Here is a 72,089-nt window from a genome sequence, read left to right as displayed (position 1 = left end):
ACGAAAAGAAGAAATTGAAACCCGATTGTAAGAGAACACATGGCGAAAATTGAATAGAACCCTAGAAATGGAGCCGTAATTTAGGGGGAGAAAAAGTGGAAACAATAACGAAAGAATGGATGATGAAATGACGAAAAACATAACCTAAAGCAAGTAGGTCTGGTTTTGGAGAGAGAAAAAATGGGTAAGAAAATGAAAAAATAGAAGATGAATGAGAGAGAGAATGGTAAAAGGAGAAAAAAAAAGGAGGGGAAAGGAGTTACCTGTGAACCGGGAAACAACGTCGTTGAAGCTTCTCCTTCTCGACCACCACCGGCGGGTAGGCTTTCGGTGTTGAATGATTCGGCTTCAGCTGAAACAGAGTTTTGTCAGCTGAAAAAAAAAAAAGAGAGATGAAAACAATACCTAATTATACTCAGCGAAAACATCCTTGATAGTTGATATCCTCATCCATATCCATAATTTTTGCCATTGATGAATGTCTAAAAATTCCCACAATATCAAACCCTAAAAAGTTGACTAAAGAGTGAGAGAAACAAAGAGAAAGGGGAGAGAGAATCGGTTGGAATAGAAACACATAGTCAGACAGAAAGGAGATGGCTGAAGTAAGGAGAAGAATAATCGAGTGGCTGAGATTGGAGGAAGATTGGAGGGCTAAGATGTTAAGTTGCTTATAATAGTGAATTTCATCCTTTTGTGACTCATAACACTATTCAAAGGAATAGTGCTCAATTTCCAACTTTTTAAGGGTCTAAGATAAGATAGGTTGAATAAAATCTATGTTATGATAGACCTTTTTCTTTCTACGGGACTACAATATAGTACATCCTTATTTTTAAGATCGAACAACCTTTATACCTTTTATATTCTTGTAAAATATATTAAAAAGCATCAAGACTAATAAGCATTCAGAATTTAATTCTCAAACTAGTTTTTAGGTCTGAGATACGCCACAAATAGTTATATTTTTCATTTATCAAAATTTTACATCATAAAAATAACACCAGACAACGACTTGGTTTAATGGTTAAGAATTTAATATTGAGCATGAAGTCGCAAGATCAAATTTATATCACTCTCACAGATGGTTCGAACCATGCAATATTCTTGCTGGCACCAATCTTGCTGCATTCCATCCCTGCCCGGAGACTTCACGTTTGCTCTGTACTATGCTTCAGCACTAGAACGAGTAACCAAACTCCAAGGGAAATGCCTCCGCTGCACCATTGATTGACCGAACCCCGGGGCACTTGTTGCAAGGAGAGGAGTCTCTTGGCCAACCCGCTGGGTTCAAGGGGGGAAGCTAGGGGATCACAGGGGGGATTTGATCCCCTTTGCTCGCCACCTTGCCTGTGTTAGCACCGTTAAAACCGCAAGAGACCTGGAATGTCGCCAGGAGCAGCAAATTGTTTCTTTTCGTTTCTTCGTTTCCTTTCTGCGTGGGGGATGACCCGTGAGATTTCACCGGTTCGCTTGAGTTGCTCAACCGCCCCTTAGCCCGGTGCTCATAACGCGCTACGGAACCTAATCTTCCTTAGATAAGGAAAGACTGAGTTCTATCGGTAAACTCTTCCCCCCGCTCTACTAAAAAAATAACATCAACTTATCTGTCAGTCGTATCAGGTCTTCCCTTAGGAGGTTAAGGGGGGAAGCTAGGGGGTCACAGGGGAATTTGATCCCTGGCCTCTTGACTTGCTAGGTTGAAATATGGTGTGTTATAGTTTCTCCAATCGGCTATCATGTGGATTACTTGGAGTAAAACCCTCTAAGAGAGAATGTCACGTGGCACTATTTCTAGCTCAAGAAAACCTTTTGATATATTAAAGTTTTTAGACGAGGACGATACTCTGAGTTACTAACATCTAAGAAAAAAATATAACAAGACATTCCTATCAAAAGAACGGTACTACGTGGCACTTTTATCAAGTTTCTAATACACATGTTTAAAATCTCATTTAAAAATATCAACAATGTATAGTTAATAGGACTTGCACATATGACCATTGAAACAGAATGTGAGAATTTAACCATTAATCTAGTACAATTTCAATGCTTAATGTTTCAAAGTAAAAACATAATCAAGTTTTATAATTATATGTAATTATAAGACATAGACAAGCTTTTTAATCTTTAACACTTTTATTAAGTAATAATATTATCTTACCCCAATTCCATTGAGTTTATCCCCAAATTACTTCGAAGTTTTTTTAAACAACTTATCATGCCATAACGTCTATTTTTCAATTTTGCACTACACTGAATATGACGAAAAACTAATATAAAATCAAATATTAAATTTATGAATAATAATATATTTGATAATTGTAATTGACTCGGGGCGTTACCTGGGCCAAAATACTAGTTATAATGTTAAAAATGTCATCCAATGTTGCATAGTTTATTGGTTAGAACATTAGTATATTAACTTGAGATTACATGGTCGAATCTTATATGGAGCATGTTTCTATTTTTTTTAATGTGCATCATGATAACATGGAATGAAACAACTAAAAGTAAAGTGTTAAGTGATGTGTAGACTTGCTTAAGAACGATTTTTAATATATTAATATAGATATTGGCCCTTTTTGACAATTAGCGGATAGTTGTTAGCTTATAGTCATTAGCTTATTTGACTAGCTGATTGTATTAGATGTTTGTATAAAGGTCTTTGGTAAGTAGCTGATAGTTGATTGCTACATTATCGTGTAAAATGACCAATAAGGACATGTGCATAATATATTTTAATACTTGTTATCATTTATTAATGTAATTTTTAACAACTTTAGGATATACATGTAATTGCTCCACTCATTCCCAAACCTATAATGTCAATAAGTTCCTCCCCCTAACTTTTCAAAAAGAGCTTTTTGGACTCAATAAGTCAATTGAAATCTAAATTTACCAAACACTCACGTTAGAGATTAACTAGTCAAATCCTCGAATATGACTTGAAATCTCTAATTTTTTACCAACACCTCTTTACCAAAAAAGACCATTGCCAAATTTTTTAACCAACATAATGGGGAATAATAAGAGCTTTCTTGGCACTGAAACTCCGAAGGCCCAACACTGGGTTAGTTAGAAGAGCTTCTCTTTATTCACTTCGAACCTCTATTAGGCCCATGCTCTAGATTCCACCTAACATCGTGCCTATATTGTTGTTGGGCTTTGTTGCAGATGTATAATGAGTTGTGTGATCCATGACTATTAGTTTATTTATGACGGGATTACTTATTAGTCCTTGTAGATTGAAATGAACATTCATAGGCAAGGCTCGTATTTTCAATCTTTTGGGTTCAACAAGTCCAAGTAGCAAATGGCTTATTAGATGATACTATGAGTTTTGTGATGTGTTAAAAAAATTGACGAGTAATGATATATGATTGTGACCAATTTACATGTGATGTGAAATTAGTATGTAAAGATATTAGTAAAAAGAATGAATAACAAGTCTCTGCATACTCCATCCGACCGCAAACAAAAGTCCCATATACTATATATGTCAGTCCTCAAATAATTGTTATATTGACATTATATGACAATTAGCGCATAGTTGATCTGACTAGCTGATTATATTAACTGATTTGTATAGAAGTGTTTCGTAAATAGCTGAATGCTACATAATTGTGTAAAATGACCAATAAAGATATGTGTATAATCCATTGTTATGCTTTTTTTTTTTTATCAGGAAAGATACTTAGTCCGAAGAACAACCCCTGCTAGGCTACTAGCCTGCAGGGCACACCAGCTCAAAGGCTAGGGACAAGGCTAAACAGTCCGAAATTAAATGCCCAACATATTGTAATACTCTGAGTAATACTCTAGAAGTCAAGGTGGTACTCCACTAAGCTACCACCTCTCCCTCCCATTGTTATGCTTTATATTATATATTAATGTAATTTTCAAAAACTTTAGGATGACCCACCCAAACGGCTCAACCCAAGTGATGTGAGTCCCTTTACTAAATAACTTAATCTCTCTCACTTTCTTTCCTATTACTTCATCCGTTTCAATTTAGTAGTGACGCTTTTTATTTTAGGAAGTTTCAATTTAGTTGTGACTTGTGACACTTTCATTTTAGGTAATAACTTCTCTGTATCTCTTATATCACATGGAACCCTTTTATTTTCTTTCTCTATCTATCTCCTCTCCAAAAACTGTCTAAGAATCCATGATTTTAAAAGTATCACAACTAAATTAAAACGAAGGAAGTATATTATTTGAGCCTCTCACTAACACTCCTCTTACTAAATTAATTTTATTTTCTTATATCCATCCAAAAACCTATACTACCCTACTATCAATTCTTAACATGTGTGGCTAAACCTAAAAGGACAATTAATTAAAGATGAAGAGAGTGTTATAATTTGCTTTCCATCAAAAGACCAATCAACAATTTTTTTTAGCATAACAACAATAAGATTGTAGTGAATATATCTTTCAATTTTTAGTTGAGGTCACGAGTTGAGGCTTTACAATGACCATATATGTAATTTCTTTTAATTGTATGAAGTAGAAGTAGAGTAAGGATTATTGAGAGAGGAAGAATGTAAAAAAAAAAATTACTTTGTCAATGTTTTTTTTTTTTACTTTTTTAAATAATATATATAGATCACAAACTTTTGAAAGAGGCGGGCCACACCTTCAATTAATGGTGTGGCCATGCCTCCCTTCTCTCACCCCCCCCTCTCACTCCCCCTCCCCTCTTTCTCTCATTCTTTTTTTCTTTTTCTTTTTTTTTTCTCTTTGACGCCTCTCATTTTTCTTATTTTTTTGCCTCATTTTCTCTCTCCTCTTATTTTCACTATTTTTTTTCCTATTTTCTCTCTCTCTCTCTTATTTCCTCTAGAATTTTACCATTAACACATTGATAAATAAGGACGTGGCCACTAATAATAAGTCCAAGCTAGGCCTTATAATGATGCTCGTGTCCCTCTTAAAAAAGCCAAGCGTGAATCCTTTTTGGATAACCCTATCTGAATGTACGTGTAACCCTTATTATTTGTAACCTTATTTTAAGATACGAGGAACCCATTACTTCATAATAAGTAACTATTATTATTTGTACTCTTATTTTATCATACGAGTAACCCATTTATTCTATAAGTAACCCTCATATATTTTTCAATGACCCATTATATTATAAAAGTAACCTCATTAGTTATAAAAGTTACCCTAGTTACATGTTTGAGTAACCTTATTTATTTGTTCGAGTAACCTCATATATTCGCAAAAATAACTCTAATTATTATATAATAGCTTGAAATATTTATAGAAAGTAATCATAAGAAAGGTACAAGTAACCCATTAATTAGTTCATAAAAAGTATCCCCATTATATATTTAAAGTAATCTCATTTATTCATAAAAAGTAAAACGCGTTGCTTTTCAATGCTAAGGTGTTACTTTTAGTGAATTAGAGATTACTTTATCGAATGCTAAGGGGTTATTTTATTGATAGGGATTACTTTTATAATGCTAAGGGGTTACTTTTACTGAAAGTATATGTTACTTTTTGTAACTATAAGGGGGTTACTTTTTTATAAATAGGGGTTACTTTTACTATAAATAGGAGTTACTTTTACTGAAATTATAAGTTATTTTTTGTAATTGTAAGGGAATTACTTTTAATATAATAGGGTTACTTTTATATAACTAGGGTTACTTTTTGTAATGTTAAGGAGTTACTTCTACTAAAAGTAGGTGTTACTTTTGTAATTATAAGGGGTTACTTTTATTGAAATTATGGGTTACTTTTTAATTATAAGGGGTTACTTCTACAGTAAATAGAGGTTACTTTTTGTAATTATAAGGGGTTACTTTTGTAATTATAAAAGGTTACTTCTACAGTGAATAGGGGTTACTTTTTATAATTATAAGAGGTTACTTTTACTGAAACTAAGGGTTGCTTTTTGTCATTATAAGAGGATACTTTTACTGAATTGGAGGTTACCCCCCCTCTCCTTCTTCCTTCTCTGTAATTTTTGAAGTCGAAGAGAGAGAAACCAACAAACAAACAAACTGTCGAAACCCTAGCTATGGCGAAACAACTTTTTGCTTCTTCTCTCGCAAACCACTACATCTAATATATCTTCAATGGCGGCAACTCACTCCACGACGCACATTAGCATCAATCGTAGCTTCCCTCCTCCTTCAATCTCCATTTCTCTCGCCCTCCTCCAATGTCTCTCCTCTCTTCTTCCCTAGTAATCTCCATCACTCTTTCAAAAAACCGAATCGCGGCCTCTTAAACTGCAGAGAATGAGTGTGACTCGATCATCGGAACCGAGTTGTAGCGAGTCTTCAACTTGGAATTTCGACCCGGTGTTGAGTTGCAGGTTTCATTATAGATGAACCAAATTTTCCGATGAAGCTGCCAATGAGTGAAGCGTGGCCGACGAAGAACGACGACGGTTGTGGCTTGGGGAATTTGACGACGCCGTTGGAGGAGAGAGAGTGGTGAGGAGATAAAAGAAGTGGAAATTGGGCGGTTGGAGATAGAGAAGAGGAGGAATTGGTTTGGAGAAGGAAGAGCTACAGGGAAATGTGTGGCCGCACGGTTTAAGTTCTGTGTGGCGTGTTGCGCACAAAACGGACCGAATATAGATATATGAGTTATATACCTATAACAAACATTTATACCACTCAGATAATAGAATATTTTACTTTATAAGATCTCACATACTAATCAAGGACCTTTAATTTAGGTCCAATTGTATGGCTTCTTATGTCCTATCTCCCACATGAGAGACCACGGTTCAAATCTTGGTGGAATCAAAATTTTAATATTGTTGGGGGGAGGCCGGGGGGGGGGGGGGTTGTCTTATTGGACCTTTGGATGAGTGACCCTGTATGAGGACAGCCCAAAGAAAATTCATCTTATCACGAGTTTCCGAAAGGGTTCTAAAAAAAACACACATACTAAATACAGGGTGTTTTTAGCTCGAACTGAATTCGACGTCAACCATGATGATTAGTATGCATTATGCTTATGCACCATAGTTCATAGAGCGTTCATTAGAGACTACCAAGCCAGTCTCAGCCTTTCAAGGTTCACAAGTAGTGATGATGAGTTCCAATGAAACAAAGTTATTTCAGTCACTATTTTATAGAAATGAAAAGATACATTCATGAGTGAATGTGTTTTTCATCAATAGCTGAGAAACTTCTTTTAAAATTTAAAATGAAGTTTTCTCAAATTCTAGATACACTTTAAAAGGCGAGACTTATAAGGTCCACTTATTAAAAATGAATCACATATTGGCCATAGAAAGAGCAATTATTGGTTGTTTGTATTACTGAAACAGTTACATGAAACAATAATATTTGACCAACTAGGCCCCCTTTCACCAGTTTATCAGGTAAAAGTTGGCACCAATATTGCAGCAGAATCATAATAACCCCAAAATAAATAAGAAAAATCACCACCCAATCATGCAGTTAATAAATTTATGGATAGCTATGAAGTATGAACACTATTATATAAACTCATCACCTTTAACAACAGCTTTAAAAAGCTAGTATAATTGCCCATGTTTTTGAACTACTACACAGTTCATAGTTTTTGAACTATGAATAGTTTCAAACTTCAATTGCCCATGTTATCTTTCCCTTCTGATGTTCTCAATTTGGTGTTGTGGACCTCCTCTTGTCTTCTGGTGTTTTCAATTCACTAGTTCTTTTGCTCCAAAGCCCCATCATTATTCAATGTAATTTTTTAGAAGACATAATCAAGCACCTCTACTTTTTCCTTTTTCTCTTTGTCCAAAATATTCTTAATGAATAAACTATAGTTAGATTTAAGTAAGAAACACATCAACATTTCAACTCTTATTAGTTGCCTATTTGTCAAGTAAGTAGCCAAACGTATGAAAGTTGTTGGAAAAGAAATGCCAATGACTCTTTTTGACATTTACTTCAATCTATCTCGTCAACTTTTTTTAAAATATATAGAGCCATAAAAACAATATTATGGAGACAAAATTCGATCTCAAGACTTTACAAACTACGCTAGATTCTACCCAGACATATTTTGGTTGCCCTAGTGTTATTTTTTTGGTCCCCTAATCTACGCTAGTACTGATACTAGCTCTTCACATGCATTGCTAAATGCTAAGCCGGATGATGCGTTTTTGCTTTTCAGCAGATGCAGCCAACCAACATAATCATCTACAACTTGCTACTGCTACTGTGCTACACTGCTACACAGTACACACCTTCAAGATTAGTACTAATATGCACAAAAAACAAGGTCCATCAAACAAAATATAAGACAGTAGAAGCAGAAACTACAGTTATTTGTTTTTATCTATGTTTTGTTTTTGCTGTCTCTTCTAGGAGTACTAATGTTTTACTATACACCAAAAAGAGAAGCTTGCATTATTTATACTAATGCTGACATGCATCATACTTAGCACCTCTATATATAATTACAAAATTAATATACTAATATTATTGCAGATTCTCTTACAAGTTACAACAACAAGGATCCTCCTCCTCATTCACTTGTTTTCTGAAGTGGAAAACACCCTGCAGAGATGCTCATAATAATACTCACACTTGAACTCTTTTTTTTCTTTTTCTTTTCTGAGTACACCAAACTTCTATAACTTTGAGCCAAAAAGTAATAGTTTTAAAAAGTTGCAGAAGACAAAAAAAATGATACAAAAATCTACAGTGGCTGCTGCATTGTTACAACTAAAGGACTAGTCACAGTATGTTTCCCATCAGACCATATTATTGATCCACTTTTTGTGATGGAGGATCCGGCTGATAGTTTTATGGCTTCTACTTGAACCCGAACTAAGAAGTTGAGTTTCTGCCCGACCCGTCTAAAGCTTAGCTCCTCGGGCTCTACGGTCACGAGTGTGCCCGTGGGTGGATGGATCTTGACCCGATAAACCGAGTCCGGATCCCCTACATTAGTGGCAATCCGGATGGAATGACTAGACATCTTATGTTTTCCATATTGTAGAAAAACATATGACAATGAAGGGTAATTCAAGTTACCCACATGACCCGCCCGTTTCGCGCCCCGGCAATCAGCCTTTTTCCGGGATATTAGCTCAATGTTGTCAATAGTATAATTGGAGTTGCAAAGAAAGTCTATGTAGTCATAAGTTGTAATGTCATACACCAAACCCGGGTCCATGGCCTTTTGAGGGTGGACATGGCCCGCCCCGAAATCCATCACCGTACCCTCGTTGCCACTAGACTCGTCCTTCATGACACCGCCTTGGTTGTCAATGGTGTAGGCCGTCGTCATCAAGGCGGACCGAACAGCCGCCGGGCTCCACTCAGGGTGGGCCGCCTTCAACAACGCCGCAAGGCCCGAAACATGCGGGCACGCCATCGACGTACCCGACAATATATTAAACTCAGCCCGCCGCCTGTCCACCGCCAGGCCCGACGGGCCAACTCGCTCGGTCCAAGAAGCCAAGATATTCAACCCGGGAGCAATCAAGTCCGGCTTGAGTATCTCCGGGGTTTCCGGGTTAGGTCCTCGGGCCGAGAACGCGGCCACCACAGGAGCAGGCCGCACCCCAACCCGAGTCCCACGGAATATTATAGACGCCGTTGGGCCCGAGGAAAACCTCTTCAAATTATCCGCAATGTACCTGCGGATAACATCGCCGTTGGCGGAACCAACGGCGATAGCGGGTAAAACATGGCAATCAGCCACTAAACCTTCTCCATCAAAAACAGCATTAGCAAGAATCATACCAATTCCACCAGCATCTTTCACTACTTGTCCTTTAGCAACTCTAGAATTAACCCCTCTATCACACAACACAATCTTCCCTTTAACTAAATTCGGATCCAACGAACCATCCAAACACAACGAAGCCGAATATCCCTCCCCACCTTCTCCATCTCCTTCCCTACTACCCGCATACACAATCGAGTACAATTTCCCGGGCTCAAGCCCGGGCCCGTTATAAACACTCACCCCACTAACCCTCCTTCCATTCCCCAACACAACTTCTGCAGGAAAATCCCTATCAATTGATCCAGCACCAACAGTTGTCACCCATGGTGCCACATTCGTAACCGACAGCCCGCCGGGCCCACCATTACCCGCCGACGCCGACACAAATACCCCATTTTGTACAGCTCCAAAAGCAGCAATAGCTATAGAATCAAGATAATATGGAACAACTACTCCTCCAACTGATAAAGAAATAACATCAACTCCATCTTTAACCGCCTCATCAAATGCTTTCAGTATATCAGAGTCATAACACCCTGACGTCCAGCATACCTTATATATAGCTAGTCTCGCTTTCGGGGCCATCCCGGCCGCAACACCCTTAGCGTAGCCGAGGGTATCGGCCGGGAATACGTACCTCCCAGCGGCAATAGATGCCGTGTGAGTCCCATGTCCGTCGGAGTCCCGCGAAGAGCGGAACTCCGTAGTAGCATTCATTTTACCGTTAGTAGCCTCATACCCTTCGTAAAAAAATTTGGCGCCAATAATCTTTTTATTACACTGGAAATCACGTGGGCAAAAGCCACGCCATTTTAATGGGATAGGGCTAAGATTACGATCGTTAAAGCTTGGATGTTCGGGCCATATACCGGTGTCGAGGACACCGATTACGAGGTCCGACCCAAAATCAGATTCCTCGAGTAAGGAGGTGGTGTTGGATCTAGTAGAGGTGGATTCGAGGCCAAGGAAGAGTGGGGATCGGGTTGTATGGATAGACCGGAGCTGTTCCGGTATAAGTGAAAGAATGTGGGGTTGTTTGGAGAGGAGATTGGCCTCGGAGTTAGTAAGGTGGGCGGAGAAGCCATGAAATACGGTGTCGTAGGTATGAAGGATTTGTTTAGTAGGGTTTGAAGAAAGAGAGTTTAAGGAAGATTGATACCAATGATGGTGTGTAGGAAATATAGATGGTTTAGCATGGTTGTTAACTCTAATAATGAAGGTTCTTTGTTCTAGTTTAGAGGAGGTTGGGAAAGAGTGTGTTTGTATGGAGATTTGGAGGAGAGAGAAGATGAAGAAAAAGAAAGGTATAGAGGTTGGCATGTTTTGGAGTAAAGAGATGGTGGTGAGTGGGAAAATTGGGTTTATATGAGGGAATCTTAATTGTTATGTGAAATGAGATGGAAAGTAGTACATTTAGTAGAGTGTGAGAGTGAAGTGGGGTGGGGGGTTGAGTGGGATTGTTTGTAGATGACATAAAGAAATTATAAAAGGGAATGGGAGGTGGGATCATATGTTGTTGTTTTACTTAATTATCTTAGGTTGGCTCCAACCATTTCAGTTTCGAATTATATGTATTATTACATTGTCTTTTTTTAAATTTGAGTATATTTGTTAGTGCTATAGAATTGTGTACTTATTTGTGCTATAGCTCATACTTAGGTTGGAAATCAAAGTTAGACTACTGTCCTATTCTTTTGGACTTATTTTCAGTTCAATACATTTCAGTTAATTTCAGTTCAGTTTAATTTCTCTTAGTCCAAAAGAACGGAGTCTACTTTTATTTTTCGTGAGATGCAACATCTAATTATTTTGATTCACTCACCAACAAGGCAAATGCGTCCATGTATCAAAAGCCTTTTTCATCCATGTAATTGTCACTGCTCTTTTTACTATTGACAGGTTTTTGTGGATGAGGTCTTTCCTTATCTTTCCTCTCTATTTTTAGGTATTGCTCTAGTTAATTGGACTAAACTCTAAAGTATTGTACGTGATGGTTGAGGTCTAACTGGATTACATGCATATATAAATATAGGTCTAGGAATTGGGGTTGGCTCAGATGGTGAGCTTTCCATCTTCCCTAGCTAGGCCTAGGGTTCAATTCCTACCCCAAGTATTTACTTGAGATTTACGGGGAGAGGGAGTTGGGGGTGTCTGGCTTGTAATGGGCCTCTGAGTGGAGGCCCTATGTGAGGGCAGCCCATACGGAGGAATTTTTCTTACCAATTTTTACAAAAAAAAAAATATAAATATAGGTTTATACAACATTTTGTCAACTAGTGGTATAAAGATTTGTAGTTTGAACATCTTTCTATAGTTTGTTTTTTTGATTTGAGTATTGTATAAATACTTTTGACCTTTTGGCCGGGTTAATTGGACTAAACTCTAAAGTGTTGTACGTGATGGTAAATGAAAAAATGAAAATTTTGACACGATATATGTATCTATATTTCCAAGCATCTGCTGCTTTCTAAACTCAAAATAGGCATATCAATGTACGATAAATAATAAAGTAATACTATTCCTTTCCATTTTATATCTTTACATAAATTAAATTATGAATATCAAGTAATTTAGTTACTAAGTTTAAAAGGTATTCGAATCATGAGATACTCAAAGATAGTATCAAATCTATATTATTGTGATTTATGACTCCTAATTATCCAAAAATAATATTAAGCATGGGTTAAGTATAATAAGAATTAATACTAGCTAATAAGTTTCCTCCTCAATATGGTTTGAATATTGTTTGTCCATAAGACCCCCAACTAGTGAAAAGCAAATGTATGTGGAAAGGTTCTCAGTTTCTTGTTGCTTAATTTTAAAAATGAGTGTGAATATTTTTCAATTTACTTTATGTAAGAAGCAAAAGTTTATAAAATCCGGTATCCGTGTTATATATCCAACTAACCAAGAGTAGTGATGGCCACTGGTGCGGGCTGGGCGGGCCGGACCGTGGGCTGTAGTGGGCTGGGCTGAGATTTCACTGCCCAGGACCGGACCGTGAAATTTATGGGTTGGGTGGGCTGGTCCACGGGCTGAAAAATCTTGGCCCACACCGGTTTGTTACCGGTTTTCACGGTTTGGGAAGCGGTTTTGGCGGTTCGTGGATCTAGTGGGCTGGACCGGGCTGGTGGGCCGGCATGAGATTTTCTTTTTCAAGATTATTTGATCATTGAAATTATTCATTATTGTTATATAAAATCTTTAAAATGAATAAATATATATATAATTATTAGAATTAATGAATAATTTCATTATTTTAAAATATGATTGAATTATAATATATTCAATTTGGTTAAAATATATACAATTTGATTAAAATATACACAATTTAGTTCAATAATAACTTGAATTGGGCTGGTCCGGTTCATGGGTTGGGCTAGACCGGTTTCGTGGTCCGGATTAGGAGATTTTAGTAGCGGGCTTTAGTGGGCTGGGCTCAAGAAATCTGGCCCATGGTCCACCCACCAATTTCACGGTTCAAGCTGGGTTGGACCGGGCTTTTTGCGAGCCCAACCCACACGGCCCACGAGGTGGGCTGGGTTGGATGGGCTGGATTTGGCCGCACTGTTGGCCATCTCTAACCAAGAGTCTAATTTGCACAGTGTGTGGCTCACCATCTTTTCGAAATGAACCATAAAGAATGAATTCTTCTTTTGTGCTTTTGATCCACTGTGTTTAAGTATGGAAGAATTGGCTCTGTCTGCTTCTCCTGACGTCACTAGAATGTTTTTAACAGCTAGTTAATCTGATAATACAATATAATAGTTATAAACTTATAATTGCTAATGTATTTGCTCAGTTCGTCTTGAGAGTAAATAATTAGATAATAAACTAGAAGACAATAAATTCAGTGTATCCTATCTTGTGTTAGAATTTTTTATGCTATTACCTCTTCTTTGATTCTTGATGAAATTCGGGGTAGGAGAACTTTGGCTTACTTTAACTGAGAATATTCTTGTCAAATACACGGGTGTGATTATTAATTAGTCACAATTTGTTATGTTTGTTTCCCTCGGGCAGATGTGTACGTCTAACATGTGACTATGTGAGCACATATGAGCATCTATTATGATAAGCTAGAGACCAAATTTCAACCATCATGCCAAAAATCTTCTGCCAATAACATTTTCAAGTTTTAATTAGGTAGGGATGTCAAAGGAGAAAGGTCCATCTACATCCATTTCTATTTTATAAATTCATATACATCCCTATTCTATCATTATGATAGATACAAAACCCGAACCATTTCCTGATGGGTATATGATGATACAACCAAATCTATCCCCTGATGGGTATATGATAATGGCAACCGAATCCGTCCCGTGATGGATATATGATATTTTTTTCACATCGAGAAAGCTTACAATTGGGAAACAAAACATATAGATGCTAAGAGAAGGAAGTTGGGTTCTCCTGACATAATTGGCGAGATCGTGGACCTTCTGGAATTGCGAGCGACGCACCTTAGTAATACAACACCACTGAAAAGTCTTACCAATTGAAAGGATGTCCTTGAAAGTCTATTGGATTGACACAGGTTGCGCAGTAAGAATCGTTAGACCATGGACTACAAATTCTCAATCAGTGCTTATGATTGGCGACCTACTGATAGCCTTGACTTTGTGCCCACACTAAGGCATCGGGACATGCCTGAGCTTCAGCCATAAGTGGGGAGTGTGCATAGACGAAGGTGCCATGTCCTTTGTGGTGCCTGATTGACAAGTTTTGAGCCACCCAGCCAATACCAACTACTGGGGTATTGGCCTTCCACGGAGCATCCACTTGGATGTGCACCTCGGGAATGCCTTTAAACAAAATGCCAAGATTTGCCATAATAAACCCTTGGGGAGCAAGGGGACCTTTCGAAGGCACATAACGAAAATCCGATTTTGAGAGAAAAGATAGATGTTGCTGAAGATATTGTTGCACAAGATGTCGAATGGTCTCAATGGTTGATATTGTTGAAAATTTTGTCGTTGCGACTACACCAAATAGCCTAGAGAGTAGCAATAAAGATAGGGAGACGATCACCAGCTAGCCCATCCTGCTGGCGAAAATAGAGAATCCATGCTATGAGCCAATCTTTGAAAGGAATGTAGGGCGCAATAGAAGAATTTATACCCAACTGACAAGTGCGCTAGGCACCAGAGACAAGAGGACAAAGAAGGAGGAGGTGTTGGAAGTCCTCAATTGCACTCGTGCAAATTTGATAATGATCATATATAGCAATACCTCGAAGCGCAAGGTTTGAGGCATCCGCCATACTATTATGTCAAAGTTTCCACATGAAATTTTTTTATTTGGGCATGATTTGCAAACACTACAGAATTCGAAAAACTTTTGAAACTAGAGGGGGGTTCATGCTGCAGATTTCATTTTTTCTAAGAAAGAACATAGTAACCAGCTTTGGTTGTGTATTGGCCTGACGCTGTAAAAGGCCAATATGGAGTATTCGAAGGTTTTGTGCATGTTCCACATTTGGAGGGGAGAGACCCCATTGAATGATAGGATTTAAATGGTCCGTTGTTGGTTGGGGGGGGGGGGAACCCAAAAGCAGCCTTCCTCGTAACTCATGCCTCAGTCATGGACCAAGTTGATAGGGGATGGAGATGGAGCCAATTGCCCGGCCCAGCCTCATCATGTGGCCCTGAGGGCGGGTTCTAGTCCATCCTTGCTGCACTAAAGCCTCAAGAGTACCTGGAGCAATAGCAGGGATCGCAAGCATAGTAGGAGGGTGAGAAAAGGTAGTATGAGTATCAAACCTATTAGCCATACCTGATGAATGCGGAATTGAAAGATTCTGCACTATTGGAGACGTTCCAAAAAGGCGCTCGAAAAAGATTCTGCATTGTTGGCCCATGAGGTAATTCCCAACCTACGAAAAAAGATTACGCGAGCCTTAAGGGGGCCTAGAATGTTATCTTGAGCACTGAAAGTAGGAAGGCGCGTGGGGTGAAGGGGAATAAAATTTTCCATTGCCCAAGAAATATTGGGCCGTATTACACCATAAGTGGGTTCCTGAGACCCAAAGCGTCGACCTGAAGAGGGAAAAACTTTTCGAGGCCTAGTAACTTGGGTTGGTATGGCCCTCGGACTCACGGAACGGTGGGGTTATTGGGATAGGAGGGGAGATCCGAGGGTTCACTAAATACCCCATTATCCTCATATGAACTAGAATCCACAACATGCACCTCAAATGGCGTTGTGCGAACTGATATGCGTCATGAGCTGGAACAAGTCGGGTCCAAACATTAAATTCATACCTCCATGTTCAAACTCACTAAACCTATGATGAAGAAGATGATGAACGTCATAAGCAGACATTGGGAAGTGTGATGCCCAACACAGCAACCACATTGTTTGCAAAATTTAAACATGCCCTCGTACCTAAAATACACCCAAACAACTTGTCCATCGCCAGGCGATCGAAAATAGTTTGGGATAAGTGGCCTTGAGAGATCAATCGCCAATTTTGCTCGGAGGAACGCCTCGGCAGGAAGACCCGGTCCTAAATCTTCAACAATTCCGACGAAACCCACATGCGACAATATCCGCACGGTCCACTCCGAATCAAGAAACCGCCAGAGGAGGTTGTGGATCTGTACTCGCCATACTAAAGTTGAAATTGAAGGGACTTGATTTGGAAAACTAGATCTAAAGGTTATAATCTTAACATCGATGTTGGTAGTATGTTGACGGAGTATAGCATCCCGATCTCTCGAATTCTGGCACTCGAAAATATAATAATTGTCGGTTCTGAGCACCCGAATTGAGCCTCGAGTGAACCAGTGGTTATTAACGATGCTAGTAACGAGGCTGGTGTTGGGGGGTGCCATATCAAAAAATCGGCTCATCACCGAGTGGCTCCAGTTAATGTTGGGAAAATGGTTATTAGCGTTTGATGGGGGTTTGGATTAGGACACCCATTCTCTTAGTGATGGGACGAATGTTCATATCATCACTATTACTTGTGTGTGTACCACATGAAGTCATGGTGAACTATATATAGGTTTGGCTGGTAATTAATATTCATTAGAAAAGTGGTTGCGAACGGAAATTTGGATAGTACTGGTAACTTAGCTTTTCACCTAAGATGAAAGAGTATAAATACATGAAATTAATTAAAGAGAGGAACGAATTTACCGTACAAGTACCATTGATTGTACAAATATTATCTCTGTGTCTCTTTTCAAAATCTAACCATAATTCTTTTCGAATTGCGATTTTTATTCATTGTACAACATGAGATCAATAACATGGATAGATTAAGTAGGGGGCGATCTACGAAGTAACATGGGGTAGCATATGCTACCCCTAAAAAGAATTTCTTAAAAAAATTGTTTGGGAGAAAAAAGAATAAGAAACGAGAAATACACAAAATCTAGCAATGTGTTACTGATGAAATACGCTTGTTGTGGTTTTAAACCGAAGTCAGTGTCGGTGGTAGAAGACAAGAGGTTGCAGGTTCAATTACTTGTGTAACATTTTGTTGTTTTTATTTATCTACTTTTAATCATTCTTTTTTTTTGTTTACTTTTTTTTACTTTTTTCCCTTTTTCCTTTTTCTTTAATTCCCTCTATGCCCTAATCTTTTCTATCTTCTACAATTACAATTGTAAATTTAAGCGATATAATACCTTCATATCACAACAAACTTTATTGTAACTATAGTTGTCTTTCATTATATTATAAATACATTACACTCTCCTACTTTTGAATAAAAAAGGTTCAACCTTTTATAAATCACATATTATAAAGAGAATCTTCTTGGATATTTTTTTTCTGATAAAGTATCTATGTATTTTTTTCATTTTCTACACTTTATTCTGAATATTTTTTTCCTTTCAAATTGTAGCTTTGAATTTTTTTAATTATTCTATAATGTATCCCTCTTGTTAAATCAACGTTAAGTTTTTTATTTTAGTTCTTTAGACTTACATTATAAAACAGAGAAATTTTTTAGGCTCTAAAAGAGTTGGATACGATAGAATAGTAGGGTACCTAGAGTTTTATGGGAAGAACTCTCATAATGTAAGTCTAAAGAATATAGTATTATGAACCATATAATAATATAGTTTAGTAATTTTAAAGGGTTATAAGTGTAGTTTAACATTAATTATGTTATAGTATTATGAACCGTTATTTGCTTAGTTATTTCATGCTAAATTGACTGAAAAATTCTGACTCCGCCACTGAGATCAAGTAGAGTGATCAATCATCACGTGGAGAGAAAAGAAAATAAAATGCATATGTCAACTTTGGGATAGATAACAGTGGTTATAAATAAGTGTTCACTCGAATACAAAATATAACACTTTTCACTAAAACTGTTATCTTTAATGCTTTTGTTTCTCCATCTTATTAGTCTTAGATAATAGTGATATTCAACCAGAATTTTGTAAAATAAAACAAAACATCCATTAAATTTATATCTTATCTTTTTTTTTTTTTTGAGGGGAAAAGTAGCAAATATATTAACTCAAGGACAAATTGTCCATCAAAACATAGGGAGCCACCTCCGGAGGACAATGGTTCTCCTAAATCTGTTCAACCCCAAAAGGGATGAGCTTAGCTAGATGATGTGCTACATAATTCCCATCGCGTTTAACATGCGACCATAAAACAGAAGAAAAACAAACACAAGAGGATAAAATGTGAAGAGGATAATATCTATACTGACAGAAAAATAGCATGCTTAGAGAGGCGATTAATAACAACTTGACAATCCGATTCCAGGATGACCTTTTGCAGGCCATATCTTTTGCCCAACCTCACAGCCATTTCAATGGCTTTAGCTTCTGCAATTTCAGGAGCCCAATACGCTCTAACTCGACGTGTGGCAGCAAAAACTACATCACCATTTGACCTTCGAGCTATGGCACTAATTCCCACCCATCCTTCGACAGCGAGGCATGCGTCAACATTAATTTTCGTGACACCTGCAGGGGAGCAAGCCATTGGCGTGGGCTGCTACCTGAAGCATTCTTAATCACTTTGTAAATGCGCCCAGCATACTTATCATTTTCTTCCACCAATCGTGAGACACGTCCCAGCAATACAACATGTGGCGTGATTTTGTTGTTGAAAATCAATCCATTTCTCGCTCCCCATAAACACCATGCCAAGTAAGCTCCTCTAATTTTTATTTTATTATCCAAGCTGCGCCACCTTGCTAATGTATCACACATAGAAGCAGCAGGGTCATTATCAAGCAACACATGACAACCACTATCAATCCACATATCTGCAAGCTTAGGACACTCGAAAATTGCATGATTCTGCGTTTCTATCATACCACATCCCGGGACATGAATCATCATCCGTCATGTGACGGTATTTAAGCAAGCTACGGACAGGAAGAGAATTGGTACAAAGTCGCCAGAGAAAGTGACGAACCTTGGGACTGACCTCCATACTCCAAATATCCACCCAAGATTGGTGAAAATTATCAAGATTTCCACCTTTCCCGATCATATAGGCCGTCTTCACAGAGTAATTAGCATCCTTTGTAAATGCCCATGTAAGTTCATCCTTCACCGGAACCGAACTAAGAGGTGTGCCGAGAATACACCTAATGTCCCTCTCATTAAAGCAAGAATCAAGAACATCTGTTCTCCACTCCATACTCTCTACATCAATCAAATCACTTACCATAGTTAAGTTAGGATTCTTCTCACTCGAAATAAAGCGACCATTTTCATCAACTATCCAAGGATCATCCCACACTCTGATTTGGTCCCATTCCCAACTCTCCACACCACTCCCTCTTTAACAAGAGCTTTCGAACTCCAAATACTACTCCATGAATAACTACTTGAATAACCAAGAGGGCATCCAAGAAATCACAATTAGGGAAATATTTAGCTTTCATCACTCTACCAAAAAGAGAGTTAGGCTCACGAATTAGTCTCCATGCCTGCCTTCCTAACAACGCATCATTAAAAACTTTGAGATCTTTAAAACCCATGCCTCCCAAGCATTTCAAGGTGCACATAGAATCCCAACTCTTCCAATGAACCTTTCTTTGCGAATCTGAGCTTCCCCACCAAAATCGAGCCATAGCTGACTGAATCTTCTGGATAACCATACACGGAATTTTGTAAACACCCATAAGATAAGTAGGGATGGCCTGGATAACAGACTTCAGCAAAATTTCTTTCCCAGCTCTAGATAACAACTTCTCTTTCCAACCTTGGAGTTTCTTCCAAATTCTATCTACTAGTGAGTCAAATATTACTTTCTTTGACCTACCAGAGATAGAGGGGATACCAAGATACTTCTCGTGCTTGTCAACCTGCCGCATGTTTAGAATGTTTGTCAAATCTGATCTCTGAGCGATGCTAACTCCTCTACTAAATGAGACTTCCGACTTTTCATAATTAATTTTCTGCCCGGATGCTAATTCATAATGGTATTATCTTTGCCCTATTTTCAAGTAGAATGCATTCTACCTTTTCTATTTTAAAATTATTGTTCTAATCCAACAAATTTACTAGCTAGTTTTGCGGAACGATCATAACTTAGATTGCTACTATTTTAAAAGCTAACCTCCAAATAGTAAGAGCTACTATATTCCACCTAGTATTTTGGAAGAGATCTATAATGTAATGCATGTACAACAAATTGACCAACTCGAATACTCTCTTTATTTTTCACAATTATGTTCAAATACTCTTTCTTACATTGACATAATATATATAATTACTGAAAAAATCTATGAATATTTTTCTTTACATAATATAGTTATTTTATGAAGCCTTTCTCATGTAGACTGTAGGGATCAACATGTTGATTCGAACCCATGAATCTGGTGCATTTTTAATAAACTGACTTTATACTGTTAAATATAAAAAGGTTTAAAAGTATCCAGGGGATGATTATCATAGGAAGCAGGGACAATGAAATTTATTGGGGGGACGGTGATAATGTCATGTACTACTTCTACAGGCTACAGCATTACAGATTTACAGATGTTTTTTGAAAGTACTCCATTAGAGATGCATGGGCTAAGCACAAAATTTACAGTAACATATCCAGACAGGTCACGTGCAGAATAAACACATGCAGTCATTGATGTGTAACTGCTACAGTGCTACTACTTCTCTCACGTGGGGTTTTACTGCCAGTGTCCTTTATTACTATCTCCTTCTCTGTTGTCTGGCAAGTCAATAACAGTAAAAACCAGTTATCTTTGGGATCGTACAATTTGGCCGTTCTTCCCTCTCGGAATACTTTGCTCCTTTAAGTATAAGGTCGGATTCTTTTAAATTTATTTTCACTTCATTTCAATTCAGTTAATTTAATTTTATATAATATTAATTCAGTTAATTTAATTTAAATTTAATTAAGTTTAACTTAATAAAAATAATAAATAATATATAAAAAATAAAAAATAAAATTATAAATAATAAATAATAATTTAATTTCAGTTCAGTTCAGTTAATTTAATTTCAATTTAATTAATTTAATTTAATTTAATTTCAGTTCAATTAATCTAATTTCAGCAAAAATAAGTTCAAAAAAACAGGGCCTAAGTCGGATGGAGTTGTGATATATGCATAAGGGTTATGGACACCATTTGCCCATAATCAGTCTTTTATCTCTCTTGTTGATATAAGCTAATTGTATTAAACTTATTTTACTAAATTTATTGTTAATAAATATTTAAAAATTATAAATTGTAAGCAAATTATTTTTTTTTATAAATTTTACTTAAGGCTAATCTTATCATATCAGTTGACTATTATATCATATCTTGGTTGAATCTTATCATATTAAGTGAATGTTATATTATATTACTCTAGAGTTTTATCAAAAATAAATTCGTAAAATAGGTTCAACAAAATTAGCTAATTTTTTAAAATAATGTATATCAACAACAGAAATTGAGAGATGGGACCCAGAGAGAAAAAGAGAGATGGAGTTTGCATTTTATTACCAAAATGTCCTAGTTATGGGCCAATGATATAATGCACATAACCGTTATGTAGACATACTTACTCAAGTCTGATGATTCTACTATAATTCTCTCCAAGTAATTAGGACTTCCTATGTAATCACTATTGGAATAGAGTTTGTCTTGTAAGAGACCGCCTAACTTTAAATTAAAATTAGGCAATGGTAAATTCAATATTGAAAAGAGAATTAGCCCAATAGTAATTAGGTTAATTTCTTTCGGTGACTAATTTAATTCATTTAGTGAATAGGTCTAATTTTATATTAAAATTAGACCGTCTCTTTTAATAATTTTTGATTGGACTAATAGAAAACTGGTAAACTTCATTGAACCTAATACAAACTCATATCAAAAGAGAGTTTGACTACACATATGGTTGGTAGGGTTCCATCCTAAAATCAATTGGTGATAAGTAAAGTAACCCACTAACCAAAAAAAATAGGACCTCTCTAAATTTTTTGTGTGAGAAAATTATTTTCTAACTCACGTGTGGTCATATAGGTCGTTACACTCTTAACAAAAACCTATTTCTCTCTTGTGTTTAACTAAACGACCACTCACTTGACTTTTAAATTTGAAATTATATACGAATACTGGTGATAATTGGTGCTCTATGTGTCCAAATGATTCACCTTTCCTTTCTTCAATAGGATATTTAGTCCTCCATATTTTATCTAGATCTCATTTATTTATAACAAATAACATAATAAATTGACTTATAAGCTAGCTCTTTTGAAACTCTATGCGAAAATTAGCATTTCAAGTTCCTTACTATATTCGGACACGCTTTGTGAGATTCTCTAATTTATATATTAAAATTATAATATAGATAAGGTGATCAAAATGGTCTCGATCCAACCCAAAAACGAGCGGATTCTAGGCACGATTTACGGATCCATGGTGTGGCCAGGTCTAGCCCGATTTATTAGGCAAAAAACGAGTCACGAGTGACTTAAATATGAAAATGTAGGCTAATTTTGGTGATGCCCGAAAATGGTATGAAAAGTCCGCATAGCCCCTGAATTAGCGGGTTTTGACACGGGAATTTTGGCCCGAGGCTTTGGCCCGTAATGAACCACTTTTTTTGGCCAAAGTCCGACTTGATCTATAATCACCCATGTTATATAAGTAACACATGAAATTTTATAAAATAGAGATTACACCATGAAATTTGAAAAATAACTTGAAAACTAGGAAAAACTTTTGATCTTTTACATGGTTTAAAGTTATACCATGGAGAAAAGACCTTCCTAGAAACAACCCTTAGACTTTTGACCATACTTTTGTATTATAGGATATTAGTTGTAGGGCAAACATTAAGTAATGATGTTAGAAGTTGAAGGAAGACTTGATTAATTACATTGTGCATTAGTGGTAGGGCATGAAGTATGGTCCTTGATATGCCTCTTACATTGACATTATGCAATCATAATATGCTTCCCAATCTAATGATGACTATCCCACGCATTTCATGTATCTTGTATTCTTTTGCACCCTTCCAACTCATTTTCACACCACGCCTTTATCAATTTGATAATTGATACCCCCTCCAAATCACAGTACAAGCTAGAGGTAACATTCAAAATAAAGCACTATGTTTCCTTTTAAGTGAAGTGGAGACATTAGATCTAATTTAAAGCTTATGCAGTTCCACGGCCGGATTCATATTAATTTTAGATATGATGACAGAAAAAGGAAGATTTTAATTTACTTCCAAATGGAAGTATATCTGTTAATTTTAGAATATTTCTAGATGCAAAACTCGTAAGGGCAGAAGCCCTAAAGGAAGTTGTATATGATTCCATATTTTGAAATTTTTTCAAAAAGAAGTTTCTGTTTTAGGATATTTCAAAAAAAAAACATTCTTGCTATTTTTGCATGGGATGAGATTGTAGGAATATATAAGTACTATAAAGCGGAATTTCATGAATCAAATTCATAAGCACTTAAAACAGGATCACATGCATATACAATTAAGGATCATATACAAGTTTAGAAATAACCTTTGTAGCGTGATTTCCACAAAGCTTGAATAACCCGGATTGAGAATCTCAGATGTGATTCCTCTACTTAGTCCACCAACCCAGATCAACACTCCACCAATGCTAGTTGGAAAGGAAGAAAACTTCTTTCTTGTTTGGAGTATTAACGTGACTTTTGAAGAGAGAGAATAGAGAGAGAAAATAATAAGAGAATAAACTGACTGTTTTCTTTTCTGCCTAACCCAAATATATAAAAGTATTTAGGTCAGATTTCTCTCCCTTTTCCTTCTCTTGGCCGGCCACCCTAGGGCCCTCTTGGGCTCTAGGTTTCTTTTGTTGATCCAAGTTTAATGTGTGACCTTGTAGGATCCGTTACATTGGGCTTCGGGTTTATTTATTTACTAATCCGAAGTTCTATAGCTTTCTCTAGCAAGACGTATAGACGACCCAATATAACGAATTATTATCTCTATAATACGATCCATTATATATTAGTAATTGCATTTAAGTCGAGGACATAAATCCTTCAATCTCCCACTTGTCCGAGACGAGTGTGCAATGTTTTTATTCCTCAAGTCTCTTAATGTCTTAATTTGATAGTATGATCATATTTCTATATCATCCATACTAGCTTTCAAATTATTCCTTGAAATCCGAGTTCAAATTGTCAACAAATGATCATCGAATGATCCATTTGAGCACGGCCATGCATTTTCAATTTTTCACTCTTCAAGGGGCCAAGACACCTATCCTATCTCATATAGGAGGACTTTTCCAATCTTGTAGTAACCAATACTCCCACTCAACTTTTAGCACAACCTGAATGCTGCCTTTATAGTCCCCTTTTACGGCATGACGTTTGACAGTATCAAAGCTATACTAATCATTGGGCTAAGTAATGTTCTACTCATGTCTCAGGAATCTACTAATATAATTTCGAAGTTATAAAACTTCTAAGTGGTCAAGTTCGACTATGTATCAACTATACATGTCCATATGATTGATTAAACATCTCTATGTTTCCATAGCCCATGAAACGGCGCTATCAATCAATCTTATATGCTAATCCCTTTAATAAGTCATTTATGTCCAGTTTAATGACTTAGATTAGGAACTTTAATATTCTATGAATTCTGTTCACTTATGGTGTTTCATTCATCAAATCACATATTTGACAAAACCATAGAATTCAAGATATATTTTGGACATTTTATTTAATACCAAACCAAAATTAAATAAGACAAAATTATTATCATAAACATAAATAGCAAAACCATGTCTTTACATTGTAATAAGTTTCTCTAAACCTAGTACAATCTAAAGCCACTCTAACATTTGCTTCAAGCCTATAGCCCTAGCGTGACACTCATGCTTGGGTTGAGGTAGCGGTTTAGTTAGCGGATCAGCCACGTTCTCATCCGTATGAACTTTGCAGATTCTGACATCCTTCCTGTCAACTATCTCTCGAATGAGGTGATACTTCCTCATCACATGCTTGGACTTGTTATGTGACCTTGGCTCTTTTGCTTGCGCAATAGCACCATTGTTGTCACAAAACAACTCAATTCCTTCCAGAACACTAGGTACGATATCCAGCTCTGTCAAGAATTTCTTTATCCAAACTGCTTCCTTAGCTGCTTCAACTGCTGCTAAATATTCTGATTCTGTCGTAGAGTCTGCTACAGTGCTTTGCTTTGAGCTCTTCCAGCTCACTGCTCCTCCATTCAGACGAAAGACATACCCTGACTGAGAGGGTAGTCATCTCTGTCGGTTTGGAAGCTTGCATCCGTGTAACCTTCAACAACCAACTCACTTTGTCCCCCATATACTAAGAACATGCCTTTAGTCCTCCTTAAGTACTTAAGGATGCTCTTAGCTGCAGTCCAGTGTGCTTCTCCTGGATTTGCTTGGAACCTGCTACACATGCTCAAGGCATATGCAACATCAGGTCGAGTACTTATCATGGCATACATAATAGACCCTATAGCCGAAGCATAAGGAATGCTACTCATTCGCTTTAACTCATCAGGCTCAGTCGGGCACTGACTCTTGCTAAGCGATATGCCATGTGACATGGGAACGAAACCTCTCTTCGAGTTTTCCATGTTGAACCTTGTAAGAACCTTATCAATATAAGTTTCTTGACTAGCCCAATCATCCTTCGAGACCTATCTCTATGGATTTTAATTCCCAGTATGTACTCAGCTTCTCCAAGGTCCTTCATAGAGAAACAACTTTTTAACCATTCCTTGACTGACTCAAGCATTGGTATGTCGTTTCCCATGATTAGTATGTCATCTACATACAGAACCAAGAAGACTAAGCTGCTCCCACTAAACTTCTTGTAAACACAAGACTCTTCTTCGCTTTTGATGAAACCAAATTGTTTGATTGCCTCATCAAACCGAAGATTCCAGCTCCGAGATGCCTGCTTCAATCCATAAATGGATCTCTGAAGCTTGCAAACCCTTTTAGGATTTTCTGGATCTTCAAAACCTTCAGGTTGTGTCATGTACACATCCTCATTCAAGAACCCATTCAAGAATGCGGTTTTGACATCCATCTGCCAAATTTCGTAATCGAAAAATGCAGCAATCGCTAAAAGTATCCGAATTGATTTAAGCATTGCTACTGGAGAAAAGGTCTCATCATAGTCTATACCATGAACTTGTCTGAATCCTTTTGCAACCAGTCTTGCTTTGTAGACATAGACATTTCCATCTTTGTCTGTTTTCAATTTGAACACCCACTTGCATCCAATAGGGTTAACCCCACAGGCAAGTCAACTAGTGTCCAAACTTTATTCTCAGACATGGAGTCTAACTCGGATTTCATGGCCTCAAGCCATTTCTCAGAGTCTGGGCTCGTCAAAGCTTGTTTGTAGGTAGTAGGTTCTGAATTTTCCAAAATCATAATTTCAGAATTCTCAGTCATTAGGAAATCAACCAACCTTTTGTTTGGAATCCTTGGTCTACTAGACCTACGCGGGGTCTGAGCATCAAGAGAAACGTTCTCTTCAACAGTTTGAAGATTTTCGCTTGATTCAACTTCGAATGGGACGGTAGGAGGTTCATGCGTTGAATACGTTATCTCCTCAACATGACTTTCGTCTTGTTGGGCCGTCTCTGACATGGTGTGAGCCACGTCCAGTTGTTGCTCATCTCGAATTTCTTCGAGTGTTATTTTACTCCCACTTGTCTTTCTAGAAACAAATTCCTTTTCAAGAAAGACACCATCACGAGCAACAAACACTTTGTTCTCTTGACGGTTATAGAAGTAATAACCCCTTGTCTCTTTTGGATACCCCACAAAGAGACATTTATCTGACTTGGGTGCGAGTTTGTCTGATAGTAACCGCTTTACATAGACCTCGCATCCCCAGATTTTAAGAAAAGACAAGTTTGGAGGTTTTCCATTCCATAACTCATATGGAGTCTTTTCTACAGCCTTTGACGGGCTCCTATTTAGTGTGTGTGCAGCAGTTTCGAGAGCGTATCCCCAAAAAGAAATCGGTAGATCAGCAAGACTCATCATAGATCGAACCATATCTAGTATGTTCGATTCCTCCTTTCAGATACACCATTTAACTGTGGTGTTCCTGGTGGAGTTAATTGTGAAAGAATTCCACAATCCTTTAGATGATCATCAAACTCTTGGCTCAAATATTCACCACCACGATCGGATCGTAGTGCTTTTATTGTCTTACCAAGTTGATTCTGTACTTCATTTTGGAACTCTTTGAATCTATCAAAAGATTCCGACTTATGTTTCATTAAGTAAATATAGCCATATCTACTCAAATCATCAGTGAAGGTGATGAAGTAATTAAACCCTCCCCTTGCCTTTGTGCTCATAGGACCACATACATCTGTATGTATGAGTCCTAAAAGATCGCTGGCCCTTTCACCTTTTCCAGTAAATGGTGATTTTGTCATCTTCCCATTAAGCATGATTCACATACATCAAATGATTCGAAATCAAATGATGGAATTATACCGTCCTTTTGTAACTTGTGAATGCGCTTTTGGTTTATATGACCCATTCGGCAATGCCAAATATAGGTTAGGTTAGAATCATTTGATTTCTTTTTCTTGCTATCTATGTTATAGACTTGTAATGATTTATCAAGCACATATAAACCATTTATCAAATTAGCTCTGGCATAGAACATATTATTGTAAGAAATGGAACAACATTTGTTCTTTATTTCAAAGCAAAAACCTTCAGAATCCAAAACTGAAACCGAAATTATGTTCTTAGTTATTGTAGGAACGAAATAACAATTATTTAATTCTAAAATAAGCCCAGATGGCAAGTGTAGACTATAGCTCCCGACGGCAAGTGCAGCAACTCGTGCTCCATTTCCAACGCGTAGCTCTACCTCGCCTTTTGCCACCTTCCTACTTCTTTTTAGTCCCTGCACATCATTAACTATGTGAGAACCACAACCGGTATCAAATACCCATAAAGAAGTAGAAGTCAAATTGATTTCTATAACATATATACCTGAAGTAGAAGCCCCAGACTTCTTTATTTCCTCCAAGTATATCGGGCAGTTCCTCTTCCAGTGTCCAATTTTGTGACAGTGGAAGCACTTGCTTTCCGCAGCAACCTTGGGCTTGGCGGTTGGCTTAGGTTTTTCAGCGACAGTGGCAACTTGCTTGCCTTTGTCCTTCTTTCCTGCCCATTTCTTTTTGAAACCCTTTCCCTTTTGAACCAACAAAACCTCTTTCTTTGGTTCAACCTTAGGGATGTTCCTTTCAGCATTGACCAACAATCCATGCAGCTCTTGCAAAGTCTTTTCAGACTCATTCATATTGTAGGTCATTCTGAACTGATTAAAACTTTCAGGTAGTGAGTGGAGAATGATGTCAGTAGCCAACTCGAGCCTATAAGGGAACCCAAGTCTTTCCATGTTTTCGAAAAGACCCATCATTTCGAACACATGGGGGCCAACAGCTTGACCCGGCTTCAAGTGACATTCAAGGATCTCCCTGTTAGTCTCATACCGCTCAACTCGGGCCTGAGTTTTAAACATGGCCCGCAGCTCTTGCATGATCGTGTAGGCATCCTTGGTTTCGAACCTCTTTTGGAGGTTCGGCTCCATGGCTGCTACCATCAAACAAGTGATTGGTATAGACTTATCACTAGCCTGTTTTGCACGACGTTTTTCAGCGTCAGTTGATTCATCAGTTATTACAGGAAGCGGGGTATCTAAGACGTCCTCTCGACCCTCAAACCTCAGAACGAGTCTTAAGGTCCTTTCCCAATTAAGGAAATTTTCACCATTCAGTCTGTCCTTTTCCAGAAAAGGACGAATGTTGAAACCGAGTTGTTGTTGTTGTTATTAGACAAGATATCTACAGACAGAAAAATAAGGCAAAGTTCAATTTTATGTTTATAAAGCAACCTAAAACATGTAAAAAAGTTTCTAGGTTGACCACCTATTCAAAATTAAAGTCCCCTATGAATAAGTGTTTTACAAGATCCTATCAACATGTAACACTAAGCAGACGGAGGCCTTATCTTAACGTTACATTATCAAGGTAAGTAAACTCTTTTACTAATTATAACATTTATAACTCTTGTTTAGATGGATAAACATCGCATGTTTAACTATCTCTTGCTTCAAAATTCAAAACGCTTTTGATAATTTTGTTAAGGACAACCAAACTAAGTTGTAAAATTCGCAATTTTACCTTATATCCCAAAATTAATGATAACACCCTGCGGAGGCATGACCTATTACTATTAATTAAGGGTTTTATAAGTACTTTATGTTTGGAAAAGCAAACCTTAATATTTACGGGGCCTAAGTTTATTATGTTGTTATGAATTAGTGAACTCTAGCGCATCAACCAACATACAATAAACTTATAAGCATTTTAAAAATAATAAAATGCGAAAATAAAATGATCTAGTATGGCCCCTAATCCTAAGAACTAAGCATCAATGGCTCCTTCTTGGACTCTTCATGGATCTCCATCCACTTTTCCATGGGCCTTCTCTTGATGGCTCTTCTTTGGATTACATAAGTTAAAAATAATTTACATAATAACTAAATTAAATAAATTACAAAAATACTTAACGATACGCAGATCGTATTTAAAATTACAAGAATACATCACGATACGCAGATCGTATTTTCTATCTTAATTTGGGCCATACTAGTCATACATAGCAAATATATCATATATAAAAGCCACATAATAATATCACATATTATACTTGCCAATCAATTAAAATATCAAATATTCTTAATTAAAGCAAGAAGATAAATTTTTTAAGTAATATCTAATCACCTAAAGATTCTATCCCTTAAAACTAGCCTAATTAATTTTAATTAGATTAAAAATCAGATTATGGATTGAAATTTATGACCAAGTAATAATTAACAGAATTGAAATTTACTTATCTTTCTCAAAAATCTGTTTTCAAAATAAAACTTCCAAAAGATTAAAAAAAAAAATGTTGCTGCCAGATTTTAGGCACGTTTCTTTTAAAATTTTTTTTTTTTATTTTTTTAAAATTTGAAAACACCGTGAACGTAGTTCACGTAACCAGCCAATGACGTAAAACCCGGCGACCCTTCAGGCCACCTCACCGGCGACCCTTCAGGCCGCCTCACCGGCAACTGGTCGTTCGTTCTTTCGCGAACTGACGCCGTCGTTTCTTACCGGCAACGAGCAGCCCTGCTCCGCACGTCGAACGCGCGTCGAGCAAGCAAGGCTGCCGCCACCTCCCCTGTTTCCGACGCGACTGCTCGCCGGCAGTTTCGACTTCTTCCCCACACCGGTTTGTCGCCGGCAGAATGCTGACCACCGGAGACCGAACACCGACCACGGTGGCGGCTCCTCTTCTCCCTTTCAATTTTCTTTTCTTTTATCTTATTGAGGGATATTAAAATTACAACCTCTTGTAAATTTAATTAGGTGATCTTGATTAAATTAAACATAACTTTTTATGCTTAATACAGAAAATTAAATTTTAAAATCTCTATTTTAATTAATTTTCAGATTATTCATATAATTAATCACTAATTCATATAAAACACCTTTTACATGAATTTATCTTCATACATAAACGATTTTAAGCATGAAAATTTTATTAATAACATGAATTTATTTTCGAAATTTAGAGATCTAAAATCAGAATTTTATAAATTTCGAAAATTAGGGTTTAGGAGGTTAAAATTTCGGCTATTAAATATTGAGAAAGAAAGTAATTAAAACTCATTTTAACAAATTTCAATTAATTATTCAATCCATAATTTAATTCCTCCCCTTAATCAAATTAAAATTAATCATACATAAACTAAACTTTATGACCAAAATTCTATATGCAAGAGGCTAAAACTGATACCACTGTAGGAATATATAAGTACTATAAAGCGGAATTTCATGAATCAAATTCATAAGCACTTAAATCAGGATCACATGCATATACAATTAAGGATCACATACAAGTTTAGAAATAACCTTTGTAGCGTGATTTCCACAAAGCTTGAATAACCCGGATTGAGAATCTCAGATGTGATTCCTCTACTTAGTCCACCAACCCAGATCAACACTCCACCAATGCTAGTGGAAAGGAAGAAAACTTCTTTCTTGTTTGAGGAGTATTACGTGACTTTTGAAGAGAGAGAATAGGAGAGAGAAAATAATAAGAGAATAAACTGACTGTTTTCTTTTCTGCCTAACCCAAATATATAAAAGTATTTAGGTCAGATTTCTCTCCCCTTTTCCTATCTCTTGGCCGGCCACCCTAGGGCCCTCTTGGGCTCTAGGTTTCTTTTGTTGATCCAAGTTTAATGTGTGACCTTGTAGGATCCGTTACATTGGGCTTCGGGTTTATTTATTTACTAATCCGAAGTTCTATAGCTTTCTCTAGCAAGACGTATAGACGACCCAATATAACGAATTTATTATCTCTATAATACGATCCATTACATATTAGTAATTGCATTTAAGTCGAGGACATAAATCCTTCAGAGATTTCATCCCAGGTTTTAGGTATTACCTCCAAAAGACTTTACCAACTAAGCTAGATGACATTTATATAATATTTCTATTTGTATATCGAAGGTAATACAAGGTATAATTGAATGATCCTTCATGATCCCATTAATGTTTTGTTTCCCATTGTAGTGAGTTATTCAGTAGAGGTATCAATCTAGATTTGTAGAAGTGATACATCTCTGTTGGAGCAAGAATCGCCATCAAACAAATGCCATCAGTCTCATTGTCGGGGGTCTAGAGCGCCTTGGGGGCATGGGTATGCCTTTGGTGTCTACTAACCGTAGGAAGGTCTCGCTCATGTAGTAATTATAAGTAGGTAGAATCACCAAAAGCTAGTACAAGAGTAAATAAAAGGAACAACAAGATATAAGAGAAATAGTTTTAATTAATTAAACTCAAACACATGCACAAACAAAGAAGTCATGATGGAAGACAAGATCACCTTCATCATAAGAATACCAATTAAGTACACGAGAAAATTATGCTAATTAACAAACTATATCTAGGCTGCTAAGCTCAAATGCTAAGATTAGTGCTATGAGTTAAGCTAAGGAAATTAATTAACTAAAGAATAATTGTTGTTTGATGTTGATGATGATCTCTGTCACTTGAGTCCACGTTAAGACTAGTTTGTTGGCCGTTAGTTGTGTATACTTCCCGCCTTCTTGCTTTAAATTTCCCACTCCCTTCTTGTCCATTCCCTATTTTCCGCGCCCTTAATTGTCCATTGCCTTCAACTGTCATCAACGTCTATTGTTCTTTGGATTCTTTGGCAATTGGGCTTTATGTTTGCTCATAAATTGGATGTGATATCTAGAGTTGGATTTAGAATTAGTTAGACCTGCTTCTTTCTAGAAACATTGAGTAGCCAACATTTTTTTTTTGTGTGTGTAGAGATCAGTCACAAGAGCAAATGATGTAAACATGATTCGACAGCAGATATTGGGCACCATCTCCTAAGACTCTAACCAACTAAACTAGTAGAAATCATACTAGTCCAAAAAATTAAGTATAGGTGTAATAGTCTCATAATATGATAATGTAACCATAGATTTGAAAACCTTTGTAACTTGTATGAGATAGAGGTAAAACATTATGAACAATGCAATTATATTCAAGACATTTATCTCTTACAACGATTTTGATTTCTATTTTTTTCAAAGAGTTGTCAATCCTTAATAAGACCCATACATCTTCCCTTATATCTCTATTTTAACCTAAATCGAAACTATCAAACTGATCACATTACTTGGATTACAACTTTTATTATACTCCCGAGTATATAGTAAATTCACTCTCGTTGAATTAGATATATATATATAATGGTAAGAAAAAATTCATTTTAAGGATTTCTTTCTTGTTGTTATAGCAGTTATTAGCGTTTAGCAAAAGGGGCGAGCTACTCTACTATTGCTATTAGCATATATATGCTGACTTGATGATACTTCAGTCCACCTTCCTTGTAGATTCGACCACTATTTCTTGACTCTATATAAAAAACTCGAGTTTATTCATCATACACACGAGTGTATCATGAGCATGGTACACCAAGAACTAATTTTTCTCATTTGCTCATTTGTAACTCTTTCTTTTTTTAGTACATTTTGCTCATTTAAATGATTTCAAATGAGCAATGAGTAGAGAAATAGTCTTGGGTGTACTATACTCATGGTACACCCGAATATATGATAAATTTTCTGTATAAAACTCCGAACACAATAAATTACGTAAAGCAATCAAAACAAAGTAACAAGAACATTATTCTGTGAGCATTTTAGTAAATAACACAAGCTTTCGCTTTCCTTTTTTTTTTGACAAATAACAACAAGCTTGGTGCTCTCGGGTAGACCATAAAATCTGCAGTATACTTGTCGCTATCAAATCTATTAAAAAGGGTTCCCAAGGAGTTCTCATCCGTATTAGACCATGAAATCCCTCATCCGTAAGAAAGATGATCTATTGGCTCACAATTTATTGAATGAAAGAACGAGGCCAGCGGGCGTACATTACCAGCATTCCCGGGTGTGGGTTAAGCCCAGGGTCTTATCGGTACATGTTTTGAAGTGAAGCTCTAGAAGACCGATCTCCTTAAAGAGAAAGACGAGTAGAAAGCCTCAAATGAGAAATCAGCCATGAGGCGGGCGGGGTTCTCGTGAGATTCTTCTATAGAATGGGCCAATATCGTTCAAGCCTAGGAGTCGAAGTCTTTGCCTCTTAAGAAGCTAACAAGAGGGTCAGATTCTTTCTTTCGAGGGTGGTCAATGTGCGGGGAACGGTGCCACGCGACACTCTTCTCAAACTTCTAATACACGTGTTTATAATCTCATTAAAATAATATTAAGAATGTGTAGTTACTAGGATTCGAACACAAGACCTTTGAAACGAAATGTAAGTGTTTAACTACTAATCTAATATAATTTTAATGTTTAATATTTCAAAGTAAAACATAATAAAGTCTTATATAATTATAAAGATGTAGACATACTTTTTGATCTGATCTCTAACACTTTTATCAAGTAATAACATTCTTTTAACCTAATTCCATTGAAATTGTTATTTGTATCTCCAACTTCTTATAAGTTTTTTTAAAAAAATTATCATCATGCCATAATGTCCATTTTTCAATTTGACACTAGACAAAATATTACGAAAATCTAAAAAAAAATTAATTATGAAATTTGTGTATAATACTATATTCAATAATTGTAACTGACTCGGGGAATTGCCCGGGTCAAAATACTAGTACGAAAACAAAACAAAATGAAAAAAGGTATAGGCGTAGTGCGTGCTAATTTTCTATGCAAACGATTTTGCGCGGGAATTACATTAGTGTAATTTTTTTTAGATTGGTAAGATGAATAATGGCCCTATTAGACCGGGTGCTTACACATGTTAACCCAATCCGGGTTAGCGGGTTAGACACTTTAAGAGAAAGGGGGAGGGTAACGAAAATCCCTATCCTCAAAGTGCCCATAATGGAAATTGAACTCACAATGCCAACCACTAGCTAGCCAAGCTTAGCTTGGTGGAAGCGTATTTACAAAGTGTAGATTTTTTTTTGATAGTTTGTGACCATTTTATTAAAAGCCACTAAAAGGCGCAGGGAAGTGTGCAATAAAATGCCACACCAATAGTACATCAAATTGATACAAAATAGTGGGGGACAGGACTAAGAAGCCCACTTTATACATCCACTTTATAACCAAGCTACAAAATCATCCAACCTAGTTAATCCATTTGCCAATAAACCAACTACATAGTTTGATTCTCTACTCTTGTAAGTGATGGTAATGCCTCATGAGAGAAGGGTGCTTCGAATGAAATTAATGATAAAAGCAAGACACCATGGAGCCTCACATTCACCATTACACCATCCAACCGCATTGAATGAGTATGACTCCACAATCACACTTGAGAAACTGATACGGTAGCTGAGCATGATTTTCAAGGCTCTATGAATAGTATGAACCTCCGCATGATTTATTTCCATATAGGGGATTGGAATTGAAAAAGACAAGAAAATTCCCATTATTTCCACGAAGAACACTACCCACGGCTAATTTTGATGAGAGGGGATTCAAAAACGCATCCACATTCCATCTCATAGAGTTTTGCGGAGGGGGAAGCCAGTGGGAAATGGGTTTAGGGGAGGAGAAGCGTAGATGTAGGCGAGGATGATAATTCCATCTTAAGCAGGCTGGATTGCGATTACTTTTTCAGAACTATCACGAAAATCCTCTTCCCATCCAGCAATCCACCATGACAGACTTAAGAGGACTAGATGCTAAATTTGAGCCATATTACATGATTTATTTTCAAAATAACGGCCATTACGCTCCTTCCACATAGACCACAAAATGATGAAAAAGATGCACACCACATCTTCTTGAAAAAACATTTGCGATAAGGATGAGACTACTGTTGGAAGACTTCAAAAATGGAGAGAGGAGGGCCCAATTGAGGTCCCATAAGTGTAACCACCAAGCCCAAAGACTCCAAAAAAATGGGCATTGGAGAAGAAGGTGGTTCAAATTTTCTTCATAGAGGCCACAAAAGGTGCAGGAGGAGTCCGCTAATGGAATAATGCCCAAGTTAGCAAGCTTTACCTTTGTGTTCAACTTCCCTTGAATAACCAACCAAGTGAAGATTTCAATTCGAAATGGGACTAGGCCCTTCCTTAGACCGTTAAAGGTCTTATATGAGTGATGGTTTCTAGCCTTATTGGTTAGTTCTATAACAAGTGATTTGACAGAAAAATAACCCTTTTTACTTGGAGCCCAGATTAGAGAGTCTTGGTTTGACGGTGAGAGAGCAACTTGATGGAGAATAGAGACCAAGTGTTGTTGTTCGAGTTCATCTTGTGGACGAAAATTTTGTTTCCACCCAAGGCATCATTTCCACTCATTTCTGCCCCAAAATCCATGAGAAGATACAGACCTAGAAGGATTTGGGCTTAGCAAAAAAAAAAAAAAAAAGACGAAGGCAAATGGATTTTAGGGACTTATCCCCAACCCAAATATCCAGCCAAAACTTTGTTTAATCATCATTACCAACTTTCATCCGAATGCTCGAGTGAACCATTAAAGAGATTAGCTCATTATGGAGAAGGGAGGAGCAAATATTTTTCCCAGGCCCCCCTACTTTGATCAATTGAAAATCTATAGCACAAGAGGAAGATGGATATTTGTACTTAATACCGAGAACCTGACGCCATAGAGCTTGTGTTTCTATGAGAAACCTCTACAAGCATTTGAAAAGGAGGCCGAAGTTTTTATGTAGAGGGTTTCCCATATTTAGCCCACCAAATTCTTTCGGTAGTTGAACTGAGTTTCACATAATCAAGGGGAAGAGTTTTCATGGCCAAGGATCCCCCCATAGAAATTGTCTTTGGATTCTAGTGATCTTTTCAATTTCTCCCACGGGCATTGGGAAAAGTGACTTGTAGTAAAGGGGTATGCTAGATAGTGAAGCTTTGATGAGAATGGCACGACCTCCCAATGATAAGAGATTTCCCTTCCATGATGCAAACTTCTTTCTCATTCGTTCAAGGATAGGGTCCCAAGTGGAGATATTGGAGGTCTTACCTCCAATTGGTAACCCCAAATAAGTGAAGGGGAGGGTGCCGATCTTGCAAAGTAGCTTGTTAGCCGCCATATTCAACCAATCTTCCTCCACATTTATCCTAACAATTGAACTTTTATGAAAGTTAACTTTAAGCCTCGAAGCTAGTTGGGATAGGATCAAAGTGGATTTGATGCTCAATAGAGACTCAATATTCCGAGGACAAAACAAAATAGTGTCATCTTCATATTGTAAGTGAAATAATTTGAAACCATTTTTGCAAACCTCAAGTCCATTCCAAAGATTCAAAGAGGTGGCTTTTTGGAATAAAAGATTTACAAGTTTAACTACAATGTCAAAAATCAAAAGTTGAGAGAGGGTTACCTTGTCACAGGCCACGTTGTAGTTTGAATGGGGGTGTTGGGGAACCATTGATTTATATGGACACGGAGGCAGACATCACACACGAACCAGTCCATTCACGCCACTTTGATGGGAAATGCATCGGACCTAGCACCCAATCAAGGAATCCCCATGACACACTGTCAAAGGCTTTGTGAAAATATAGTTTCATGATAATAGCTTTTGCTCGATTTCTCTTGTAGGTTTCGATAATTTTCCCGGCAATCAAGGTTCCATCAAGGATTTGCCTGCCTTTTATAAAAGAGGACTGGTTTGGGCTGATCAAGGAATTGATGACTTGTTGTAATCTGCGAGAAAGTAACTTGGCCACAATCTTATTTAGGATGCCCACCATGCTAATGAGCCGAAAGTTTTTCTGTCCGCATGCGCCTTGGAGTTTTGGTATAAGAGCTATAAAGGCGGTGTTGTTGCCTCGAGGTAGAGAACCTGAAGCCCATGATTCCTCTGCTATGACATATATATCATGATTAATAACCTTCCACGCCTTCTTGACAAAGGAAAAGTTAAACCCATCGGATTCGGGTGCTTTAGAGGAGTCACAAGATGCCACTACACCATTTATCTCTTCTTGCGTGATTTTTTACTCAGGGGATAATGAGTGAAAGCCGAGGTTTAAGAAAACTAGTCTATTGTGAATTCTTCTGTGAAAATTTCCTTGAAAATTATGTGGGCCTCTCTTTTTATTTCTTTTGCATTAGATGAAGGGCATCCATTGATTTCCAATTGCTCATGCCATTTTTACGTCTCCTGATTGTCGCAAATGCATGGAAGAAGTGTGTGTTTCTATCGCCTTCATTGAGCCATTTGACGCAAGAGCTTTGAGCCCAAAATGATTCTTTTCGTTTCATCCACTTCCACAATTCTGATTGGGCAGTGCATCTGGTAGAGATTTCATCCACTGACAAAACTCTATTATTTGCAGCTGTGTCTATTTCATGAATTTTGAACTCACAAGAATTGATTGTGTCATCAATTAGGCCAAAATTAGATATATTCCAGGCTTTAAGTTTTCTTTTGACACATCTCAGTTTTTCTTCAAACGAAGAATTTTGCGACTGTTGTCATGATTCTTGAATGATCTTGATGCAATTTGCGTGGAGATCCAACAGTTGAAAAAGTGGAATGGTTTGGAGCCTCAATTCTTGCTGGATTCTGAAGCAAGAAGTGTGGAATAATCAGATAAATTTTGCTTAAGGAAGGAGACTGATAGAGATGGAAATATAGGGATTCACCAAGGTGAAATAAATAACCGATACAGTATGCTTTTTGATTGACCAAGAATTAGACCATTTGAGGGAGGAATTTCGAGCAAATTTAGTTCCTGCAAAAATATATTAGAAATTATTGGAGCTGATTACTACCTCTCTCATTTGCACTCAAAACCTCATTGAAATCCCACATCAATAAACATGGTAGTGTAGTGGAAGATGGAAAGGAAATAATATCATTCCAGGTTTGGGCTCTAATTCCGGAGGCACAAGAGTGATAAACATTGATCATCGAGCATTTGAAGTTTTTGGAAGGTGAAGAACCCAAAATTGCAATCCAATTTATTTGTTACACAAATGGAGGAGTCAATGTTGAAAAAATTAGATTGTCACATTGAAAGAATGTCACTAGAGTTCCCTTGAGAGCGACTAAAGGTCCAACACATGTTATGGTCATTACATATTGATCGAAGGAGCTTGGGAGTTACAAGCTCAAGTTTTATTTCTTGTATGAAACCACTTGAGGGTTGTGAGAATGAATGAGTTTTCGGAGGGCGCTTTGTTTGTTTTGGGCCCCTAAACCACGCAAATTCCAAGATATTATTATCATTGGGAAGTAAATGAATGAGATAAATATGAAGGGAGTTATAAGGGAATGGACTCCCAGTCTTTCTTCTAGTTAGAAAGAATGGATTTGATTCGATGGCGGAGGGTGGCGGGAGACCCGTCAAATGTTAGCTCAAGGAGGTTGGCTATTCGCATCACATTTGTAACAGTGAGGGAGAGAGGGGGTGAGAGAGGGTGGGATTTTTAGGCTCACGTGGGTGCATGGGATGATTCGGAGAGTATGAGACTGAGAATGGATGAGTTGGACTGGGCTTTTGAAAGGCTGATCTAAGATTGGCAAAACAGCTACAGAAGGTTCAAGATCTTTTGCACATGTCTCGATGTCATTAATGATTATTGGAGACTTTGGGGACAAATCATTTAGTAGGGGTTGGCAATGGTTAAGGTTTTTGTGATTGGGAGAGGAGATGGAAAGGTGAGTTGGGGAGTGAACCTCCTTACTGATGGGAGGCTCAAGGTCAACATTTATTGAATTTATCTTGGAAAAGTACCCTAGGAATACCAACCGACTTTTTTGAATCATTTTCATCGACAATGAGATCGTCATCTTAGCCGAAATACGGTGATGATTCTTCATGGACTCCTTGTAGCTTTGTTGATGTCTCAATTACATTATGATAATTTGATTCAAAGGTGCTAATTTTGTGAAATTTTGATCAGTTTCTAGTGTGATGGAGCATTTGATTGAGAACAAACAATCCGTATATATGAGAACATGTGCATGATCAAAGTTTGAGTGATCCACCGTAAGAACCTGACCAAAGGTACATCCAATTTTATAGAAGTTTCGTATCCCCAACATGAAAGTGGGACTCCAAAAATTCTTATTTGAACACTTCTCCAACGAGGAGCACACTTCTCATTTACGTTGCAAAGGTCAAGGAACCATTTTTCTAGCCATTTGCTCTCAATAGTGACCACTTTATCTTCGAGGCTTGAAAATGTTATTAGGTGCAGCATACCCCCTAGGGGTTTAATGGTCAGATATGATACACCTTCAACAAAAATGTTTTCCATTAACTGATTTAATGTCATTGAAGAGGCAGCACTGGCAATAATGCTTCTCGAGAACAACTCCTTATTTTCTGGACACATTTTGCCCTCAAGTACTATTAGTTCCTCACCATCGACTGATTTGACTATAAGCTCATCGCGGATTTTTTCGACATCTTCACCTAGAACTCTTGAACTCATCCTTCTATGGGTGGTAGGTTCAAATTTGAAACAATCAGGTTTTGGGTCAGGCTCAGGAGAGAGGATAAGATGGAGTTTTGGGTTAGGCTCAGGAGGAGGGATATTGGTATTTTGGATGAATTGGATAGTTGTTTGGGCTTGTAGTTGGGTTATGGACATCGGGCACATGAGGTTGTTTAGGGGTAGGTTGATAGTTTGCAGCCAAGGACATGGCTGCTTCTTTGTATGATCTTTGGTCACGACAAGGTTTGGTTTTTGGAGGGTTAAAAGTGCTGGAGGGTTTAGGGGGTGGCTGACGTCGTCTTGCAGGGAGGGACATAAAATCATGTTTGGCAACATGAACTCTGAGATGGAATCTTCCCAATCTTTTGCCATTGGCTTTTTCCATAACAATGACTAGAGAATAAGGGAAGTGGAATTAGATGAAAGCATATGTATGTTGGATATTTGAGTTGGTGGATTGAGGGATGTAAATGGTTTCAATTTGGCCATAAATGGTAATTAGATGATACAAAAGTTTTTTACTGACATCTTTTGGCAAGAAATTGATGAAAACAGTTTTGGATGCAGCAGGGGGCCTCCTTTTGGATCTTCTACTTTGAACAACAGTCCATTGATCGGGGATTTCCTCACCATGAAATCTTTTTGACACGCTCATTCTCAGTCACTCTACTTTTCTCTCTCACACGATCGCTCTTTCTCTATCTTTCTCTCTCATCCTTCTAACAAAGCAAGTTTTAGACTTTTAATAATTTTTGTTACAAAGTGTAGATTTACCAAGCTAACGGGAAGCATCACATATATACAAAGTTAATAACAAAGGATATTATAATTGAAGGACACAATTTACAAGTGGTTGATTATGTTAAAATACCAGTGGAACACTTGATTAAAAGTCTAAAACATTATCACTGACATCAAATTATTTATTCAACATTTCGGGTACTAGAAAATTAATCACATCTATCGTGACGGAGATAGAGTAGCAGACTAGATAGTTGATATAAGACATCTCGTAAAATTTTCTATCTATATCAATATTTGTAATAGCTCCCAACCTATCTCGATTCGTCCAAGTGAGAGCCTCTTAATTGTAACTTTTTTCTTATCTATTTCAAAAGAAAATAGAACATAAAAATAGGATATTATCCTAAGTACTAGTATTATCAACAAACAAAAAAAAAAATACTAAAACAACTAAAGATCACAATATAGGATAGGATAAAAATACAGTTGCTGATTGATCTCATCGTCAATAACTTTATATATGGGAAATTCCAATCATAATGGGGAAATGAACTAGACGACCAATTGCATAATTCTTCATGAGACTACATTTATTTCATTCTTCCCAAAATCTTGGGTAAAGAAACACATTAAGAGCCCGATAGATTATATGGTGGAACTTCAAAAGCCCAAAAAAAAAAAAACGTTTTAGTACCCTTTAAATTGATTTGAAACTGACTATAACTAGTAGATGAATAAGTAACCGTAAATTATCTCTCTAAATTTGAAAGAAAAATCAATGGCATCTTCAAATATTGATCTATTTGTTGATGAAGCATATCTTTCAGCATTAATCGACGACGAACCACTCCCAATTTCAGATGAGAAATATGCTCATGAATTACACCTTCAAGAAGCTCTAATTTCCTCATCTTCAATTCCACAAAAACCTCTATTTCAATCCCCAAAAACAGAGGACAAAAATCAAAGCAATCATGTAAAAAGAGAGATTGGTGAATCATCCCAAACCCAACTCATTTTCTGTGGCATTTGCATGGATTACAAACAAAACCCAGAAATCTTCAAAGGTTTAATCAACTGCAAGCATTCATTTTGTACTGATTGCATAATCAAATACGTCGTATCAAAGATCAAAGAAAACATTGGTTTGGTTGAATGCCCTGATCCCAAGTGCAAACTAGCTATAGAACCTGAAAATTGCAGTGGTATTTTACCTAAAGAAGTGTTTGAGAGGTGGGAAAATGCTCTTTTTGAAGCTATGATTCCTGGGTACCAGAAATTTTACTGCCCATATAAGGATTGTTCTGTTTTAATGGTGGATGATGGAGGTGTTGAGGTTAGATCATCTGAATGTCAGAGTTGCAGGAGATTGTTCTGTGCTCGTTGCCAAGTTCAGTGGCATGACGGCGTTACGTGTGAGGAGTTTCAGATGTTGGGGAAGGATGAGAGGGAGAAGGAAGATATAATGGTTATGAAGCTTGCTAAGGACGAGAAATGGAGGAGGTGCCCTAATTGTAGGATTCATGTGGAGAAGACTGAAGGTTGTCATCACATGAGCTGCAGGTCCGTTCTTTTCAACTTATTTTGATAAGATATCGTTACAACTTCTTGATTACTCAAGTGATTACTTTTTTTGATCACTTCAAAAATTGTGATACTTTATAGTTTATACGCACAACTCTGATTTAAAGAGAGTAGACTCAATAAGCAATATGATGAACAATAATTTACACAAAATATGGTCGAAATAAGGTAGGTGAAATGAATAGTTCAATAGCCAAATTAGGCTATGTTCAGTTCACCTTATTTTTACTTATTTCAGATCTAATTAGATCAGATCAGAAAAAATAAGTTCAGATCAGATCAGTTCAGATCATGCTTATATTTAAAAATCATTATATCTTTCATTACATATTAGTAAAAATTATAATAATTGAATATTAATAAAGTACTCATTGAGACGAATCAAACAAGATCCCACATGACTATATTTTTTCTATATATTGAGAAAAATCTAAAAGATAAGATCTTGTAATCAGATCAGTTCAGATCAGATCAGATCAGATCAGAAAAAATAAGTTCAGATCAGATCAGATAAGTTCAGATCAGAAAATTAGATCAGAAAATTTCAGGTGAACTAAACATAGCCTTAATCTATATACGATAAGGGAAGAGGAGAGTAACGGTGTCCCATTTAAAATCACATTTTTACCCCTGTTCAATAAATTATATTTTAAGAAAAAAACTTTAAACAACACTCCTAAACAACTCAAAGTTAGCACAATTAATGCATATCAACAAAAAATTGACAAAATTATTTTATAAAAGGAAATTCCCAAACAAGTCAAAGTGATCACAATTACATAAGGAAATTTATCATAAATTTAAAATGACACATACATATAATTATACATTAATTAGAAAAGTCCATAAACAAAATTAGAAGTGTGTTATTGAAATACTTTATCAACAATGTAGTATGTAAAAACTTGATGATGATTTAGTATTTAGAAACTTATATCTTTTATCAATAAAATAACTCTTTATCTAAAGTAACATTATCGAACCATCACATAGTTTCAACTCCAATTTTACGTTAAAAACAACAAATGGTTAGTGATATATCATTTCTAGTTGCTTTATGCATTATACATTATACGTGTTTCATTGATTTTAAATTATTTACTCATAAAATAGCACGATCAGGAAGAACCGAAGTTATTCAAATGTTATAGAAAATTGACTTAGAATGAAAAAATTCAAAGAGTTTACTAGGAAAGAATAACCAACAAATAAAATAATTAAAGCACGCATCGCGTGCATAAATTGTTATTCATTATAAAGCAAGTATAAGTGTTTTCAGAGTTAAGAGTTAGGCTCCATTTTGTTTTGGAGGAAACGATTTCCTCATTTTTGGTTGTAGTTGGACAAGAGAATTAAAAAGGAACATGAAGGCCTCCACTCTCTTATTCCCAACATCCTTCATTTTTCCATTCCTATCGATTTTCATCATATCAAACAAAGAAAAACTAATATTGATCATTTTCATGGAAAATCATTGATCTTAAATACTAACTTAAACATCAATAAAATATCTGCCTCTTATTTGTACGAGGGTCTTATAGTCTTTAAGTGATTTGCTTGAAGGATTTTCCCACCCTTCAAATTGTGTCTTCTTGTTTTTATATACTTTTATCACAAATTACTCAAACATTTATTACTCTAAAAATTTAGCTAAGTGATTTTGTTTTTCTTTTCTGTAATTCAGGTGTCGTTATGAATTCTGTTATGTATGTGGAGATAAGTGGAGCAGTAGCCACCAGGGGTTATGTCTACCACAAACATGAGAAGCAGCAATTCTAATGAAAGTTACGAAGAAACTAGAAAGTAAAATGCTTGAACATGGCAGATTCTTTGTTGCATGGCGTTGTTTAATTGCTTAACATTTAGAATTCTATTATGTCTTCTGCAATCTGTTTTTTCATGCAAGTTTATGGTTGATTGATACTTCTATGATTTAGTATTATTCCAAGCAAAGTAAGTATCTTATTAAAAAAAGGGTGGCTATATCAGTCCATAAATGACATAATTAACTTGTGATTTCACTGATTTGTACATGGTCGGATCCTACATGGGTTCAGTGGGTTTTACTGAATCTACGAATTTCTGGAGAAAAAAAAGAAGGAAATCGCAAAAAATTGGATAAAAGAAGTAGTTATAAATTGGCAAAAGCTAACGGATGCCCGGCGACGCTAGATAAGAAATATATGGTTCTACTTAATTACTCATATTTATATAAAATAATATAATAATGTATAATTCCAAGTAATGCATTTAAGTATCCATAAAACTTACGCATGAATTGCGTCTATATAGCATCATTTTTAAACTATCAACGTTTATAAGTATCCGTCTATATCCATGATAAATCTATCTTCATTTCCCAAAAAAATGGGAAATGAACCAATTCAAGAGCAGAGATTGCTAAACCCTCGAAACTCGTAACAAAAATACAAAACGTTTGAAAGCCCTTTGAATTGAATTTAACCATTTCCAGTACATCACTGTATAAATTAATTACTGTATTACTACGTAATATATGCAGGAAAGTGAAAAAGAAAAGAAAAAGCAGGGATTTTTCTCTTTCAATCAAAGTTTCAGAAATCAATGGATTGTTCAAGTTTAGATCTTTTTGTTGATGAAACATATCTTTTAGCATTAATCAACGATGAACCACTCCCAAATTCAGATGAAAAATATGCTTATGAATTACAACTTCAAGAAGCTCTGTTTTCCTCTTCTTCAATTCCAAAAACTGATGATTTTGAATCTTTACAAACTGAGGATGAAAAACAGAGCAACCCAGAAAACAGAGAGATTGGTGAATCATCACAAACCCAACTTATTTTCTGTGGAATTTGCATAGAATTCAAGCAAAACCCAGAAATATTTCAAGGTTTAAACAATTGTAAGCATGCTTTCTGCATTTATTGCATTGTGAAATACGTCGTATCGAAGATTAAGCAAAACATTGCTTTTGTTGAATGCCCTGATCCTAAATGTAAGCAAGTGATAGAACTAGAAAATTGCAGCTCCATTTTACCTTGCGAAGTGTTTGAGAGGTGGGAAAATGCTGTTTTTGAAGCTATGATTCCTGGAAATCAAAAATTTTACTGCCCATATAAGAATTGTTCTGTTTTAATGGTGGATGATGGGGAGGTGGAGGTGACAATGTCAGAGTGCCCAAGTTGTAGGAGGCTGTTTTGTGCTCTTTGTCGAGTTCGATGGCACGATGGGATTTCGTGCGAGGAGTTTGAGAGGTTGGGGGAGGATGAAAGAGAGGAGGAGGATATAATGGTGATGAAGCTTGCTAAAGATAAAAGTTGGAGGAGGTGCCCTAATTGTAGGATTCATGTGGAGAAAACTGAGGGATGTCTTCACATGACTTGCAGGTCAGGTTTGATATCTTGTTGCGTCTTTTGGTACATAGGTCGTGTTGTGTTAAATTCGTGTCTTATATCCGTCTTGTTGCATCTTTGATAAATAGGTCATGTTGTTTTAAATTCGTGTATGTATTAGTCTTGTTGCATTTTCGGTAAATAGGTCATGTTGTTTTAAATTCGTGTCTATGTTAGAAAACAAACGGGTTGAAAATTATTCACACAAAATTCATACAAATAAAACCTGCTTATTTCAAGTCTTGTACTATGCAGTCACTTGGATATGATTTTACAATGATCTAATTCGATGAACAAAAAAAACTAATATGAACCCGGTGCACACTAATTAGTGTGCACCCGATCCATATCACGTGAGTTTAGGATAGTGTATATTGATATGATATAGTGTATGTTAAAATGATATAGTGTATGTTAAAATAATATAGTATATGTTAAAATAATACAGTGTATGTTAAAATGATCAAAAATTATTAAAATAGACGGTCCAATTTTAATATAAAAAAGACCTAGTCACTAAATGGATTAAACTAGTCACTGAAAGAAATTAACCTAGTTACTATTAGGCTAATTCTCTTTTTAATATTGGGCTTACCTTTGCCTAATTTTAATTTAAGAGTAGACGGTCTCTTACAAGACAAACTCTAAAATGATATAGTATATGTTAAAATGATATAGTGTATGTTAAAATGATAAAGTGTACCTATGTATAATATAATATATCTATTTTTGATATAATGTATCTATTTTTGATATAGTGTATGTTTCTGTAATGCGTTTAAGTAAATATTTTCCTATAGGATACAGTGTATCTAGTTATGATATAGTGTTCCTATAGAATATAGTGTACCTAGTTATGATATAGTGTACGTACACTACAAGACAAGGCCCAGTCACCGACCGCTTGAAGCCGTCGCTGATTCTCCAAAAGTCGTCGCTAATACCAACACCGACGGCCAACGGTCGTTAACTGACCAGCGTTGCAGTTTTGGACGCTGAATTACATATTAACTACCGTTTGACCGTCGGTAATTTTTAACGACGGTTTTCTTCACTCAATTACGTCTGCTCGGCTGGCCGTCGGTGCAAATACTATACCGATGGTTTTAAGGGTCTGTTCTCTTCGGCATAAAACAGCTGAACTGAACTGATCTGAACTGAACTGAACTGATCTGAATTGAACTGAACTGAACTGATCTGAACTGAACTGATCTGAACTGAACTAAACTGAACTGAATTGAAATGAACTGAAATGAATAGTGATATGTGAGAGTAAAAGTATTGTCAAGAGCTGAACTGAACTGAACTGAACTGGTCTGAACTGAACTGAACTGATCTGAACTGAACTGAACTGGTCTGAACTGAACTGAAATGAACTGAACTGGACTGAACTGAACTGAACTGAAAATAAGCTGGGGAGAACAGGCCCTAAGCCGGCAGTTGATGGAGTGGCTACCTACATTCCCAAAACCCAATTTTTAGGGTTTGATGTGTAACAAAAATTTTTAAAAAAATAAATAAACATAGAGCTTTAGAAATTACCGGCAAGGAGAGGGGTTTGGCGTGTCGCCGGTCGCCGGTCGCAGGTGAAGGACTTTCCTTCAGTTGGTTGAAATAAATTTGTTGGGAAGACGACGACACTACGTGTTTTGTTTTGTGGGTTGAGAATAGAGTGGGAGAGTGTGTGTTAAAAATTATAAAATAAAAATTGCCTAACTCAACGACGGCTTTGCAAATATCACCGACCGCTTTACGCCGTCGCCGAATAAAAAATTAAAAAGTTTTGAACTGCCAACATCAACGACCGCTTTGCTAAAATCACCGACGGCTCGAAGCCGACGCCTAATAAAAAAATTCTAAAATATAAGCTGTTAAAATCAACGACGGTCTGGACCGGTAGTTGGGTTATAGCGTCCGTTATAGCCGTCGTTGTCCGCGTTAAAAGCCGTCGGTGAACACGACGGTTTAAAACGGACGCTGATTGCGCATACAACGAATGTTTGGCTGGCTGTCGCTGTGGAGCCGTCGGTGACTGGGCCTTTTCTTGTAGTGGTAGTTATGATATAGTGTATCTATTTTTGATATAGTGTACCTATATATCATATAGTGTATCCATTTTTGATATAGTGTATCTATTTTTGATATAGTATATAAGTGAGTACTTCTTAACCGGTCACGTGCCTGGCCTGGTCCACACTATTTATAGTGTGAACCGGGTCCATGCAAGACGGATTGTTGGATGAATCTAATATCACCTTTTCATTCAGGTGCCATTGTGAATTTTGCTATCAATGTGGAGCTATGTGGAGCCCCCATGCTCATTGAAAGAAGATGTGGAGGAAATTGATGTACTTCTGCAAACTCAAGCTCCATTGCTGGATTATTTGTTGGAATTTTTTGTTTGTCCTTTTTACTTTGGGAAACTTGGTGTTTAATAAGTTCATTGGAATTCTATCTCCTTTTTAGGAAATTTATGCTTCTCTGCAAATCAATGGTTTGATTTTTGTTCGGTTTTTATTTTTTTTAATATGGAGATCAATAAGTTTGCTATTTTTTATGATTGAGAAATTATTTGCTATTGTTCAATCCAACATTAAGGGCCTGTTCTCTTCGGCATAAAACAACTGAACTGAACTGAACTGAACTGAACTTATTGGAGCTGAGCTGAACTGAACTGAACTGAACTGAACTTATCAGAGCTGAACTGAACTGAACTGAATTGAATTGAATTGAATTGAATTGAAATAAACTGAATGTAATGAATATATAAATAATATTTTAAACAAGAATAATATGAATATTAAATAATAATTATAAAGATAAGTAATAATAATGAATAATAATAATAATAGTATTTTGGATATTTTTAAATGATAGTTATAAATAAATAATATTAATAATCATAAATTAATAATAATAATAATAATTAATGATAATAATGATAATTAATAATAATTATTTTATATTATTTGTATTAATATATTAATACTTGATGATGATATATAATAACAATAATATCTAAGAAGTAAATTAATATTACTATTTTAATAATTAGATTTAGTAATAAAAATAATGATTGTGTTGGACCGCAAAAATTACATCATAAACCGTCTTGACGCGATTTGATTGGTTTATGGGCTAAAAAAAGTGGATTTATTTGTGCTTTGACCTAAATCATGTTCCTCCTAATAATAATAATAATAATAATGAGTAAAGCTATAATGAACAAAATAATATATAGAAACAACAATAACAATAATAATAATAATAATAATAATAATAATAATAATAATAATAATAATAATAATAATAATAATAATAACAATACTTAATAGTAATGATATATATTTAAATAATAATAATAATAATAATAATCATAATAATAATAAGAGTAATTAGTAAAATAAATTATACCAACATAATAATAATATTTAACAAAATAATTATAAAAGAATGGAGCTGAACTGAACTGAACTGAACTGAACTGATCTGAACTGAACTGAACTGAACTTATTGGAGCTAAACTGAACTGAACTGAACTTATTGGAGCTGAACTGAACTGAACTGAACTGAACTGAACTGAAAATAAGTTGGGGAGAACAGGCCTTAACTTATATGCTTCCCAACACGTAACTTTAACCATCAATATCTTTAATGATCTATTGGTGTAAAGTACAGAATTTTGATATTCTGTAAGTAATTAAGACTATCCGACAACATCTTACCTACTTACTTTTTCTATATATTAGTCAAAAAAATTCAGTCAAAGTTAACACACGAATAGTGCAAATATCAAATATTGCAGCATTTAAAAAACGGGGGAAGTATTCAGTATTTCAATTCATATTCAAGACCTTGTTTCCTTCAACTTTTTAAAATATCACTCACTCCGTTCGAAAATATAAGGCAACACGCTCTACCGTAATTGTCGCATATTATATGACATATAAAATTATAAAAGTTATATCATTAGATATGTCTTGAAAAATAATACAAAATATGAATATCGTGAGTAATCAATGGTCAAAGTTTGATTTCGAATATCGTGAGTGGCTTATGTTTTGAAAATGTGAGAATATTTTCTAGTAAAACTCGATTTTAATAATGCTAATTACTAGAAATCACTTTAATTAAGTGAAATTAATTGCAATGTGAAAAAAGGTAATTTCTTATAACAAGTTTATTATGAATCGGTAAAAATAAATAAGGAGTTATGCCTAACAGGAATAACTAGATAAATTCGATAAAGAAGAATAAGAAAGCAATGAATAAACCGACACACAACATTTAACATGGAAAACCCTCCATAAATCCTTCAACAATGATAAGCAATTCAAATTAACTCTAGAAAGAATTCACTGAATAACCGTCCAAGGAAGGACAATAGTACAAGGAGCATGAAGGATATGGAACTCTCAAAATAACTAATTAATTACTCTCACCAAAATGAAGTAAACAACTAGGGTTTTGTACAAATTCTTAGATCTGTGCTCGCGCGTATTTTTTTCTAATATATTTGTCATATTTTTGCTCAAACTAAATGAATAAAATGTAAAATGTGCAAATTCAAAATTTGCAAAAAATACGAGAGGAAGCACCTAATTCTTAATGCTCTCGAAAACAACGAGCAACCCTCTACTCCATTCCCGAGAATCTTTATAGTAAATCTGGGTGTACCATGCTTATGGTACACCCAAGGCTATTTTCGTCAAATGAGCAAAAATAGGTAAATGAAAAAATGAGCAAATGAGCAAAATGAGCAAATGATCAAATGAGCAAATGAGTAAAATGAGCAGATGAGCAAGTATTTCTACTCATCTAAGAAAATGAGCAAACTTGGTGCAAATGAGCAGGTACAAAAACGAACTAATTACAGGTGAGCAAAAAAGAAAATGAAGAAAGATATGGAATGAATAGAAAAAAAAAAAGAAAAGACTAGAGCAAGTACATAAGAGTTGACTAAGCACCAATAATCACCCAACACAAATTACGTAAATGAGCACATAATCTTCAATCATTCTAAATGAGCATAGATGCTTGACTCATTTGAACATTAGAATTCAAAATTATTGCAGAATACATTTGCTCATTCCTACAATGATAATTCAAAATCAGCACCTATAATTTTGTTCATGTTCTGATCATGTAAAACAACCAAAAACATCTGGTTTATGCAATACGAATAACTGAGGGGAAATGAGCAAAACAACAACAACAAAACAAATGAGCAAAAACATATAATAATCAGATCTGGGTCGTGGGTCTCTTCAGTCGCCTCATCATCATCATCTCGAGTCCGTGTCATCATCATCTCATCGTTCATCTCGCGAATTTCAGATCTGGAATTTTTTTTTTCCACAAAATTTCAGATCTCCATTGTTGTGTTTGGAAGGAGGAGAGATAGAAGAATTGAAAATCAGATTTTTCCGACGAGAAAGAATTGAGAGAAATGAGCAAATTTCAAATCTCCATTATTGTGTTTGAGTTGAATCCGCCATTAATGATCCGCAAGGTTGTGTTGGTTTCTCCACTTTGTTTCTGTTTATAAGGTTTCGAATCGAAGGAAGAGCGAGAAAGAAGAATTGGATTCAGATATTTGCTTTTTGCTTTTTGTCATTTATTACCCCAAAATTACCAGCGTGCCCCTTAACTTGCAATTTATTACGAAAATGCCCCTGGGTGTACCATGAGCATGGTACATCCGGGTGTACCATGAGTGGACTCCTCCATTCCCTTTTCGCTCCGTTTGATTTCCAAAACCCTACTTATTTTACGTGGGTTCTTCATGGAGTCCAAAAGAGACGTAGAAATATTCAAAGATTTAAGAAAATAATATGTTTGATCGAAGATCTAACGGAACACTAATTGAATGCCCTGATCCCAGATGTAAACAAGTCATAGAACCACAAGTATATAACTTAGACATATCTTGCAATGAACGTCAGGGCACTTGATCGTAGCGACGTTTTTGTCGACATTTGCATTGATGCGCATGGAAATGCAGCCAATGCAACAATGGTGCTAACAATAAGTAGTGGATTCGTTAATGTTGGCTTGGAAGATATCATTCATATTATTTCATAGACTTAGAAGAATAGAATCCATGCAAATGAGGCAATTGAAACTTTCATTAATTTGGGTAATAAATTCTTCTTCATGGTTCTTAACCTCACCCATTTCTTTAAGTCAACCTGTTCCTCTTCTGCTCTTTCTCTTTGGCCATTTCTCAAAAGGAGGCGTTTCAATAGACGAATGATGAGTGTTTGCGCTATATAAAAACTTAAAAGATGATGACTCATAACTCATAAGTCACAACTCACAAGTTAACTTACCTTTTCAACTAGAACAAGATTGAGATGTAACGAGTCTGTTCGTTACTACTCCTTCCGTTCTTTTTCTATTGCAACAACTGAGTTTTACGCTTGTCAATGCACACTTTCAACTATTAATATCAAATTTCAGCTTTTTGGAAAACCAAAAACAAAAATATAGAAAGCATAAAAAATAGTTTTTAGTTTTTTGTTCTCGGTTTTCAAAATTAATATGTTTTGTATAAGTATAACTAATTTTAAGTTTACAGTTTTCTATTGTCAGTTTTCAAAGTTAACATGTTCAGTAATGTTAATTTCTTTATACCTTTTATATTATATGACTTTTACATTTTATAAAACCAAAAATTTAAAACTAACAGTGATCTCAAGTCCTACATTGTTAAAATAGTTCTAAAAGTTGCCTTATCTTCAACTAGTTTCTCATTTTAACTTCACTAGTACTCCCTCCGGAACCTAAAGATCCTTCCTCTTTCCGTTTAAGTGCGTTTTCAAAAGATCCTCCCTCTTTTACTTTTTTTCTTATTTGAATTTTTTTTTCCTTTTTACCTCTTATATCCCTATCATATGATCCATCATTACATTATTAATTCAATTTTACTCCCTTTTTAATCTTCTACTTTAACTTTTTTTTTATTTGTTGATTTTCCTTAACCCCTTTTTCTCTCTTGCTTTACCCACCAAAGACCCTACACAAATTGATCCTCCTTGATATCTGTAGTAACAGTAACAAGAAGAATCTTTCGAAAGAGGGAGTATGTCTTTGGAAAGGTCCTTTTTCTAATAAGTACAAAGGTCCTTTTGAATTCAAGGCAAGAAAACAAAATCAAATCCTATGCAAGACTTATAATAAAATTGTGGTAAAATCACCTCACTTTGCGCCTAAAAAAATATCACTTTGTAAGTCAGAAAAGTCACTTTAAAAGTTAAAAAAATCATTTTTAGATAATGGATCACCTTGTCCCTTAAAAATGCCCCCTTTATCATAAATGACACCTTTTAAGAAGAGTTACCCTCGTCTTACCATACCATAATTATGATAAAACGATCTTATATCAGATTGTGTGAAAAAGAAAAGGAGAGCCGCTCAGTGACAAAAATGGTAAAAATAGACAATAAGGCAATTTACACTGTTAGGCACAGAGACAACAATGTCAACTCCTTATAAGAATTGATGAAAGATCCATCTCTTTGATACTGCTACATCTACCTAAATACAAATCATATGCTCTAATTATTTTACACTAAACCTTCTCTCCTTGGATCCATTTCCTATACCCTGTAAATAAACTCTCTGCAACCGAACATGGTGCAGGGAAAAAAGGACTGCTGAAAAGAAAATAAACCACAAGAAATGTCGCGATTAAGCTTTCGTGTTTCACCTGCCTTCTTGCCTCTCTGTATCTCCGTCCACTTTCTGAGTATCGCCTGCCTCCTCTACTAAGCATAGCCTCCGTTTACAAAAGTCCCGGGAAACCCCATCAATTTGACAACTCCTCCCTCGGGAATAATAGATATACTTACTTTCTCAACCAAGGGAGTAAAAATACCACCCTTGATGAAAGGATGAAAAGAAATTGGAAAATTAGACTTATCACACATGTCTTGAATATGTTAGACTGTCTGAAAACCCGTTCGAGGGTTTTTGTATTTTCTTCCTGAAATTTGTGACGCTGCAATGTGGACATATGTACTCTAATCCGTCTGTTTTTGCATAATCCTACAAAAACCAAAGCAAATGAAACATTTTGTAAAGCATTATAGTAGAATACCAAATTACAAATCTCCAACTTTTAACACACCTTGTACAAGTATACTTCCTCCGAATCTAGAAAATCGACATACTTAGACTTTCATGTTAATCAATGCCCAACCTTGACTATTAGTAACATTTACTATCCTTTTTATTAGTAAATATAATTGAATGTTCATATTTTGAAAAAAAAAATACTGAGACTAATCAAATAGCATTCAATTTACATATTAGTTGAACAGTATGGTAAACTTCAAGTGTGGGAATAGTTCAAAAGTCAAAATGTTCCAATTATAAGAACAAATAAGTACTAGAAAAATCCAGTTTACCTTAAACGCACCAAGACCTTGCCGTCTATCACAACCAAAGTGGGCCCACTCCCCACAAATACCACAATTCACCCAGTCACCAGCTGCACTACTGTTAAAAGTTGGCAGAGAAGTAGTGAAAAAAAGTCCAAAAGCAAAAGCATAAGGAAAGAAAAAGGATACTATAGGTTTCAAACTTTTAACTAACACTTATCAGATTAAAACACAGACCTGTGGCATAGCAAGCAACATTCTCCATCTACATCATCGTGAGCTAACTCGTATTCCAAAAGGTAAGTTTCATAATGTCGTTTGAGAGTGTTTCCAACACCCTGCCAGTATCATAAGCAACCATCAGCATTCTTCCACTATTGAATCAGCAAGGATGATTATGCAATTGAAGTCATAGAAACTAACTAGAAGTTAACAGGTTCCACTACGGAATGATGCCCACATATATAGCAAGTGTTGGTTGAGAACAACGAGGTTGAAAAGCACATGCAAATAACACAGCTCCCTAAATACTGAGTTAATGCTTCCTAGTACGGTAGTACCAAAATAAAAATATTGCCAATAATACTGAGTTAATGTTGCAAGTAATATGCAACTTCCTAAAATGGGAAACATTGCAAGTAAAAAAAAAACAAAGAACAATAATATAATGGATCGCATTTTGATCTACCCTCTACAGCAAAAATAAAAAATAAAAGAAAGATAGGGAGAAGCCTATTGGTGCTCCTTTTACAGGAGAAGACTGTGAATTTGGAACATAAGAGATGGTTGCTAAATTAATTCAGTCAAATGGACAGCATTACTTGACAATAAGATGCAGCGAAGACCTAATCATCATGCACAATTAAGCAGGTATCTTTTTCTGCTCTCAGCTAAGATTTACCAAACATCTTTTCAAAGATGGATACAGGAATAATAGCTAACAATATCATTCGTGCTAGCACCTGATTTCCGAACAGTGACATCCCTCATCTGCTGCATTATAACACATCTAATTGCTTGCTGAAACTTGAAAAAGATACATGGAAATGACTTCAACTTACAGGACATATACCATGCACTGAGTGCAATAGTACATTTTAGCTCTTGCCTCGACAAAAAAAAAAGCGAAAGAATAATACGAAGGCCATAGTACCAATGTTAAAGTCTCAGTTGCCCCTCCCTCTGTTCTTAATAGATAATTTTGAAGCATTCACAATTTCTAGAGTAGAATATTGGAAAATCAAATGGTGAATAGAACATTCTGGCCGATATTTAGCCTAAGAAAACGGTATAAATCTGACATAGATTTCATGTCACCACAGGTGCGCCTAGAGATTAGCCATCTCCAAATAACAAGGGAGGGAATCTACACATACAATGATGTGATGCTGCATGCAATTGCATGCGACTGGATAAGGTTATCATGCAACAAAAAGGGGAAAGGAGGTAAAGCACATGAAGTTCCCAAATGCTGAGAACAGGTAGAAACAGCCTACAAATGAAAGAACAACCCTCCAACAAATGGTGAAATCTGAAAACCAAGGGAAGAGTGATAAGGGAAAGGATAACTTCTACAGCTTGTGAACTTATTTTCTCTCTGTTATTCAGTTCTACCCTTAATTTTTGTTAAGATATTTGATTTTACCTAGGAGTGATATTGTTCCATAAAAGTTCACATCCTCTGAGGCATATAATCCAGACTAGTAAAAAGCAGGACAAGAATAATCAGAGAGCAGGATAAGTAAAATTGAGATCATACAGTCATTTTATTGGTTGCAGTATAATTTCGCATCTTCGAGAAAACTTGGCCTTTCCAATTGATGCCATTACCAACATGAAAGCCTCCTCTTGAAACAACCTGAAAAGAAAACAATTATGCGTATCATCTAGTAAGAAAAAGGTTTCATCAAAGACAAATAACCCTTCTTAAATGGTTTTTCTTAAATTAACATACTGCACTAAAGGATCAACTTAAAAGCTATATAAAAATCCAAAAAGTACCTCTCTATACAAGTTGTATAGATCCAGTCTCTTAGAGTTGAGAATGGCATCAGGGAACTCTGCTAGTCCACCTTGAGGGATAAGCCGAGTGTGTCCGCGATGCATAAGAAATTGCATTACATCTTTCAAGAACTCCTCCTGAAAATGACAAAACATTAGCCTAAAATGAACCAAGATTCAATTGCTAAACCCTAATGTGTATGACTTAATTTGAGTAAAATAAAATTATTGGACCCATCCCATTCTTTTTTATCTAAAAGGATAGTTCGCAACTGAAATTATTATAAACAGATTTTAAATAGTTTTAGTTGTGATTTTCACCAATCAATAGGAATAGTGAATAATCGGAATTTCAAGTTATTGAACAATAAAAAAAAGAACCTTAAAGCAATTAGTAAGGCAAAGATGCCTCAAAAAGATAAGTATTTAATGTAGTACATCAGATTACTGAGAGAGGTAGCAGCCAATAACAAAATGTACGCACTCTTAGAACTGACCAATATCGTAAATCATCAAATTTCCTAGTACGAAGGATTTTCCACCACGAAAAGACTAAACTAGTGAGCTACACAGTGCAGCACAATACAGAAAAGGTCAGATGCTAATGCATTGATTGAACCTTAATGCATCATTTTAATTGCAACAGCCAAAAGATGTGTAATAGACCTTTACTGATGGATAGCTTCTAAGTAAGAAGACATTAACAATTGCTGATGCCAAACCGAAAACATTTAGCTTCATGACCAGTAATAAGGGATAAAGAATTTGCGCCTCCAAATTTTAATATTATGGTTAATCCAGATGAAATATTATTGTGAAAGGATGAGGGAGATATTACCTCTGAGCATAGCTGGATAGGTGGTCTACCACAACCATGTTTCTTCAAGGGTATTGGATTTAAGGATATGATCTGCTTGGCCTGATAGACATTTGATGACCTTCTTGGTGCGGGATTTGATGCCGAGACACTATGCTTGGTCGGTAGAATAGCTGGTAAGATGGGCTTTACTTGACCAGTATCATAACTATCCGTTTGTACTATCCCAGTAAAAGGCATCATTTTTCGAATATTAGTGTGAGGTATGGGCCTCATTGTTGCTACTTTTAGCTTCTGCCGAATGGGAACAACAGGACTATAAGCCCCATTAAAGAATCTAGTATCTTTATCTACTTGTACAGCTCTTGTTGTAGCAACTTGATTTTCAGACATGAAACAGTTACGTGAGCAAGGGCTTGATACTTGACCTGTTTCAGAATTCTTTCTGCTTGGTGGAGGTGGTCTAAGCCAACTAGGTGGAGAAGTGAAATCACTATGTGCATGCCTATCTTTCTCCTGTCTTGTACAGAAAAAAAGAAGGCGTTCAGCATCATCTCTCTGAAAGGAAGCAACAGCAATCCCTTGAATGCTTGCAATCCCAAGGGCTACCAGACTACGGTAAGAAGTCTCCGGCGCTAGCTGCCGCAATACCTAGAACATACAAAAACGAAACAAAAACTTTAAAAAGTCACATTACTGAAACAATAAGCTTGCGGCAACCAAGATATGGCAAGACCTTTGCACAAAAATACAATAAGCACTAGACCGATATGAAAGTTTCCAGCATTACTTGTTAAATAAACACTCCAAACACCAATTATTATCCTATAGATGATATCAAATCATCAATCATGCTAAAGCCTATCTATGGCAGCCAGAAGTGCACCAGTTAAAAGGACTCTCAAGAGAACACCATCAGTAGCACGAATTCTAGTATCTAGGAGAAAAAGTTTGTAAACAAAATTCCCAAAGTGAAAGAGGAACAAACAATATGTTCTTCAAACACAAGCTCAAGCCTAATGAAAAGTAGAGATTAGAAGCCTAAAGAATGATACAGCTACCGGACAAGTTAGCAAAGATTCATCAGCCCCCCCCCCCCAATCTCAGGGGAAAAGAATCAAAACAACTGGAATAAAAACAGTAAAGGCAAAGGAAAGCATTGATGACTGAGTAAAATTCGCAGCCCAAACAGATATTTATGCCCCTCATTACCTAATTAGCTCAATAACTATATAACTACGATTTTCCAATAGAAAAGCATTTCTGAGCAAGGGTCTGAATCAAGAACCTGCAAGGCCCATGAAGGTGCTTTCAGGCATACTTCAAAAACTGTTGCACCACAAGCAATTGAGACAGATGTCCTAGGCTCTGATGAAGGTAGATTATTATCTTCCAAAGAAGGTACTGCCTGGATGAGCTGACTTCTTTCAATGGCCTCCTTCTTTATATGATTTTCCAATTGCTGAACATAATTCATTTACGCAAAGTATTAATGAATTATCCTCCTCAAGAACAATCAAGAGAGAGAAAACCATAGCAAGAAAAATTAGATCACCTGATCATCAAAGCAAGTTTGTGCACTCCCAGACACCAGGAGAGAGATATGTGCAGCACTACAGGTAGATATGTCACATTTCATGGTCACAACACCACGTGAAAATGTACCTGCCTGCAGTGGTGGTGGTGGAGCACTGCAACACATTAAAAAACCAAACAATTAATCCATAAAACGTTTGAACTTTATTTATCACTTGTAGAATTCTATCACCCTTATCCCCATCCCAAAAAGACTTTTTTCTTTTTCAAATTATAGTCCACCATTTGTAAAAGAAACAGCGACATTACCAACAGACAATACCTGAAGCGGTTATGAAGCTTGCTCCCACGCATCTGGAATGATATAAGACCAAGAGGCAGCAAATTAAACACTCATCAGATACTAAGCAGAGAAAAAGTACACCATAACTTGTTTGGGGGGGAGGGGGGGGGGGGGCGTCTAGTTTTCCCAGCTCCTAATGACCAAAAAAATGAATCCAGCATCATCCAGTGCATAACTACAAACTGAACTACCACAAAACCACCAATCTTTTGGACAATTTTCCAATTTACGAACATCGATTTTAATTGAAAAGGGATGATAAGCATAAGACCATGAAAGCTTACAAAAACTTATTGCTTAAACAAGAGTCTCCATTTTAGATGTTGGATTACTTGAGACTAGATCTTCACAACTTAACCATACATTAGCATTCAAAATGATTTACATGCTTATACAAGCAAATATGTAAGGTAACAAGATAAACAAGCAGTTTAGTTTAAGAGAAAAAAGGAGAACTAAAGTGAGCAGAAGACATAATTTATAGATAAACAATTAGAAACTGCACTTACTTCGATTCCTAAAAGTGCATTCAGTCCATCCTCCAGACATCCCAACAAATATGCATCCTGGAAAAAAAATGGTTATATGAGCAAACTGTCCTTTTCATAATCATTAAACAAGCAACTTTAATTACTCACCAGTGAGCATGCTTCTCCACATATCAGAAATCTCACACTCACATCATCATCATGGATCTTAACAGCAGAAAGATTACTCTCGGAACCATCTTCTTCATCACCATCATCAACCTCCGGCAAAGCAACTTCGATAATAGGAGCCTCCCCAAGAAGAGATGGACCCAGCTTACCGCCAGCCTTTTCACTGTTTCTTGGAACCACTGAATTATTCCGGATGCAATAAAGTCGAAATGATGCATGAGCCAGTTGGAAAGCATCCCATGTATGACATGGAGAACTGCAAGGAAAGAGTGTTACATTATACTTCAACACAACAACATATACATGAAAGGGGAACCACTCAATCAGGTTTTTCTTCATGCACATTCAGTAACACCGGACTTTGATAAACTTCAAAAAGATACTCAACAGTGCTACATTGAGCTTTTATACAACTTAGTCACCTCTAGCTTCTAGCCTTAACTAAATGGCTCTCCCTGAAAGGTGAAGCCTTTTTGAAAAATTTGCAAAACTCTGAGTTGTACTTATCCTTCCATTTAAATGAACTACTTAGTTAAGCGTGCCCTCTCAAACATAATCCACTACCATCAATGAAGCTTCCACTTGGCTTTAAGATCTTTATTGAGGAAATTTTAGAGACACTAAGCTTGATACATGATTAAGTATGAAAGGGCGGCCTCACAACCACATGCTAAACGCATGCACGTAAGATAGTTGATGAGTCAGAATGTGCAATTTAATCACGTCAAACTCTCTGATACATGCAAGAACTTCATGCATAGTAAAATTCAGAAAACCAATCAAGCATACCAAAATTTTAAAGTCATTGCAGGATCCAGTTCAATTGATCTGGAAATTATTACCTTTTATAAATACTACTATATCTAGGAACTAATATGCTTACAGGAGAGTAGATTCACAAGATTAGAATTTAAGGACAATCTAAGAAAAGATAAAGATCAATTACTGATTTACTGCTTTAAATAAAAGTAGATATATGATAAGATTTCACAGTGATTAAATAATCTGAACTCCAGCAAGAAGGAAAAACAAAGAAGGGTACTGATACCAGTGTTTCAAGTGAAAGTAATACCTCTGTACAACTGAAAACAATGCCTGTCGAAAATGAGCAGCAGCATAACAAGAAAATGCATTCCGCCAAAATATGACATAGGGTACCCCCTGCAAAAATGGAGGATGACAAGTCTTAGTCAACAAATTAGATAAGTTCTTAGGTGCCTTAGTGGCACAATGACATAACTAGCCAACTCTAAACACACAACAATAATGAAGCGACAAGCTGCTTTCTCTGTTTGGGGGAATCGGGGAGGAGATATGGAGTTCATAGTTCATACTCTTCACTTACCTTAGAATGAATAGCATCTGCAATTCTTTCACCATTGGGAATCTCCAAATAAACCTACAAAAAGTACATATATCAATATCAAATTCTAAGTAATGACATAATTCCTTGTTTCACAGAACCATGTTTGTCTCCCAGTATAGCCTCCTATAGACATGGTTAACTTTCAACGTTGAGCAAATTTCTTTAGCTACAAAATACACAAAAAAAGAAGCAGCACAGCAAGGACTGCAGAAGTCTACATGCATACAACCTTCCCCTGAGCTGACTGTTTCCGAAACTAAAAGCTCCACGGAAAAAAGGCATATTCATTCAGCAGCTGCAGTTGTATGGACCCACATGGCACCTGCCAGCTTTGGTATTACTCACAAAGTCAAAATCCGCGGAATAGCTGTAACCTCATCAAAGGCTCGTCTTGCACATTTCTTAACACATAAACAGGCAGCTTACACATGTCTTATTTGGTTTTAATTAGGACAGGAGATTATGCTTATGCCTAAAGCTCCCTTTGTTTTTGGAACTATTGTTCTCAATAAAGATCTGATCAGCCAGAAACAAACGATACTGAATTCTAATTCGACAAGATAAACTAAAAGCACAAGGCATTTTAATTCGAAACGATCATGGGAAAACCATATGTCATCACAATTCACAAATAAGAAGTCACGTTCATGACATCAAAGAGTAGAATTAAACATTAACGGTGATAGTAAACGAATAAATAAAGAGAGCAAGTGATGAGCACTGTGCTTGACAGGAAAACACGCATAAGGCATGTCTCACCCCAAACACGATTGTACGCAGTCTTTGCATTGACAGTTACATATAACGCCTATCTTCTATAAAAAATTACCTATCATTTTGAATTCAGAGTGAAAAATATTCAGAATTTTTCTTTATACTAACTAAAGTCTAAAAACGGAGCGCAGCACACTGGCTCCGAAATCAGCTAAATCAGAAGGTCTGTTTCAGCAAAGTGATTCTCACTCAGCTTCCAAGTGGAATACACACTCTAACACTCAACACAATAAAGCTTCCACGAGCACATAGGTGACAAATTAATCAATTCCTCTCCCTCATTAACTCGAATTCAAGATAGAACAAGATTAACACAGCTCTAATCAACAAGAAGCTGCCCATATGTCTTGTAACATAACTAACTGATGCATCCATCTTCATCCTCATCTTATCAAATAATATATCATCACAAATCATCAACATAAATAAACTCCTAAAAACCATTGCAATTGCGTAAAATAACCACAAAATCACGCCAAATCCACATACCGTAGTAGGCAATACATGATCAAAAAGCTCGGATATCGCTTCATCATGAGACAAATCAACACCATCCCACACTAAAGGCCCAATTTCATCATTGGGCAATGGCTGCCCTTGTAAGTACACAATACTTGGCTTCAATGATTCAAGGGTTCTCCCAAACTCATCGAAGCTCGGATTTTTCAAAGTCCTAACCTGCAAAGCATTCAAAAATAACAAATCACTCTTCTCCCTCCACAAAACAACATCAAAATCCCCTTGAAGTATGAATTCAGCATATACCTCGAACCGGCTCGAAGATGCTAGCTCAGGAAAAGGGTACCTCAGCCGATCCTCACTTTCCCACTCTCTAAGCTCACTATCACAAAAAACAGCAAGAACACTACAACTCTGTTTCGAACTTCCTTGAGTATTACCATTACTACTATTATGCAACATCATGTTTCTTATATTAAATTATTAACCCCAAAAACAAAAACTGAACTTCTAATTCAGCAAAATTAGAGCAACTTCACAAATCCCTTCTTCTTCGTTTCGTTTCTTTTGCAAGTATACTAGCCACAAAAACGCTCAATTCCTCCATTACCCAGCTTCAAAAATAAAAACCCAGAATTTTCCAACTTGATCCAACCCTTTTCTTACACTTCCCAAAACTAATTAAAAACAAACAAATTCAAGATTCAACTCAAAACTCAACTTACACACTAAAAATTGGCGCTTTTCCGGCGGAAAATTCGATCAAAAGGTGCAAAATTTCTCAAACTAGGGTTTCTAAAAAATCGTAAGTTAAGAAAAACCGGAAGAAATCTTAAACCAAAATAAACCACGTTAAAGAGGTTTTGCCGGCGATTTATTAACCGGCAACGAACATGGTGTCGGAGAAATCAAAAGAGGAGAGAGAAAGTGATGAAGTTGAGAGAAAATTTGAGATTAGGGATTTTGGATTGGAATTGAATAGGGGATTTTTGAGAATGGCGATTTTTTTTGTGCTTTTTGTTTACCCGAACCCGATTTCGTGTAGAAGAAAAAAAAACCCACTTGAGAATGAATGAATTGAGAATTGAGAATTGATTGATGATTAAAAGTTTAATCTTAGAGAAATCAACATTGTAGTTGTAGCATCTTTTTGGGTAATTTCTATCTTTTTGATTTGATTTTTAATTTGACCAAATTTTTTTATTTTCTTTTTAAGAATTCAATTCAGTGTACAAGATTAAGAATTTGTGGCAATTTTTTCATTCGTCTTACTGTCCTTTTTTTTTCCTTTTTTTCTCTTGAAATTCTTCGATATTGATGACTTGGACAAGGATATTGGGAGAAGTTGCCTCCTTAAAAAATTCCTAGTATTGATTCTCATGTTATAATAAGAAGTGTTTGCTAGGTTTCCATACATGTGAAGTTTAAGGTTTTAACTTCTTCAACCCTAATAACAAAATTTTAAACATCTAATCATGTTATTAGCAATATTTGTTAAGTGAACTAAGTGTCTTATTTTCAATAATATTTGATTTTTTTTGCTTGGTAATTGACTAAAATGACCTTGGAACAATAGAAAGCATTTTGTGATTACTCTATTATGAAATTATTGTAGATTAGATAAATTGTGTTAATGATACACAAAATGGCTATCTTGTATCTCATACCACGGGTTTCATTGCATTCAATATATGATTATTACTCTCAATCACTTGAATACAAAGTTTAATATATGTCGTTATATTAGGAAATCATAATATCTTGAATAACAAAATTTGTTTTTTGTTCTCCCATCAATTTTCTAACCTGTAACATCATTTCCCAATTTCCATAATTTGATTTCCACGTGGTACTAATGGCTATAGAATACTATCAACTAACAAAATGATAAAATGACAATCAAAGAAAAACTACGAAAGTAAAAGTTGGGGTCAAATTGGAAAATCATTTCAACAAAAACAAAAACATCCAGATACTTACTCAAAGAAACAACCATAACTATAAAAAAAAAATAAGAAAACGGTCATATCTAAAACCAAAGTTATATGCAAGATCTTATACTTCCATTACAACTCAATTGGCTAATCTACAAAGCAAGCTCAAAGTAAATTCGATGATATCAAATGTAAAAGTTTAAGAACTTATAATGTTTAAAAACAAGATTCTCCAAATGATTTTTTTATGAATAATAGGATTCGAATCTTCGAAATTCACCATAGCATTTTTTCATTTTAAAAAAGGATTTTAACCTTCGGACTTATATAATGTTTAAAAAGTAGTAATTAATTTTAACCAAAATAGTAAGAAACAAATCATGATTCATGAAATAGGCATTACCACAACGTGGATCTTAGATTGATACGATCATCTAACTAGAAGAGCTTACGAGTACTTGTTCCTACAGTATAGCAAAATTAATAATCTACATACTTCCTCTATTTAGAAATAGCTGCACTATTTCATGTTTTCACGATTATTAATGCGTGGTTTCAAAAATTAATTTCTTTAATAATCAATAAGTAAAAATTATAAAAAGTTGATAATAAAAAAAATACATGGAAACGAATCTAACAAAATCTCACCAAAGATATTCGAATTGTAAGATATGAATAGTAAACACTATGTAAATGGTGCAACTATTTCTAAACAGAGGAAGTATAATGGTATTATTCACTTAGCCCTTGACAAAGCCAGAAAGGTGCCAAAACTTATTGATTGAAGAAGACAATTACATTATCTTAAAAATCGCTAATAAAAGACCGAGGGCGGACACTTTGTGGAAATTGGCTCATGTTATTCAAGACATTGCTTCCCTTCTTTGATATCCAAACAAACGGCATCTTTTCATTTTTTCTTTTTGTGAAATGAATCAAGTGATCAATTTGATTGTCAATTTCGGTCACCTCGTTCCTAACACTATTTATATTGAAAGTCGTAATAGACTAATAGTTATTCTTTCTCTTCTATTCTTGATTTTGATGCATTAGTTGTTCCTCCCATAAGTATGGTATTCCGAAGTGACTTTCTATGCACAGTTATAAAGAAGGATTAATTAATTTAATATACAATTTATGTCAAAGAAGGTTTATTAAAGAGTCGTCTTCTCCCATGCTCTTCCACGATACTCACTAATTTATTGACCCTAATCATTTAATTTGCGAGTATATTTTGTTAGTACACTAGCATATCGTTTTATAGGTGGTAAAGTATGGTAATAATGGAAGTAAAATGATGCGTAAATCATTCTAGAAATTAGTTTCATATCATTGTCTATGTTAATGCTTGTCAATCTTCAAATGCCTATTTTTATAAAGGAAATTTTTGAACAAGAACATATGTTTAAAGATAGTATTCTAATATCAAGTCATGTGCATTGACAGGAGAATTTTATTTACAAAATTACATGTAAATAAATTAGTATTACCACTATTTATTACCAGCTATCAGTTCCTCATGGTAAATAGTAATATTTATCAATATATATAAAGGATGAACTTTATGGGAACATAGGGAGCTCTTCAAGATTTCGTGACGTAAAGTGTGTCGCGTAGGAATGTAGGATTGTCATGTCATCAAATTTTATCTTAATTTTTTTTACAAAAAATAAAGTTGTACATAGATTTAAATACATATAAGGAGTTCTAGATAAGCGAAAACTAGAGTTTGGTTACAAATGAACAACCTAAATTATTATATTATGTAAAGTGTGTTAACTTTCGCTGTGTAATCCCAAATATTACAATTTTTGTTCCATTGGATAGTGCTCGAAAGTCGAAATATATATGCTCCGAAATAAAATCCATTTACAGTATAGTTCTACATCTTATGAAATACTGAGTGCCACGTAGGATTGTCATGTCATTAATTTTTATTTTAAATATTTTAAAAAATACAGTTATAAGTAGATTCAAATACATAAAAGGAGTTTTAGATAATTAACGAGAGATTAGAGTTTCATTTTGAATAAACAACCTAAACTATTATGTTAGGTAATTTGAATATAACTTTTGCTACTTGATTCAGAACATTATAATTTCTTACCATTTGAGAGTGCTTGAAATATGCTTAATCAAATAAGATCCACTTACGATATAATTTTACAACTCATGAAAATATATTTAACTAGATGAATGGTAATCATATTTTTTCTCTCTATTCTTTTTGTCCTGCATCTATTAAATTATTACCCTCTAGCTAATTTCTTAAAGTTAGTTCAGATACTTTTCATGTTAAAATTGTGTTAGATATTGTTAGTCATACAAATTATTGGGATATTATTTAATGATAGACTTAGCTACAACATTCAATTGAACATTAAAATATAAAATTTATATATTACAATAACTAATCTAGAAGTTGAAGTCACAACAAGAATCCGCGCTTTTAGCGTCTGAATTTACCGTCCGGCACCGTAAGCGGACGGTAAATTCAACATTACCGTCGGATGACAATCAGACGCAAATTAGCGTCCGTTTTTCTAAAATTAGCGTCCGTCTTTGGAGCGGACGCAAATTACCGTCCGTTTATCAAAAATTAGCGTCCGATTTTTAACCGGACGGTAATTAGCGTCCGTGTTTGATTAATTAGCGTCCGAAAATGCGGACGCTAATTATAATCCATATTAAAATTAAATCGACCAAATACCCGTTCAAACACGTACGTGGCAGCCCGGCCTTTGCTTTCATTCTCCTCATATAATAACTCCCTCAAACCCTAAATCCCTCTTTCACCTGTCAAACTCTCATTCTCTCTCTCTCTCACTTACGCGGCCCTCCCTCCCCTCTCTCTCCTCTTCCGACCCTAAATCCCCTCTTCGGATCTAACCACCATGCGAACAAAGCCTCAACCGCCCACAAACCATCAAGCAACTCCGCACGATCCATCGTTTTTGTCGCGTCATTGAAACTATTTGTCGCCGCCGAAAGTATTCGTCGCGTTCATCGAAGAACTCCGCTCAGCATCGAAGATCCGGTGGGTTTTCTGGTTTTTTGGTTCGTGGGGTGGGTGTGTTTTCTGGGTTTTTATTTAAAATGTTTTTTTTTATATTTTTCGATATTTTTTTTGTAATACTCCGTATTTTTAATACTAATTTCGTACTAATTAAGAAAATATAAAAGAATTAATAAAAAGGTATTTTAATTTATTTACAAGTTAATAGGAATAAATTATTAGTAATATGAATTTGTTAGGAATTTCCGGAATTTTAAAAGAGTAACCTAATCGACCTAGGGTTACTACCTTTTGGAAGGGAGTATAAAAAGGAAAAGAAGTTGGAATTTCAGATAAAAACCCTAAACCCTTTCTTCTCCCTCTCTCCTCAGCCGACATTCATCTCTCTCCTTCTCTCTTTTTCGAATTTTTTCTCTCTCTCAGAATTTTCTTTCTCTCTCTCGGATCTCTCTCTCTCGAATCTCTCTCGCGGGTTCGCTCGCTACTCTTCTTCTTTGGCTTCGTGCAAAAGGGTCCGACGAAGGTACAAGGTTCGAGCGCGCAGGGTGCGCAGGCGTCGAGGGTCGAAAAGTTGCGAGATTCCGTCGAAGGGGTCGAGTTGTGCGCGATTTCGTCGAAGGGGTCGAGGTGTGCGCGAGTGTCGAGATTCTGTCCGGGAGTCTTGGTGCGAAGGGTGCTGTGGTTCGTGTGAGGCTCGCGAGTGTCGCGCGGTGTGGGCGACGTACGAGCAGCGACGAGAGTCTTGGTGAAGGGTTCGTGTGGTGCGAATTCTGTCGAGCACAAGGGTGCGAGTCCGCCGGAATTCTTGTGCGAAAAGTGGGTCGAGTGCTGCGACAAGGGTCGTGGTGTTGAGGGTTTCGTGCGCGTGAGTGGTGTGGTCTTCGGTCGCCGGAATTCTTTCGCCGGCGATTTCTAACGGTATAATTTTGTACTTAACTTAGTATGTCAGTTTATTAATTATTCTTATATTTACTGTTTCGTAGTTAAGAAAGGTTTGTAATTATTAATTAATAATTAGAGTTGTGAATAAATTTTAGTTAAGTTATTGTTCTGTTTTAAGTGAAAATTTCTGGTTAGGTTTGTAATTGGAATAAGTTGGAAGTAGGAAAATTGTGTATTATTATTAGTTACATTATTATCGTTTCATGAGTAACCTGTTTCATGAAATCTGACTTTGGGACGTGTGACTCACCCTTTGGACATGGAATTTACCTTTTGGACATGGAACTTACTTTTGGACATGGAACTTACCTTTGGACATATGACTTACCTTTTGGACATATGACTTGACTTTTGGACATAAGACAGGCTGGACTTATGACATTTTGGATGGTAAAACAGTGGACTAATGTTACTAACTAACTTAGTTACTCACTAACTCTGACTTCTAAAAGACGTTAAATTCACTAGATTAGAATTATAACGAAAGTTCTGGAATAAGGTTTTAACTATTGCGTAATTCGAATCGTTAGATCGTTATGGTCTTAGTACGTAGTATTGTTAGTGTTATCAAGGACGTAACACTAAAGCTTTGTTTTAACGATTTAGGTCCCAATTTCATAAGCGGCTCGTTCTATTAAGTCAGCGAAAATTCTCCGTTACAAGGTACGTACGCGTACCAGTTTACTTTCAAAGCTTAGTATCATGTTTAGGTTGCAGTTCATGTTATTGGAACCTAGTACCATGATAGGGAACATTTGATTGTGATTGTTTGGTTAGACGTTTATAACGTGAAATCAATATGATGCATTGAAATATGTTGCATTGAAATGCGAAGTTCTATCGTAGTGTAACATCAGCATTATTAATCTGATCTATAGAGTAACAAGAGTGTTACTAGGGATAAGATTGAGTTTGGTAATTAAGAGAGTATGTAAATGACTCCTTAAAGTTATAAAAGAATGATTGGTAATAAAAGAAGATTATGGCGATACTTGTAGTTGGACTCCCTACAAGTATAGAACAAGGGGGGAGTGTAGGACTTGTCCTACACTCCTACGCAGGCCTACTGTGACGACAGTAGTGTCCTTATATTTTGATAACTCAAGTAGGCGGAAGGTTCCGTTCGATCTTGGGGGTATGCATACTAAGGTGATGGGTGTGAGACGGAACAAAACCGTATTTGCATTTCATCTAATAGACCAAGTTGTCTATTAAGGATTCAGTAGCCCGTATGATTCTAGTAAGATGACGGTGCCCGTTCGATGCCAAATAATGAAAGATAAAGGATGTGAGATAACGTGGTTCATATAACAGTTGTAATGTATGCTCATTTATGTTCATATAGTTTCAATGGTTCATTACGTACTCAGCATAGCTGACCCTGTGTGTTATTATGTGTTTGTTGTCCTGTGATGAACTATTGATACTTCAATGGGGAGCAGACTAGGTGAGCTGGTGCTGCTGCATGACATCAAGCATATGGGGGCTAGACTGTAGTTTGAAGTTAATTTTGGTTTGATCATTAATGAATTTTATAGAACATTATTACATGGTTTGAGTTTGAATAAAGAGGGGTCATCTATGATTCCCGAGTTGTAATTACATTTTCTATTCCGCTGCAATTTGGTTTTGAGACAATGAATTTGAGTTACCGTATTTCTAATTATGCCTTGCGTTCCATCGCGGCGGTAACACTCCCAAAGTCGATGCGACGTAGCATTAGACGTGTATGGATTTTGGGGGTGTTACAAAACTGGATCAGAGCCAGAAGCTCCTATTTTCAAAGACGTTTTCGAAACGATTTCAAAACGGGTAGTATGGGCTAGGAGCATATAGATCATGTCATGTGCATTAAGTCATAGGCATGTTATCATTGCACTTTGTTTGTATCTCGAACTTGTATGTCTCTCTGTGTAATTGAAATGTGAAAGTTCTTGAAATCTTCAAATGTGACTAGATTAAGAGAGTGTACAAAGATAGGTCTAAATTGATTAGACTCAAAACTTATTTAAGTATAAAAACTATTTTATTGATCGAATGAGCTTGATTTCACTTGTGGATTTCAAAGTTAAAATGAGCATTTACCTCTTTACAAAAACTTAGACTATTCTATTTTTTTTTACTTTCACAGATGGTTCACGACATAGGCTGTAGAGGACTTTTTGATGAAACAAGTAGGGGAAGACTGGGATATGTGGTTCTTTAAAATGAAGTCTGCTATGGATTACAGAATTATGCAAGGGGAACAATGTTTACGATCTGAGGGCTCTAGGATACACTTCATGCTTCGTTATGTTCCAGATATAGAGCCATATAGATTTGTTCATCGTAGGTATGGGGATATGTGGACTCCAGAAGGGTATTTCAATAGGAATAAGCATACCTACGGATACAGAACCTGCCTTCCGAAAAGCACTTCCTCACTGACCTTAAATACTGCGAGAATGAGTGGAGGGTTCGTGAGACCAGGGGTCAAAACCCTTCTACTTCATCTGAAAGGGAAAGTTCGAGCAATAGGGCCATAGATGGGAATTCTGAGAACCCAGGGGTCATACCTGAACCGCCATCAGCACCTGTGGCAAAAAGGCCAAGATACCAGCCATTTGAGGATGAGTTGTTAGCTGATGACTTTCAGAATCTTAGGACAGTCACTTACGTCTCTGATGATGAAAGGAACAATAGGACCTTCATTATAGTGTTGGGTGGGTCCAGGTTGTACCAGGGTTACATGGGGAGGATGATGATGATGAGCCACCTCCACTAGAGGATATACCAGTTGAGGAGGAGGACCCTGCTGAGAATGAAGACCCTGTTGAGGATGAGAATCCTGTTCAGGAAGAGGATCCCATTGAGGAGGAGGATCCCATTGAGGAGGAGGATCCCATTGAGGAGGAGGATCCCATTGAGGAGGAGGATCCCATCGAGGAAGAAGATCCCGAGGAAGACCTAGGACCCATACTAGAGATATATTCTTTGAGGACGGCGAGCCTGAGGCAGATGAGATTGACCTTGATGGAGGGATGGAGGATTCTGGATCAGAGGATGAAGCTCACCGTCTTGGCCCATAGTTCTTTTGAACATATATGTAGGATTAGGATTTTTGTTTTATTTTGATCGTTTTTGTTCATTTGTTATGTTAGGGATAATAAGGCTTGCATGCCGATTAGGGAGTAACATTATTTGATTTATATATATATATATAGTATTTCTTTACAAATATTACATTCCCATTTTCAATAATAGTGCATATATTATCTTTTATTGTTAATTAGGCATCTTATTTTGGATGATTGTAATGCAAGTCAGTACAGACTTAAAGGTGTTCGCAATATATGTTATTATGTTAAATGTGTATTCGTTGAATAAGTTAAAACAAAAATTATGTGTAAGTCACTGAAATAGCTACTATGTTAATTTCAGCGCAGAATGGTTCGATCGGGAGGCGCCCCTGACACCTCTCTTAACATCGAGCAATCGATACGTGACCTAGTACAGATTACAGCCAACTTAGCCCAAGGTCACAGCCGGGATGGGACCTATCTGAAAAAGTGGCCCGTAGGAACCCACCTATACTAAATGGAAAAGGGGGACCTGAAGAGTTGGAAAACTGGGTTGGGGAATTTGATAAGCTTTTCTTCACCTAACCTGTCCTGACGAGAAAACAGTGCCCTTAGCTAGTTACTATCTGCAGGGGGATGCCCATTTCTGGTGGACCCAGGCTAAGGACAACCTTCTCAGCCAACCGGGTTTCGGGTGGGAAACTTTTAAAAAGGCCCTAAGAGACAAGTACTACCCTCCGTATCTTAAGAAACAAAAAGCCCAAGAGTTTATGATGCTGGAGCAAGGGACCATGTCGGTAGAGGAATATTACCGAAAATTTATTGAACTGATGAGGTTTGCCCCAGAGATTGCCCCTACTGAGGAGGCTAAAGCCTCACGTTTTGAATTGGGACTTACCCTTGACCTGCAGGGT

General features: G+C 36.2%; 6 protein-coding genes and 1 long non-coding RNA gene across 9 annotated transcripts in view; 3 read left to right on the top strand and 4 right to left on the bottom strand.

The window, feature by feature from the left end:
• LOC104884587 (mannan endo-1,4-beta-mannosidase 4-like) overlaps nucleotides 1–584 on the bottom strand; it is a 6,969-nt gene extending 6,385 nt beyond the window's left edge. Inside the window, exons 1-2 of one of the 3 annotated variants that reach the window (XR_007276181.2) lie at nucleotides 406–584; nucleotides 264–352 (exon numbers count right to left, since the gene is read on the bottom strand). The gene's annotated coding sequence lies outside the window, so the exon portion shown is untranslated. Of the gene's footprint in view, nucleotides 1–263 lie in introns of all 3 variants that reach the window. The other 2 variants (XR_007276179.2, XR_008970174.1) reach the window with 2 other exon arrangements.
• A 7,839-nt stretch (nucleotides 585–8,423) lies between these two features.
• LOC104899691 (subtilisin-like protease SBT1.5) lies at nucleotides 8,424–11,116 on the bottom strand. Its single transcript, XM_010686927.4, has one exon. It carries the CDS (start codon nucleotides 11,026–11,028, stop codon nucleotides 8,671–8,673), a length of 2,358 nt encoding a protein of 785 aa, XP_010685229.2. The 5' UTR covers nucleotides 11,029–11,116; the 3' UTR covers nucleotides 8,424–8,670.
• An 8,310-nt stretch (nucleotides 11,117–19,426) lies between these two features.
• Nucleotides 19,427–20,014, bottom strand: LOC130589566 (uncharacterized mitochondrial protein AtMg00310-like). The gene has a single exon (XM_057390863.1). It carries the CDS (start codon nucleotides 20,012–20,014, stop codon nucleotides 19,427–19,429), a length of 588 nt encoding a protein of 195 aa, XP_057246846.1.
• A 21,459-nt stretch (nucleotides 20,015–41,473) lies between these two features.
• LOC104900391 (E3 ubiquitin-protein ligase RSL1) lies at nucleotides 41,474–44,331 on the top strand. The gene is made up of 2 exons (XM_010687806.3): nucleotides 41,474–42,490; nucleotides 44,196–44,331. The coding sequence occupies exons 1-2, from the start codon at nucleotides 41,706–41,708 to the stop codon at nucleotides 44,272–44,274; spliced, it is 864 nt and encodes a 287-aa protein (XP_010686108.3). The 5' UTR covers nucleotides 41,474–41,705; the 3' UTR covers nucleotides 44,275–44,331.
• Nucleotides 44,332–45,094: 763 nt separating this feature from the next.
• On the top strand, nucleotides 45,095–48,210 carry LOC104900390 (E3 ubiquitin-protein ligase RSL1). Its single transcript, XM_048633777.1, has 2 exons — nucleotides 45,095–45,879; nucleotides 48,153–48,210. The coding sequence occupies exons 1-2, from the start codon at nucleotides 45,095–45,097 to the stop codon at nucleotides 48,208–48,210; spliced, it is 843 nt and encodes a 280-aa protein (XP_048489734.1).
• A 5,095-nt stretch (nucleotides 48,211–53,305) lies between these two features.
• LOC104899690 (AT-rich interactive domain-containing protein 4) lies at nucleotides 53,306–63,628 on the bottom strand. Its single transcript, XM_010686926.4, has 15 exons — nucleotides 62,531–63,628; nucleotides 62,255–62,443; nucleotides 60,971–61,024; nucleotides 60,698–60,786; nucleotides 59,605–59,881; nucleotides 59,476–59,532; nucleotides 58,946–58,977; nucleotides 58,643–58,778; nucleotides 58,376–58,549; nucleotides 57,109–57,738; nucleotides 56,271–56,408; nucleotides 56,029–56,127; nucleotides 54,507–54,607; nucleotides 54,297–54,387; nucleotides 53,306–53,934 (listed from the first exon to the last, which is right to left on the bottom strand). The coding sequence occupies exons 1-15, from the start codon at nucleotides 62,687–62,689 to the stop codon at nucleotides 53,809–53,811; spliced, it is 2,352 nt and encodes a 783-aa protein (XP_010685228.2). The 5' UTR covers nucleotides 62,690–63,628; the 3' UTR covers nucleotides 53,306–53,808.
• A 4,198-nt stretch (nucleotides 63,629–67,826) lies between these two features.
• LOC109136294 (uncharacterized) lies at nucleotides 67,827–69,754 on the top strand. The gene is made up of 3 exons (XR_008970362.1): nucleotides 67,827–68,092; nucleotides 68,723–68,779; nucleotides 69,559–69,754. It is a non-coding gene; the product is annotated as an uncharacterized LOC109136294 (long non-coding RNA).
• Nucleotides 69,755–72,089: the final 2,335 nt, after the last annotated feature.

The sequence above is a fragment of the Beta vulgaris genome, chromosome 7 (assembly GCF_026745355.1).
Source record: "Beta vulgaris subsp. vulgaris cultivar EL10 chromosome 7, EL10.2, whole genome shotgun sequence".
In the NCBI taxonomy this organism is placed as follows: Eukaryota; Viridiplantae; Streptophyta; class Magnoliopsida; order Caryophyllales; family Amaranthaceae; genus Beta; species Beta vulgaris.
The sequence above is the reverse complement of the archived record's forward strand: the minus strand, read 5'-3'. Positions and strand labels throughout refer to the sequence as shown.

Bases quoted from the DNA above. Each gene is read 5' to 3' on its own strand.
- LOC104900390 (XM_048633777.1), top strand. From the start codon at position 45,095: ATGGATTGTTCAAGTTTAGATCTTTTTGTTGATGAAACATATCTTTTA. The intron at 45,880-48,152 runs GTCAGGTTTGAT...CTTTTCATTCAG, and splicing joins TGTCTTCACATGACTTGCAG to GTGCCATTGTGAATTTTGCT.
- LOC104900391 (XM_010687806.3), top strand. From the start codon at position 41,706: ATGGCATCTTCAAATATTGATCTATTTGTTGATGAAGCATATCTTTCA. The intron at 42,491-44,195 runs GTCCGTTCTTTT...TCTGTAATTCAG, and splicing joins TGTCATCACATGAGCTGCAG to GTGTCGTTATGAATTCTGTT.
- LOC104899691 (XM_010686927.4), bottom strand. From the start codon at position 11,028: ATGCCAACCTCTATACCTTTCTTTTTCTTCATCTTCTCTCTCCTCCAA.
- LOC104899690 (XM_010686926.4), bottom strand. From the start codon at position 62,689: ATGATGTTGCATAATAGTAGTAATGGTAATACTCAAGGAAGTTCGAAA. The intron at 54,608-56,028 runs GTATGATCTCAA...TGATACTGGCAG, and splicing joins CTGCAACCAATAAAATGACT to GGTGTTGGAAACACTCTCAA. The intron at 53,935-54,296 runs GTAAACTGGATT...TGGTTTTTGTAG, and splicing joins AAGGTCTTGGTGCGTTTAAG to GATTATGCAAAAACAGACGG.
- LOC130589566 (XM_057390863.1), bottom strand. From the start codon at position 20,014: ATGCGGCAGGTTGACAAGCACGAGAAGTATCTTGGTATCCCCTCTATC.